Source organism: Phyllostomus hastatus, unplaced genomic scaffold (genome assembly GCF_019186645.2).
Source record: "Phyllostomus hastatus isolate PE091 unplaced genomic scaffold, TTU_PhHast_1.1 phas_scaffold_255, whole genome shotgun sequence".
In the NCBI taxonomy this organism is placed as follows: domain Eukaryota; kingdom Metazoa; phylum Chordata; class Mammalia; order Chiroptera; family Phyllostomidae; genus Phyllostomus; species Phyllostomus hastatus.
Window position 1 is genome coordinate 76,069 of NW_025334019.1, and position 72,089 is coordinate 148,157.

At 38.9% G+C, this 72,089-nt stretch overlaps 1 protein-coding gene and 1 pseudogene across 2 annotated transcripts; both read right to left on the reverse strand.

Moving 5' to 3' along the window:
• Positions 1-12,058: 12,058 nt before the first annotated feature.
• Positions 12,059-55,875, reverse strand: VAMP7 (vesicle associated membrane protein 7). Of its 2 annotated transcripts, XM_045817387.1 has the most exons (9): positions 55,741-55,873; positions 48,633-48,749; positions 48,156-48,310; positions 43,349-43,406; positions 40,581-40,718; positions 34,702-34,792; positions 23,932-23,999; positions 16,867-16,959; positions 12,059-13,938 (listed from the first exon to the last, which is right to left on the reverse strand). In XM_045817387.1, the coding sequence occupies exons 3-9, from the start codon at positions 48,299-48,301 to the stop codon at positions 13,870-13,872; spliced, it is 663 nt and encodes a 220-aa protein (XP_045673343.1). In that variant the 5' UTR covers positions 48,302-48,310; positions 48,633-48,749; positions 55,741-55,873; the 3' UTR covers positions 12,059-13,869. The 2 variants fall into 2 exon arrangements, with proteins under 2 accessions (XP_045673343.1, XP_045673344.1); XM_045817388.1 differs by lacking the exon at positions 48,633-48,749 and having other exon boundaries at positions 55,741-55,875.
• A 13,886-nt stretch (positions 55,876-69,761) lies between these two features.
• LOC123804949 overlaps positions 69,762-72,089 on the reverse strand; it is a 7,554-nt pseudogene continuing 5,226 nt past the window's right edge.

Consider the following 72,089-nt stretch of genomic DNA (forward strand, 5'->3'; position numbering starts at 1 on the left):
AAAATGAAAAATGGAACTACCTTTTGATTCAGTAATTTCAATTCTGGGAATTTATCCAAAGAAACCCAAAACACTAGTTCCAAGTAATATATGTACCTTTAAGTTCATAGCAGTGTTATTTACAATAGCCAAGTGCTAGAAACAGCCCAAGCGCTCGACAGTAGATGAGTGGATAAAAAAAGCTGTGGTACAGTCACACAGTGGAATACTACTTGGCTATAAAAAAGAAGGAATTCTTACCTTCTGAAACAGGACCTGGACATTATTATGTTAAGTGGAATAAGCCAGCAGAAGATAAATACCATATGATCTCAGTTATATGTGGAATCTAATAAATAAAATAACTTAACACAAAAAAGCCAAAAGCATAGATACATAGAACAGACTGACAGCTGTCAGTGGAAAGGAGGTTAGGGGGCTGGGTGAATAAAAGCTGAAAGAAATAAGCAAAAAAGAATATATGTAATACATAGGCACAGACAACAAACACTTTTCTTTGGGTGATGGGTACATGATGCAGTATATATTACACTTTGATGTTGGATAGGGAGTACCTGGAACCAGAAGGTCACCATAAGATAGAGGATGGATCAGGAGATTTTAGTTAGTGTGGCATCCAGGAAGTAGAGAATTTCAAGAAGAGGGGATCAGCCGTGATTAGTACAGAGAGACGAGGACAAGTAGCCTGTGGAGGTTCTGCCATAGTGTGGTTTTAGTTGAATGACAGGTACACATGATGGCTTACAGAGTTAATAAGAAAATAAATGCTGAAGAAATGAAAGATAACAGCAGGGTAATTTCTAAAGTGGGAAATCTGGTGGTGGAAAAAAGGAAAAGGAAAAGATGGCCAAAAGAAAGACACTACTTTTGTTAGTGACAGGTGGACATATTGTAAACACAAGGACAAGAACCAGTACTGAATACACATGTGAAGATATGATGATTGATTGGCTGAAGTACTTTTGGAAAGAAAGGCAATTAAGAGCTAAACCTGAAACCCGACTGTGAATTCCAAAGAGAAAATAGTGGAATGAAGTAGGAGTTCAGCTTATCTTCCAACAAAAGAAAATAAACCATGAACAACCCTCTCTTCACACCAACATGCATTCGCTCCTGTCAGGGTAATGTCCACAGACTCTATAGGAAGAAAAAAGGGTATCTAAAAAGAAAAAAAAATGATACTGAGTTCTGGCTTCTCTTTAAGACATTATTCATTTGCATTATTACCAATTATTTTTGCAACAGCCTGATAATATTCTAGACAAATACATTTAACTAAATTAAGATTAGAGTACATTTTGCAGCGTAAGAATGAATTACATTGTTTTCTAAATGCAGTAATTAAGTCAATGAAGTAAAAAAAAAACCCAAACCCTATCAAAAGTTAAATAAAATCCAACTATTGAAACCTCATACTTTTGTTACAACAAACCCACAGGCTAAATCACAGATCATATTCAATCTTAATCATCTTAATTTAGCCCCAATAATTTTGGCCAAGGATGTTAGGAAATCCTTTTGCATGTGAAACATCAAATTTCCAAGAGGTCTCCTTGTCTTTTTTCAATTTTTTCTTTCTCTATTATTTAAGAAGAATGAACCTTGAGTACAAAATGTCCATGCATTATTTACTAAGGTTTTTCCCCCTTTAATGGAAGTTGATATTGGTGGTGATATGGGCAGTTCAAATGTCTAAAGGAACATGATAGAGTATAAGTGTTATTGTACATGTCACAAAAACCAGGAAGGTAAGCTTTTTCTACTGTGGGACACATAATTGCCTTATTAAATGCTCTTTAGGAAAGTAATGAATATGCACTAGAAACTGAATCACGAGTATAGATGAGCTCTCTCTGCTGACTACCCATGGCCAGCCTTTGGCTTTAAAATTGAATGTCCTCTTTACTCTGGCTAGGTGGCTCAGTTGGTTTAAGTGTTGTCCCATCCTCCAAATGGTTATGGGCCCAACCTACTATCTTCCATCCTACAGACAGGATGTCAGATAAAAATGATAAAAAATGCTTCCATAGTCAAAAGACTATCAATACCAGAAAGTGACCAAATTAGGGAAGCTTTGACTTGGTGCTTCTTTAAATATTTCACAAGATTATAATGAAAAGGTGACACCTATTTGAAAGATATGGTTTAATATCTACCCAGTAGGAAAAACTAGAAGTTATTTGCATATCTCTTTATTATTTTAAACGTTTATTTTTTCTCATTTTAATGTAACCAAAGAATTACTGCCTGTGATACCTAATATACATAAATTATAGGGCAGAATGCATAGGGTCGACTGGTCCCAAACCACTAATTGATTTTAGCCTGAGCCCTTCAAGTTGACACTTGGAGACTGTGTTGATGGTCATGCATTCCTCTGCAGCTCAATCCCATCCTCTCCAGGTACCTGGCTCCACTCCCCTCCCAAGACAGGCCCTGAAAGACCCTAGTGGCCAGAGAGCAGAGTGGAGGATGAAGAAACTGACTAAGAGTGTAAACTGTACCACCACAGTGACAGGGAAGCCACTATGGTAGTGGCAGGGATGACAAAAAAAGCTGATTCCAGTGGAAGATCCAGGAATGACAGACACCCAAAGCATCCATGTAGAGATGGACCACAATGGCAAAAGCTAAAGAAATAAAAGGTCAGAGGTTGACAGAGAAGAAGGCCATGGGTGCTGTGAAGAGCCCAGTATAATCAGAGAATGTCAGAAAGAGACCAAGATTAAGGAAGGGTAAGGAGGGTCAACAAAAAGTGCCAAAGCTGGTGGTGTTGAAGAGGGGTGAGGAATGGCACGAAGCAAATATTGAATAAAAGAGTGAAGAAGTGATAGGGAGGAAGTGGGTTGACTAGGAGTAGGAGCTCAGCTTTGTCAGAGAGTGAAGATGTGGAATGAAAAGAGGGAAACTTAAACCTCATTTGTGGAAACAGACATTGACTGAGAGTTTTGGAGACTGCCGCGTGGTGATGGAAAATGACAAAAGTTGATGGAGATGATCTGACAGCAAGGGAAATAATGAAGAATGTAGGGTGTGAGGTGTTGAGCTGTTCCCAGCTTATGGTTGTTGACTGTGTCTGGCTGCCCTAGGGGTTTGGGATCTCTTGGGGGAGTCTTAGCTGAATCTTCACTGTTTTCCCAGGGTTTCCATATACCCCTTTAACCCCTTACCCCACCACTAGAGACTGACATTCCCACACCAGGCCATCCCTCTGAACCTGGGAATGGCTGCAGCCTTGAGCAAGACACCCTCTGACAAGGCAAAGCTGATGAACTCTACCCCAACCTTCCAGACAGGTCCAGCTACCACAGCTGTGCTGGAAGGGGAGTAGGGGCTCTTTCAGAAAAGCTGCCTAAGGAGCTTGATGTTCAGCTCCTCCTGAAAATGCTATACCTGGAGTTCAGTCCCCAGTGTCCCTTCAGTCCCCCGTGTCCCTCCAGCCCCACACCCTAAGCCAGAATCCAGGGTTCCTCCACAGCCTACCTCTCCAGCTCTTTTTAGGGACTGCAGTCTGGCTTGTGAAGGCCTCTCTGTGCTCTTCTCATGCCCAAGCTTTCTGTTATCACATCTGGGTTCCGTTTGATTAGGTCTTCATGGGCTGCTTCTTTTTCATGCAAAATAAATCTTTTCTTTTCACCTCACTGCCCCCAGATGCCATGACTGACTTACACAGGCTTTATAAACACGCTATTAGTTCAAAAACTGCCTGAGGGGAGGGTGGCATAAGGCATGCATAGGTAAGAAGGCAGTTGACTCAGGGTGTGCCAAGCCCTGTGCCAGGTTTCACCTAGAGGACTCCACATTCCAGTGGGAAGCTTCCAGGGCACGAATTACTGAACCCGGGGCATGGCCCAACGTCTGACATTCTTTGTTGGCTCAGGAACCTTCTTACTCCAGTGTTATTCCCATGGTGCACACTAGATGACAGAAGAGAATAACTTTTCCTGGTTACGTCCACTCTGGTGTTATTTCCAAGATGTACACGAGATGGCAGCAGAGAAGAGCATTTCCCTGCCTTATGGGCTCAAACAACTTAGCTTTAAAATGGGAATCTATTTTTGCGGATATCTCCATACTGCTTTCCACAGTGGCTGCACCAGTCTGCATTCCCACCAACAGTGCAAAAGAGTTTTCCCTTTTCTTCAAAACCTCTCCAGAACTTGTTGTTTGTTAATCATTTACAATGACCATTCTGACCCGTGTGAAGTGATATCTCATTGTGGTTTTAATTTGCTTTTCTCTGCTGATTAGTGACATTGAGCATTTCTTCATCTATGAACCATCTATACGTCCACTTTGGAGAAGTGTCTATTCAGGGTCTTTGCCCATTTTTTAGTTGGGTTGTTTGTTTTTTGGTGCCGAGTTTTGTTATTCTTTATAAATTTTGGATACTAACATTTTTTCAGATGTATCAGTGAATATGTTTTCCCATTCCATGGGTTGTCTTTTCTTTTGTTGATGGTTTCCTTTGCTGTGCAAAAACTTTTTAGTTTGATGTAGTCCCATTTGCTTATTTTTTCTTTTGTTCCCCTTGCCTGAGGATATATATCAGATAAAATATTGCTATGAGAAATGTCCGAAATTTTACTGCTTATGTTTTCTTATAGGAATTTTATGGTTTCACGTCTAACATTTAAGTCTTTAATCCATTTTGAATTTATTCTTGATTTTATTCTTTATTCAAAAGAAGGATCTTCATTTTGACCCAATGATCTCACTTCTGGGAATATATCTGAAAGAACCCAAAAACACTAATTCAAAAGAACATAAACACCCCTACTTTCATTGCAGCATTACTTACAATTGCCAAGATATGAAAGCAGCAAAAGTATCCATCAGTAGATGAGTGGATAAAACAACTATGGTTCATTTACACAATGGAATACTACTTGGCTGTAAAAAAGAAGACAATTTTACCCTTTCCAACAGCATGGATGGACGTAGAGAACATTGTGCTAAGTGAAATAAGCCAGACAGTGAAAGATAAATACCATGTGATTTCATTCACATGTGGAGTCTAATGAACAAACTGAACTAACAAGCAAAGTAGAGACAGACTCATAGAGAGCAGGATGACATCTAAGGGAGTGAGGGTGTAGAAGAATTGAGCAGAAAGAAAAAAGGACTCACGGACTTGGACAACAGGATACTGATAGTGGCAGGGAGGGTAATACCATTTCCATTATACCAGCGGGTAATGGAAAAATACAATAAAATGGTTTTTGTTGTTTTAAAATTTATTATTATTGCTTTTCAAGTAGAGTTATCTCCATTTTCTCCTATCCCTCCCCCCCACCCCACCCAGCCCCACCTCCCACCCTCAATCCTTTTGGTTTTGTCCATGTGCCCTTTACACATGTTCCTTGATGTCCCTTTCCCTTCTCTCCCCCACTATCACACTCCCCTCTCCCCTCTGGTCATTGTCAGTTTGTTCTTAATTTCAATGTCTCTGGTTATATTTTGCTTGCTTGTTTGTTTTGTTGATCAGATTCCATTTATAGGTGAAATCATATGGTATTTGTCTTTCACCACCTGGCTTATTTCACCTAGCATAATGCTTTCCAGTTCCATCCATGCTGTTGCAAAGGGTAGGAGCTCCTTCTTTCTTTCTGCTGTGCAGTATTCCATGGTGTAAATGTACCACAGTATTTTGATCCATTCATTTACTGATGGGCACTTAGGTTGCTTCCAGCACTTGGCTATTGTAAATTGTGCTGCTATGAACATTGTGGTGCATAGGTTCTTCTGGATTGGTGTTTCAGAGTTCTTAGGGTATAATCCCAGCAGTGGAATTGCCAGGTCAAAAGGCAGTGCCACTTTTAGTTTTCTGAGGAAATTCCATACTGTCTTCTATGGTGGGTGTGCCAGTCTGCATTCCCACCAACAGTGCACAAGGGTCCCCTTTTCTCCCCATCCTCTCCAACACTTGCTGTTTGTTGATTTGTTCATGATGGCTATTATGACTGGCATGAAGTGGTATCTTACTGTGGTTTTAATTTGCATCTCTCTGATGGCTAGTGATGCTGAGCATCCCTTCGTATGTCCCTGGGCCCTCTGTATGTCCTCCTTGGAGAAGTGTTTGTTCAGTTCCTTTGCCCATTTCTTAATTGGGTTGTTTGTCTTCCTGGAGTATAGTCATGTGAGTTCTATATATATTCTGGAGATCGAACCCTTGTCTGAGGTATCATTGGCAAATATATTTTCCCATATTTTTGGTTCTCTTTTCATTTTGCTGATGTTTTCTTTAGTCATTTAGGAGATTTTTATTTTGATGAAGCCCCATTTGTTTATTCTTTCCTTTTTGTCCCTTGCTCTAGGGAACATATCAGTGAAAATATTTCTGTGTGGAATATCTGAGATTTTCATGCCTATGTTCTCCTGTAGGACTTTAATGGTGTCACAAGTTATGTTTAAGTCTTTTATTCACCTTGAGTTTATTTTTTATATGGTGTAAGTTGGTGGTCGATTTTCACTTTTTTACATGTAGCTGTCCAGCTTTCCCAACACCATTTGTTGAAGAGGCTATTTTTACTCCACTTAATGCTCCTGCCCCCTTTGTTGAATATTAATTGACCATAGATACATGGGTTTCTTTCTGGGCTCTCTATTCTGTCCCATTGATCTATGTGTGTGTTCTTATGTCAGTACCAGACTATTTTAATTACAGTAACCTTGTAATATAGTTTGATACAAGGTATTGTGATTCATCCTACTTTGTTCTTCTTTCTCAAAATTGCTGAGGTTATTCAGGGTCATTTATGATTCCATATAAATGTTTGAAATGTTCATTCTATATCTGTGAAATATGTCATTTGTATTTTAATAGGGATTGCATTGAATCTGTAAATTGCTTTGGGTAGTTATGAACACTTTGATGATGTTAATTCTTCCAATCTATGAACAGGATATATGCTTCCATTTATTTGTGTCTTCCTTAATTTCTTTTTTTAGTGTTGTGTAGTTTTCTGAGTAAAGGTCTTTTGCCTCCTTGATTAGCTTTACTCCTAGGTACTTTATTTTTCTTGTTGGTATAGCAAATGAGATATTTTTTCCTGAGTTGTGTTTTTGATATTTTGTTGTTGATGTACAAAAATGCCTTCGATTTCTGAATATTGACTCTGTATCCTGCTAGTTTGCCAGATTCATTTATTAGGTTGAATAGTTTTTGGTGGAGTGTATAGGATTTTCTATGTATACGAGCATGTCATCTGCAAATAATAACAGTTTTTGCTTCCTCTTTTCCAATTTTGATGCCTTTTATTTCTTTTTGTTGTCTGATTGCTGTGGCTAGGACTTCCAATACTATGTTGAACAGGAGTGGTGAAAGTGGACATCCTTGTCTTGTTCCTGATCTTAGTGGGAAAGTTTTTAGTTTTTGCTCATTGAGTATGATATTGGCTGTATGTCTCTCAAATATGGCTTTCATTATGTTGAGGAATCCTCCCTCTATTCCCACTTTGCTGAGTGTTTTTATCATGAATGGGTGCTGTACCTTATCAAGTACTTTTTCTGCATCTACTGACATGATCAAGTGATTTTTGGCTTTCCTTTTGTTTATGTGAGGTATTACATTATTGACTTGCAAATATTAATAAAAATGTTTAAAATTTGGTTTAAATGAGAATCTAGCCCTTGCTGGGTGGCTCAGTTAGTTGGAACATCATTGGGTACACTGAAATGTTGTGGGTTGTATCCCTGGTCGGGTTGCATACGGGAGGCAACTGATACATGTGTTTCTCTCACATCAATGTGTTTTTTCTCTCCTCTCCCCTCTCTAAAATCACTAAATATATCCTCAGTGAGAATTTTTTTTAAAAACGAGAACCCAGAACCTCTGTATTAAGCTCACTTTGAGATACATATGGCTTTAGGCCTTTCACATGCCTTATTTCACCTACTGCCACCATTTCTCATTTTACAGATATAACATTTAATTTGAAGACTGATTCTAACACAGTTCAAAGTCCAGATTCGAACCTAAATGGGCCAAGGTGGGCCACAAGAACATGCATACATAGTATCCTGGACAAATAGAATAATCCAAATAGTACTTGGAGGTTTGGATTGAATTTTGGTCATTGTACTTTAAGAAAATCTGCTAGTTCAGTTTATCTGGGCCACAAGAACATGCATACATAGTATCCTGGACAAATAGAATAATCCAAATAGTACTTGAAGGTTTGGATTGAATTTTGGTCATTGTACTTTAAGAAAATCTGCTAGTTCAGTTTATCTTGCACTCAAGCTGATTTATGGGGTGGGACTAGGGCAGGAGGCTGGGGATGGGGACAGATTCAGATTCCTGCAACAATGAGTTCCCAAATTCTACACCCTGCCTGTCCTCTGGCCCTTTAAGATCTGTTCTTCAGTCCAGAGCACTGGTCTGCTTCTGTGCATGATCCCTTCCTCTGAGGTCTCAACTAATAAGAGCTTTCTAGGTGCACGAAATGGAGTCTAGGAGGTTTCCTTATGGAGTAGTGCCTGAGCCACAAACATAGAGTTGACTACTGGCCCTACCACCCACTAGTTGTGTGACTTCAGGCAAAGAAATGGAAACTCAGTCTCCTCATCTGGCATATGGGATAACTGCTCCCTCTCAAGATGGCTGAGAAGATTCAGTGAAGTAGTGTATGTTAGCTCCTGCCCAACATGTGATCAGCACTCACTGTCCCTCCCTCTTCACTTCTTTGTCCTTTTTTAACCTTTCACAGGCTGGATAAATTTTAAAAAATAGCAAATACTCTCCTTTTAGCAGAATGAGCTCTCCTAGTGGTGTCCAAATATTCAAAGTTCCCCTAAGCACTCTCTTGCATCTGTGCTAGCTTTATCCTCAGGATAATATTAACCAGTCTCTCCCTGCTCTTCATACCCCTGTTCCTCTCCAAAGCCATGGTCCCTGTCTCAGCCCAAGCCAGCATCACCTGCAACCAGTCTTCTCAAGGTCTTTGTTTCCTGTCCCTCTCTCATCCAGTAGAACCTCTACACTGTGACCAGCTTGATCTTTCTAAATTAGGAATCTAATCCTGTCATTTCCTTTGTACAGAACCACTAACAGCCTCCACCCACTCCCCAAACCTAGACAATAAAGTCTCATCACCAGCACAGTGTTGAGACTCTTATAAGGCCAGTTTCTTCTGGTCTCATTTCCTATCATAACACCACAATTCAATGATCCACCAGGTACCCCAGCTGTCAGCATTAACCTTTCTGGTTGGATGATCAGTAAGGACTTTAACACATAGAGGCACCAGCACTGAGATTGTGTGAATGCCGGAACCTGAATAAAATGTAGAATTTGGTGAATAATAATGAATCAATACTTGTTCATGAATTGTAACAATTCTATTTAAAAACTGGAAAGAGAGAAGTTAAAAGTGAGATAAGATAAACCCATTGAATCAAACTGGAAACCTAGAAGAAATGGGTGATTTCCTAGTAAAAATAAAGATTAATAACATGGACACCAAAATAAGGAAAATATGAACAGATAAATTATCCATCCAGGGACCTCTTTCCCCTGTAGGTTCTCTCATTATTCTGGGGTTCCCCTGTCACAGGACAGGGGAGAAATAGTGACAGAGCTGTTCAGCAGCTCCCCTAAGATCTGACCCTATGCAGGTCTTCATCTCTCCCAGGTGTGGCCTGCCTAGTGACAACCCCATACTGGAAGGAGTCTCAGGGATTAGTTGGCTAGGACTTTCTTGATTGCTAAGAACTGGACACATTTGCTGAAGTAAAATAATCATTTTCTATTGTTGACCCTATTACGGATGTCCCCCATCCCCCCCCCTTTGCCCCCCTCCAAGCCCCACCTTGACCTTCACCACATTGTTGTCTGTTCACAGACTGTTCATACATGCATATATGTTTTTTGGCTGATTTATTACAGTCCGCCCAAACCCCTTCCCCTCTGAGTTGTCTGTTCTATATATCTACTGCCTCTGGTTTTATTCATATTAGATCCTACATATATTAATACTTGCAAGAGGCAAGTTTAAGAATAAGTTTAGACCTGGCAGGTCCAGCTTCTCACACTGTGGCAGTGGGACCTGGTCCCTCTCCACACTCCATCCTAAGTGCCCTTGGGTGGCGCCAGTCACAGGCACAGTCTCTCTCCCTGCATCCAGAGCCTCACCCACTCACCCATCATTCTAAATGGGTGGGATTTTCCTTCCCTTGGGTTCCATGAAAACTCACAGCTTAAAAATGCTAGCTGGACACTGAAACTATCAGGGAGAACACTTTGTGAAATATGATTGTCTAACCACTGTGCTGCACACCTGAAACCAATATAAAGTAATATTAAATGAGAAACATAAATAAAGATATCAAAAATGCCTTTGGCCTGGCTCGGTCATTCTCATCCTTGAACCCATCAGAGCACCCAGAGGATGAAACATGTGATTGGCTAGACGTAGGGTCAGCCCTTTGGAGCTGTTTGGACTGGGAAGAGGTGAGACGAATTCACAAAGGAAAGCTGAGGTGCTGGATTTGGGTAGACCAGATGCTGGGCTGGGGAAAACAGCAGATACCCATCACTGACGGCCCACTGCACAGCTGTGGGATCTGAAGCACACGGAAGGAAGGGGTTCACTTAGGGTCAACAGCTGCAGCCACCCGTTCGGTTATCTTGCTGTGAAGCAATTCCACTTGCTGAAAGAGCAACATTGTTGTTAGTGGTAAATTCACAGCTTCTTCTTGTCTTTGGAAAAGAGATATAAAAAATCACAACATATTTTGGATTTAGATAATGCTTTTGTTTATTGAACAGCATGAATCCAAAATAATTTTGTACACTGTATCCTGACCAAAAGAATGCTTTAATAGCCTTTCTCGATAAGATAAAGCAGTTAAACTGATCTAATGAGTAATCTGGGAACAACGTGGCTTTCCTGGACTGACACCATAGCTCTCATCAGAAGCTGGGAATTTCATAGAAACCTGTTTCCCTACATGCTTTTAGGATTATGTTTTGCCAGCAAAATGAACTTGTGTTGTGACTTGGAAAGCAGCAGAGGGAAGTGGAGGCCAATATCCTGATGGTCAGGGCAGTCAGACAAAGATGCAAAGGTGCCTGGTGTACCCCAGCTTTTCCTCAGTCTCCACTCCACAGCCAGCCCATCCTCCTGATTACTGGCCCTGCTCACCAATTCAGGCACAAGTTAGGTCCTTGGCATCAGGTCCATTGAGGCTGTGGCTTCAACAAACCTTTCCACATGGCAATCCTCACACCCACTTTGGCAAAGAGATACGTAGGGATTGTCAGGTTTTTCAGCAAGCTCCATCCTGTCCGCAGTGCCAGTCCTTCAAGTGCACGTGCTTAGGACAGTTCCTCTTATACCTTGGTGCCTCCCTTCTACACCTTCCTGTCCCAGTTTGTCATATACCTGTATAAACTTGAATCTTGTATTAAGCTCATTGTTTCCTCACTGAATTCAAACTGAATCATAGGTCAACCACCACCACCATTCCACCCCATTTATTATTCTTCAAAAGAGAGTTGTCAGAAAGAGACCTGCTTGTAATGTAGAATAGTGGTGGGGAGTGGGGGTCTTAGTGCTGCTATTATTGTTGTTATACCTATTTCCATCAAGATACCCTGGGAAGCAACCCAATTTAGCAGAGCTAAACAAGGAGAAACTACTATGTGATGTAAGCCATATCCATTCATTCTGAGGGAAACTTATGGATTGTGACACTATGTAACCTTGTGGTCATGCATCTGATCTGAGGTAAAGAGGTAAATACCTACAATCTCTGGGGTTCTTTTTTTGTTGTCTCAACCATGGTCTCAGGATGATAGTTGTGGAGGCTGTGTGGTCATTTCAGGATCTTCCACTGCTTTCAGTATGACCTATATATTTTATTAAGTTCTTTCGTGTCTTTTGGTTTTGAAGAAATTTTATAAACATAAGACAATGCTATTGCTCTTTACTGAAGGCTGCTGTAAGTTACACTTCTTAAGTCTTTTCAGCATAAATACTTTTGTTCTGTAAACTATGGCAAAATGTCGTTGGAAGAAATTAGATTCCAGGAAGAAATTCTAAAACAAGTAACCCACTGTGTTACTCTTAAATTTTATTAATGCCTTCAGTTTGTGCATCACTTAAAACAAGATTATGATTTAAAAGAGCATTCTTATACATAAACAGATCAAAGGATCATTAAGTAATTCATCCCTAAAACATGCACATCATTTTTTTACAGTTGTTTACAAGAAAGGAAATACACTTTAAGTCTCTTTCTTTGGATTAAAGACATTTAGAAATTATTATTCAGGAATGCCAAGTGTTTTCCTGGAACAAATATGTTTTCCAACAGGAAATGCTGATGTACTGAAAAGGCATTAGTGTTGATAAACAAAACTGGAAAAACATTTGCACTATGCATGGTCACCAGGAAAAGAGTTCCACTGCACATGTCAAATAAACGAGTCCGGTAGCATGAATCAAAAGGCTTCAACTGAAAAACAGGTAGCATGAGCCAGACTGTGACATATATATTCAAGGCACATGACTAGGCTAAACAGGTGACTAGCTTTTATTGACTAATTTTTTTTTCTTTCATTGGGAAAATAGTCAAATGTAATTTAATTTCCACTTACTGGCACTTATTGATAAATAAATGTAATCAGATCTCAGGCTGCAAATGCCCTTTCAGATACACACTAAAACTACATACTAGCTGACAGATGCCAGAGTAGCCAAAGCAGTATGATTACGCTCCAGTTTTCTTACAGTGCATTTAAATGAATGTTAAACTGTCTTGTATTGTTTCTATACATCGCACTGCCTACCCTTCTTTCACAAAAGAATTATTCAAAACTAGGCAGTTAAAGAACTTATTAAACCACAAAGGATTCTCAGACTACTATTCAACAACAGTCAAACCCAAACCCTGGAGTTAACTGTTGACTATATTCTGTTTGGGCTTTTCCTAGATGGGCAAAAAAATTCCCGTGCTACCTCCCTTCGTACAGCTAAACTGCCAGCACATTCACTGTGATTCTCTCCTTTTTCTTTGGTGAGCCAGAGGAATTTGCCTCTTCACTCCCTCCAATACATATTCTATTAACTATATAATTGTCCTAATATCAACTGAATAATATCAACTGAAGAAAAGTATATATTAAAAAACATAACCTTCTAATAAACCAGCCTCTTCTCAAATTAACTGCAATGGGGAAATAGAAGATACCAAACTCTGCGAGGTTTATAAATGGTCAAAATGTTCTTGAAAGTGAACACTAGGAGGTCAAAGATAACTCCATGTGCTTCTAATGGGCTAGCAAAATGTTCTCCATCTGACTGAGAGAAAATGTCTAATACTTGCTCTGCTTCGGCTCCTAGAAGCGAGCAGCACCAACAATTTAATAACAATTTCCCAAATAACAATGATTCTCCACTTATATTGTTTTCAAGCACCTAGAATTCTTCAAGAACAAAAAACAAAGATGAGATGTTACCTATACTATCTGCTTCTTGAATATTTTTGCGTGCACATACAAAATTCACCTCTAGATATAGTAGATAGCTCAGAAGACTGGTGCTTTCCGCCTTGGTGACAACTTTGTGCAATCACAAGCAAAAATGTTTCTCTAAGTAAATGACAGGAGTAGTTAACCAAACAGACAAACAAAAAGCTTAGTAAAGCTACTGCTGCAACGAATGGTTCAATCTGAAGTGTACTGGAATAAACTGGTTGACAGGACAAAGATCAATATGGATGCACAGTATAAGATTAAAAACAGAAAAAGAAAGAAGGTTGAAGAGACTGGCAGAAACCATCTGTCAGTATTAAAAGGCTTAAATCACATGGAGTTTTCAACCTCTTGTTCTCTCATATCCTTGGTTACTGACAACTTTTTGTTTATTTCTTCACACAGTTTGGCCATGTAAATCCACCACAGAGAGGTGACACGATGATATAGATGAACACCTGGAAAGAGGAAAAAGGCAATATTATTTTCTTGAATCTATCGTAGGCTCCTAAATAATATGTAAAGCAGTATAAAGACCTAATAACAAATACTGGTTCCATCAGAGTAGCAGTTGTGTAATACACTAATTTAGTATTTTCAAAGATATGAGTTGAATTAAAGTGATCCTTTCTGATATAATTCTCATGGATTTGCATAAATCCATGAGAATTATGCTTTTATCACAGAAAGCATAATTCTACTGTGCTTTTTCTAGTGGGAAAGAAAGCAGTGGGGTTGCTTCTCTTCACTGGAAACTAGAAAGAATTCAGCTATGTGAGAAACTCTTATTGATACATCATTAATAGTCATAAACATTACAAATTATAATTCATTTGAAGTATTGTTTTATTATTAAGTACATTCTTAAGTTTTATGCATGGATTAATCTATCATTATTAGGATAAAAATTTAAAATGTACAGTAGATACTCTACATTTATATTAACTGTGAGTAAGAATGTTGCTACTAACCTTTCAGTAGGTAATGACACACTAATTATAATTACCAAATCAAAGGAAAGCTGCTGGTAAAAGAAAGACAGCAAGGATAGAGTACATTTGTTAACAAGTACACAAGTTCCGTGATAAAAAAGGTTAAACTATGTATAATAAGAGTTCTTAAAAATTTAAAACATGGTTATAATAAACAAACAAACAAACAAATAAATAAAAGAGCTGGACAGTAGAATAAACAGAGCTGAAAATAAATTTACTTTGCTGGAACAGTTAGTAGAATGAGTCTCCCAGAATGAAATGCAAAATGGAGTTTAAACATGCTGAAAAGGTTGCTAGACATGCAGAATAGTTCAAAGAGGTCCAGTATCTGTTTACATGTGGGTACCAAAAGAAGAACAGCATATAAACTAATTTATACTTACAGATAAGAAAACTACTAAATCAATAATAGGAAATTATACTTATCATGCATTAAAAAGTACTGCATAATAACCTCTAAGTATTTATCCCAGAAATCAGTTAATAATAGTTATCCCAGAAAGAAGTTATTCCAATAATAGTCAATTATAAAAGCAGTTATTAATATAATTCAATACATTAATATAAAATGTAAGTAGTCACATTATCAATTCATTGAGTAGAGAAATTTCATTTCCTAAAATTAAATGCTTATTCCTGATAAAATGTTTTAGCAAACTAGAAATAAAACTGCCCGGGTTGGATAGCTCAGGTGGTTAGGGCATCATCCTGATACACTAAGGTTGTGGGTTCAATCTACAGTCATGGCACATACAAAAATCAACCAATAAATGCATAAAATAAAACAAACTGATGTCCCCCCTCAAATCAATAAATACAAATTGAAAAAATAAAAAATATAGAAATAAAAGTTGTTTAACTTGACAATAAAAATCCAACAAGAATTCAGAGTAAATATCACTCTTTTTAAATTTTTTTAAACATTCTCTTTTTTTAAAGATCACTTATTTATTTATTTTTAGAGAGGGGATGGCAGGAAGAAAGAGAGGGAAACATCAATGTTTGGTTGCCTCTTGAGTGCCCCCTACCAGGGTCCTGGCCCACAACCTAGGCATGTACCCTAGACTGCGAATCGAACTGGTGACCCTTTGGTTCACAGGCCAGCACTAAATCTACTGAGCCACACCAGCCAGGGCTAAATGTCACTCTTAAAAATGAAATATTAGAAGCATTTCAATTAAAACTGGGAACTAAATAAAGATGCCCATTGACATCATAATTACTCAATACTGCTAGTAAATACAAGAAAAATATATAATTATATAAAATTATATATAAAGTGTGTGTGTGTGAATTTGATGAAGTTAAAATTTTTAACAGATGGTATTATAAATTTACCACTATACCAGGGGTCAGTAAAATATAGCCCATGGCCTACAAGCTAAGAATGGTAAATGCTTGCTTAAAAATAAGAATAGCCCTGGGTGGTGTAGCTCAGTGGATTGAGCGCAGATCTGCAAACCAAAGAATTGCCGGTTTGATTCCCAGTCAGGGCACATCCCTGGGTTGATGGCCAGGTCCCCAGTAGGAGGCACTTGAGAGGCAACCACACATTGATGTTTCCCTCCCTCTCTTTCTCCTTCCCTTCCCCTCTCTCTAAAAATAAATAAATAAAATCATTAAAAAGAAATTAAAAGAATACGTGATAGACTATATAGAGCCCACAAAGCCTAAAATATTTATCATCCAGCACTTTCAGAATGTTTGCTGACTCCTGACCTATAGCATACAGAAGAATCAACTATTCCAGCTAATAAAAGTTATGCAAATTTCCAGACACAAAATACATCAATTAGAGAAGAGAAACCAGCGATAAATAGAAAATGACATAAACTAGAAAAGAGAAATATAATTAGAAACTATGGAATCAATTTAAAAAATGCGATATTAAAAGAATCCCATTTCAGTAGCAACAAAAACATTACATATCCAGGAATATTTGGAATGGCTTGCACAGCTCCTTACATATAAGGATTCTACATAGGGATATGGGGTTTAAGTAGAGATAATATTTCAATGTGACTTCATGGGAAAGCCACTGTTTGGTCATGTGTTTCACCATTAAAAGTTATACGTAGCTCATTGTAGAGTGCTAATTATTAGAAAGTATTCTAAGCCCTAGTTGGTGTGGCTCAGTGGACTGAGTGCAAGCCTGCAAACCAAAGGGTCACTGGTTCAATTCCCAGACAGGGCACACACCTGGGTTGTGGGCCAGGTCCCCAGTAAGGGGCGCACTAGAGGCAACCACACATTAATGTTTCTCTGCCTCTCTTTCTCCCTTCCTTCCCCTCTGTATAAAAATAAATAAGATCTTTGAAAAAAAAACAGAATTCCAGCCCCTAATTTCTTAGAGATTAAAACATAAAACCACATAAAAGGATAAAAACTTACAATTGATACGATGATGATGATGATAGTAAGTTTGAGATTCTTCATACACATGGCTCGGGCAAGATTTCTGCTGGTTGTTTTGAAGGTGACAGACTAGGAAAAAAACACAAATTTGCTTGATTTCTGGCACTGACTACACGACTGATTTGCAGCACTACCTGCAAAACTTTTACCTTCATTAATTCTGTTAAGTTCCAGTGTTCTTTACCCCTTCTCTCTCTTCCCTGTAGAAATGGCCATTCATAATCCCTAGTCCCCAAAAGCAGAACTCTTCCAGGTCTATGGCAAGCAGTATTAGCCCATTGGAAAGGCTTCCCTCCTTTTTCTTCTCCACCATATCCATGCACATAATGTAAAGCACCAGAAGTGATTCTTCCTGCTAGTAGAAAAGCCTTATCCTCTTTATGCTTCCAATAAGAAAGGCTTCTTCTAAGCCAGCTGGCTGCAAACACATTTGCCTACTCTGCCCAGTATAATTCTGGGATTTTGAATAATGCCCATTCAATTTCCATATGAAGATGTGTATTGACTTGCAGTTCTTCGGTTATCCATTTTCTTTTGAAACATCAGTTTCTCAGTATCTACTGAACCATTCCCAGCAGGACAGAAGCAGTTCAAAACAAGCAAACAATAAAATTTCCTAATTGCCCAGCAATTCTACTCCTAGGTATATACCCAAAAGAGATGTATGCACAAGTTCACCAAAAGACATGTACAAAAATATTTCCAACTGTACTATATGACTTATCTCAAAAGTGGAAATGATCCAAATGCCTATGAACTGTACTATGTAGTGAAGAACTTAAACTTGTCCCAAAGGGGTATGACCTTTGCCCGTAGCTCCTGGGAGGTAAAATCTTTGCTTGCCTGGGGTATATTGGGCTAGCCAAGTGTGATTTAAGGTGGGGCTTATTCACTACAGAGACCAACTGTATGATTTAGGGTAGAGGCTTTGGGTCACACATAGAGAAAGTGGAGTCTGCAGACAAATCAAGCAAGTAGGCAATCAGTCAATTGTGCCTACATAATAAAACATCGATGAAAACTGAATACCACGGCTTGGGCAAGCTTCCCTGCTTGATAATACTCTATGCATGCTGTAACACATGTATGCTGGGAGACTAACATGTTCTAACTCCATGCAGACATGACAACACAGGCTCTGGGTTTGGTACTGTCCCAAACTCCCCCGTATGTGCTTCTTTGCCTTGGCTGACCTTAATCTGTATCCTTCGCCTGTAATAAACCATAACAGTGAGTATGACAGCTTTCATGGAGGTCTGTGAGTCCCTCTAGTAAACGATCAAACCTGAGGGTGGTTTTGGGAACAAATAAACTTGCAGTTGGTGTCAGAACTGAGGGTGGTCTTCAAGTATGTGCCCTCTAAACTGTATAGTTTGTAAATTCCTCAACTGTCTGAACTCTTTGAAATTACTTACAAACTAAATCACAATAAAGAATTCCAGAAATAAGAAGATAATGTAGATAAGAAAAAGCAGTGAGCAATGAAACTAATAAAACTGAAAAGAGTTATGTCATTCAGTTGGTTGGGGTGGAGATTCCTCCACAACCCTCAAGTCAATATTTGAACATTGACAAATTATCTACTTATCTTATTTTACATATTTTTAATTAAATTTATTGGGGTGACATTAGTTAATAAGATTATGTAGGTTTCAAGTGAATGATACATGAACTGTTTATTGCATTGTGTGCCCACCACCCAAATCAAATCATTTTCCATCACCATATATTTGTCCCCATTACCCTTTACTACCCTCCCACACTCCTTCCCTCTGGTAACCACCATACTCTTGCCTGTGCCTATGAGTTTCAATTTTATGCCCCACATATGAATGAAATCATGTTTCTTAGCTTTTTCTGACTGACTTGTTTTGCTTACAATAATAGTCTCAAGGACCATCCATGTTGTCATAAATGGCAGTATTTCATCTTTCCTTATGGCTGAGTAATATTCCATTGAATATACGTACCACACCTTCTTTATCCAGTCATCTATTGAAAGATACTGTGGTTGATTCCATGTCTTGGCCATCATGAATAATGCTGCAATGAACATAAGGCTACACAGATCTTTGTGAATAAATGTGTTCAAATTTTGGGGGTCGATACCCAAAGGAGGGGTTGCTGGGTCATATGGTAACTGCAGCCTTAATTTTTTGAGGAACCTCCATACTATTTTCCATAGTGGCTGTACCAGTCTACATTCCCACCAGCAGTGAATGAGAGTTCCTTTTTCTCTACAAACTCTTCCTCACTTGTCATTACTTGTCTTGTTGATAATGGCCATTCTAATAGATGTGAGGTGATATCTCATTGTTTTGATTTGCATTTCCCTAATTGCTAGTGAAGTTGAGCATCATTTCATATATCTGTTGGCCATTTGTATACCCTCTCCGGAGAAGAATCTATTCAGGTCCTCTGCTCATTTTTTAATTGGATTGTTTGTTTGGTGTTGAGTTGTAAAAGTTCTTTAATATAGTTTGGATATTAAACCTTTGTCTTTGTTGTTGGTTTCTTTCATTGTGCAGAAGTATTTTAGTTTGTTATAGTCCCATTCATTTATTTTTTTCCTTTACTTCCCTTGCTGTTGGGATCAAATTCATAAAATGCCCTCTAAGACCAAGGCCCCTAAGTTTAGTACCTATGGTTTCTTCTATGTAATACACTGTTTTAGATTTTGTATTTAGGTCTTTGATCCATTCTGAATTCATTTTTGTACATGGGGACAAACAGTAGTCTAGTTTCATTCTTTTCATGTGGCTTTCCAATTTTCCCAGCACCATTTATTGAAGAGGCTTTCTTTTCTTTGTTGTAAGTTTTTGGCTCCTTTGTCAGAAGTTATTTGCCCATATGTTTGTGGTTTTATTTCTGGGCTCTCAATTCTGTTCCATTGGTCTGTGTGTCTGTTTTTCTGCCAATACCATGCTGTTTTGATTTACATTTGCTCTGTAGTATAATTGGAACTCAGGTAGTGTGATACCTCTGGCTTTGTTATTTTTTTCTGAGGATTGCTTTGGCTATTTGGGGTCATTTGTGGTTCCATACAAATCTGATTATATTTTTGTTATATTTCTTTAAAAATATCCTTGGAATTTTGATGAAGACTACATTAAAATCTGTATATTGCTTTGGGCAATATGGACATTTTAACTATGTTGATTCTTCCAATCCATGAACACAGGATATCCTTCCATTTCATTGTGTCTTTTTCAATCTCTTTTAATAATGCTTTGTAGTTTTCTGTATACAGGTCCTTCACATCCTTTGTTAATTTATTCCTAGGTAATTTATCCCTTTTGTTGTGACTGCAAAAGAATTGGTGTTTTCATTTCCTTATCCAAAATATCATTGTGAATATAAAGGGATACAGTGGATTTTCTGTACACTGATTTTGTATCCTGCAACTTTGCTGTATTTGTTTATTGTTTCTAATAGTTTTTTGGTGGAGTCTTTAGGGTTTTCTATATAAATCATGTAATCTGCAAAAAGTGACACTTTTACTTTTTCATTCCCAATTTGGATGCCTTTTATTGCTTTCTCTTGCCTGATTTCTCTGGCCTAGACTTCTAACACTATGTTGAATAAGAGTGGTGAAAATGGTCATCCTTGTCTTGCTCCTGGTTTTAGAAGAAAAGCTTTTAGTTTTTCACCATTAAGTATATTAGCTTGGGTTTGTCAAATATGGTCTTTATTACGTTGAGGTACTTTTCTTCTATATCCATTTTATTGAGTGTCTTAATCATAAATAGATCTTATTGAATGCTTTTCTACATCTATTGATAAAATCATAGGATGTTTATCCTTTGTTTTGTTAATGTGGTGTATCGCACTGGTCAGTTTGTGTCCGTTGAACCATCATGGTGCCCTTGGAATGAGCCCTACTTGATTGTGATGTATTTTTAAATGTATTGTTATATTCAATTTCTTAATTTTTAAAAGGATTTTTGCATCTATGTTCAGAGATATGGGTCTGTAGTTTATTTTTTTGTTTTATCCTTGCCAAGTTTTTGGTATCAGGGTTATGTTGGCCTCATAAAATGTGTTACGAATTATTGCATCTTCTTCAATTTTTTGGAAGAGTTTGAGAAGGACAGGTATCAAATATTCTTTGAATGTCTAGTAGAATTCACTTACAAGGCCATCTGGTCCTGAACTTTTATTTTGGGGGGAGGTTTTTGATGGTTATTTAAATTTCCTCACTGCTGATCAGTCTATTTAGATTTTCCAATTTTTCATGATTCAGTCTAGGAAGGTTATATATGTCTAGGAACTTATTCATTTCTTCTGCACTATTAAATTGGTGGCATATAGTCTTTCATAGTATTCTAGTGTGATCCTTTGTATACTGCAATGTCTGTGGAACTTCTCTTTCATTTCTCATTTTGTTTCTATGAGTCTTTTCTCTATCTTTTTAAAAAAGATTTTATTCATTTTTAGACAGAGGGGAAGGGAGGGAGAAAAAGAGGGAGAGAAACATCAATGTGTGGTTGCCTCTCACATGCCCCCTACTGGAGACCTGGCCTACAACCCAGGCATGTGCCCTGACTGGGAATCAAAACGGCAACCCTTTGGTTCGTAGGTCAGTGTTCAATCCACTGAGCTACACCAGACAGCACTCTATGAGTCTTTTCCCTTATATTAGCAATATTAGAAAATGAAACTTAATAGTTTACAATAGGATAGAAAACCATGAAATTCTCAAGGGTAAATTTGAGAAAATATGTGTATGACCTGTACACTGAAAACTACAAAACACTGTTCAGAAAAATTGAAGAAATTCTACACAAAAGCAGAAATGTGCCATGTTTACAGGAAGGATGACTTAGTGCTGTCAAGATACCATACTCCCTAACCTGACCTACAGAGTAAATGCAATCACAATCAAAGATACATGCTGTTTTTAAAGATGGAAAATAACAAGCTTATTTTGACATATAAATGGAAATGCAAAGGACCTAAAATAGTGAAGACAATCCTGGGGACGAACATAGTTGGAGGACTTAGTGAATTCTATAAAGCTATAGTTATCAATACAGTGTGCTATTGGCATAAAGGTAGATAAACAGATCAATGAAATAAAATAGAGAATCCAAAATTGGAGCCCCACAGAGGAGAATGTATAAATAAATTTTGGTAGATAGATTTATACAATGAAAGAGAAGAAAACAATAAAAAGAATAAGCTTTACTACAATGTGGATGAATCTCACAGGTATAATGATGAGCAAAAGAGGCCAGACACAGCAGAGTACATGACATATGATTTCATTTCTATACATTTTAAGAATAGACAAAATATTGTCCAGGGTGGTACAAATTAGGAAAATGGTTTATTGGGGATTATTGACTGGAAGGGGCATGAGACAGCCTTCTGAGGTGTTCAAAATGTTTTATATCTTGATCTAGGTGGTGGTTACATGGGCATAGACATGTAAAAAAATAACTTTACAGTAATTAAAAGTAATATACTTGCTGTACTTTATTGTATGCATGTTATTCCTCTGGAAAAAGAGACACCTGTTAGCTCATGAGCCCCTTTTGTTGTGCTGGGAAATGTAGTCAACTAAATTAAGAAGACTTTTATTTGGAAAGTACAAACTATATTAGTACTGATCAAACACAAACCATTCCCATCTTAATTTTAGGATTAAGAATATCTAAGAGATGGGCCTGGATGGGTAGCTCAGTGCATTGGAGCACTGTCCCATACACCAAAAGCTCGTGGGTTTGATTCCTGGTCAGGGCACATACCTAGGTTGTGGGTTTGATCCCTAGTTGGAACACGTATGGGAGGCAACTGATCAATGTTTCTCTTGCCCTCTCACCCTCCCCTTCTTTTACCTCTAAAATCAATAGACATATTCAGGTGAGGATTTTTTTAAAAAGCTAAGAGATGGACTGGAAGTACCAAAGAAATTAATCAGCCTGCATGTCTGGGATCAGATGCTTCTTCATCCTCTTCACATCCTAGCAGTGGGTTATAGAGTGATTCATTACAGAACCCTGGGGTTTTGACTTCCTGTATCATGCCACTCTTCCTCCAATTACCACATGTTTTGATGAAAACACTGCTATTCTTCTAAGACCTACTGTTAACAAATGTCCCTATAAAACTAACAATGACAATAAACATTTAAATAACTCTTACTGTGTATCAGACATTGTGTTAGGCACTTTGCATGCATTATCTGATTTAAGCCTCAAACCACTAATGAAGTAGATACATCTCCATTTCACAGATAATGACTGAGGTACAGTTAAGTAACTTTCCTGAGGTCACACAACTAATAAGTGGCAGAGATGGGATTCAATCCTAGGTAACCCAACTCTAGAGCTTGTGCTATTAATTACTGCAATCTAGCTGCCAGTAAAAATGAACATGAGCACTCACTGATCTATTTCTAAGTGCGAACTTCCACTCTGCATTAAAATTTGTGATTGTGCAGACTCAAGGTGGAACCAATCTCTGCCCTATTTCTATTCACCATCATCTTTCCTCAAAACTTTCATCTACTAACCAGATGGAGAATGCAATGACACACTTAACTGTAGCAGAAGTACGTGACAGGGACACACTGATTCCTTTAAGTCTCAGAGGCCCTTCCCTATCCATGCCTCTTGCTTGATATAAGGAAAGCTCAAGCTGTCACGGTAAGCAACAAAATGATTGAATTGCCCAGGTTTCAGGATTCATACTGGGTCACAGTGGCCTGAAAATCTATTTTTCTCATGTTTTACAAAATGCACAGAGAAAAACAGACTGGTATGTGCAGCTGAGGTGCTAAATTAATAGGCATCAATCCAAAGCTTTAAAAAAATTGTTTCTGTACTGAGTATGTTTTCCAAACCAAAGCTTCCTTAATGGGTCATGGCTTTTTGTCTACGCCCCACTGTTGTGCTCATAATCAAAATGCAATCACATAATGGAGGTCAGAACAAAAAAGACTACAGTATTGAATTTAAGACATTTCCCTATTAAGTTAGCCATCAACCAGTTTTTCTACTTTATATCCTGAAAAATATCATCATATTCTGTACTTACCGAATCCACGAGATTTTCTGTTTTATCTATCAATAATTCCAATCTTTCTCCTCGTTGAGCTACCAAATCTAAAAATGTTGGAAAAACAGAAAATATCATGTTTATATTTAAAATTTGATCTTTATTTTAAGCCAAATCTGATTTTAATTGTATTTGGTACCCTTGACAACATAGAGAAGCATCTCTATGTTTAAGTAATAAAAGACATTAGTAAAGCTTATCAACTGATCTGGGGTTGGCAGTTTGTTTGTTTGTTTTTTTTTCTGTAAAGGGCCAGATACTAAATATTTTAGGCTTTGTAGGTCAATCTCAGTTGTAATCACACAACTCTGTCAGACACAGACAATATGCAAACAAATAGACATGACTATATTCCAAGGAATTTTTATGTAGAAAAATAGGCCAGATTTGATCCAAGGGATGTAGTCTCCAAACCCTGAAATTAAGGGGATAATCTGAGAGTGACAAAAAGGAACCATCAAAATGAGTGCGAGTTAGAAACTCCAAGAATTGTGGTGTGAAGAGCTCCACAGACCCTCTCGTCAAAACAACTCTAACAGGTGAAAATGATAAAAACAAGCAACCAACCAACCATTACCATTTAAAAGTCTCTGAAAACTGTGACTGTCCTAAAGACATAGAGCAAATAAGAAACATTTATACAATAAAATCAACTAATTCTCAGTAAGAATAGTGAGAGTCTATGGCATTTAATCCATGACTGCTCCATACCTCAGCTCAGTGAGATGGAAGCTCTACTCCTGGCAAGTAAAGCCAGGTCCCCTCTTTCCCCTCAGGTCCCAGTCAAAGACTATGCTTTCTCCCTAGGAGGGGCAAGTTGGGGCAAGTCATTACCATTTCATGTCCCACCCATCCCATCTGAGGCTACATGATGCAGAAATTCTAGGCAAGGCATCATTGAAAGGTATGGGGCTCCCTTTCTGTACCCTAACCCTAACACATAGGGCAGAAGCTTTACCTCAGGTGGCAAGCCAAGAATTCTGGGCCCCGAGTGCCCTTGTCCTGACTTACTCATCAAGCAGAGGTCCCATGCTGGAAGAGGCAAGCCAAGAAGGCCACAGTTACCCAGCAGTCCTTAGGTAGAGCAATCATGTCACTCAAAGAGAAGCAGTTCATTGTCGCTATCCATTGCTCCAGAGCAGTGGCTGAGAGATAGTTCACAGGGGAAGACGGCCTTAAGAACAGGGATTTCTGCCCTGGCTGGTATAGCTCAATGGATTGAGTGTGGGCTGTGAATCAAAGGGTCACTGGTTCGATTCCCAGTCAGGGCACATGCCTGGGTTGTGGGCCAGGTCCCCAGTTGGGGGTGCACAGGAGGCAACCACACATTGTGTTTCTCTCCCTCTTTTTCTCTGAAAATAAATAAATAAATAAATAAATAAATCTAAAAAAAAAAAAGAATAGAGATTTCCCTAACAAACTTTATTTGGAACAGAACAGAGTATGGGGAAGTTTAAGCCTAAGAGTGTTGTCAAAAACAATAGAGATTTTGGAGGCAGGCAATTAAGATGAGGGTGGTAGCTTCATGAGAACTGCAAGTTAAACAATAGGCCAGCTAGAAATTTAACAGAATACCAGGGAAAGAGACAGCTAAGAAGAATCCTCCTGAGGTCAGAACAAATATCTAAGACTGGCCACAAAGACAAAGGGAACTCAAATCTAATTAGATCAGACTGAAAACATTTATGTCTGGGGAACTACTGGAAAAAATAGAGCAATTAGCCTACAATGAGTGATGGCTAACAGCTGGGTGAGATGCCAACAGGGGCAGACCAGCTAGAAGCATAACACAGAGAACAAGAGACAAAATGAGACATGTCATTTCAGAGTGACTGGGTGCATACCCAAGGTTTTCTGAGAAGTGACATTAGAAGCTGAACCCTCTGAGAAAAAGACTTAAAAAATAAAGCCCAGCAGAATCACTAAACAAATAAACAAGCAAGCAACAAACTTTGGGTGTTGGGAGTCAGTACCCAGAGTTCCTAAAATATATTATGTAAAATGTCCAGTTTTCAACAAAAAAATTGAGATACGAATGCAAACAGGAAAGTGTGAGTCATGCAGAAGAAAAAGAGCAGAGATTAAAAATTTACTTTTGAGGGGGCTTCAACTAAGGAAAGGAAATAATATGCACTAGAGCAGAAAGAATTAAATGCAGAACAAAAAAAGAGAGAAAAATCAATAAAACCAAAAGTATATTTTTTAAAAGATCAACAAAATTGACAAATCTGCAAAAACTAACCAAGAAAAACGAGAAAAGACTCAAATCACTAAAAGAATCACTATCAACTTCACATAAATTAGGATTCTAAGAGACTACTATGAACAAAAGTATGTGAATACATTAGGTAACTTATATGAAACAGATATAAGAAAGACACAAACCACCAGACTCAAGAAGAAACAGAAAATCTGAATTAGATCTACAACAAATTAAATACAGAACAGAGGTTGAATCAATAATTATTAAATTTTGCACAAAGAAAAGCCCAGGCCCAGATGACTTCAAATGTGAATTCTTCCAAACATTTCAAGAAGAATTAATACTATGTTTTTCACAAACTTCTCCAAAAATAGAAGAGGGGGGAACATTTTTCAATTCATCCTATGAAGCCATGATTACTTTGGTATCAAAATCAGACAAAGACTTCACAAGAAAACAACAGATCAATATCTGTTATGAATAGAAACATAAAAAAAATATCTCCAATAAAATACTAGCACAATGAACCCAGCAATATATAAAAAGAATTGCAGGCCAGGTCCCCAGTAGGGGGCGCACAAGAGGCAACCACACATTGATGTTTCTTTCCTCCCTTCCTCCCTCCCTTCCCCTCTCTCAAAATAAATTAAAAAAAATTAAAATAAGTAAAATGTTAAAAAGAAAAAAAGAATTGCAGACCATGATGAAATGGCATTTATTTTAGAAATGCAAGTTACTATAATATACTGTGTTAACAGAAGAAAGGACAAACATGTTTGATCATTTCAATACATGGAAAAAAGTCCTTGATAAAATCCAACATCTTTTCATTATAAAACCACTTAACAAGCAGGAAATAGAAGGGGACTCCCTAAACTTAATAAAGGGCACCTATAAAAGTACCACAGCTAACCATGCTTAATTGTGAAAGACTCCCTAAGATCAGGAATAAGACAAGGATGTCCACTATTGCCATTTTTATTTGATGTTGTACTGGAGGTTCTAGAAAGGGCAATTGGGTAGGAGAAAGAAATGAAAGGCTTCCAGATTATAAAGGAAGAATTAAACCTATCTTTATTTTCAGAATATATGATCCCATATACAGACAATCACAAGTTGTATACAAACTAATAAGTTCTACAAAGTTGTACAAGATAAAATCAGTATACAAAAATCTACTGTATTTCTAGATATAAGTAATTAACAATCCAAAAATGGAGGAGAAAAATTCTATTTACAATAGCATAAAAAATAAAATCCTTGAAAACAAGGCAAGAAAAATGTTGGAAGAGAGATACTGTTCCAGAGATTATTCTGACACTTGTTAAAATGGCAAGGAAGATGTTATTCAAGACTATAGCCATAGGGGAACTATCACAAGAGGGGAAAAAAGAGACTGAGCTCAACTCTGAATATAACAAGTGGGTGAAGTCAGTATAATGGTGGCCCTGCAATAGAATGGCACCTCATCCAGGGTGGGTTCCCGCCTTGCACCCTGAGCTGGCAGGATAGGCTCCAACCACATGCAATTCTGAACTGGAATAGTGGGTTGGAAAATAACTTTACTTGTTTTCATTAATCTTTCTTAAATATATGTACAGCTTACATTTATCTCAGAGTTTAATATTAGAAGTCTTTGGGGTCTTTATCTTAAAGTTCGGTGATGCTTTTGTGACAAGAAACATACTGTAGGAACTCAACTCTTGTTTATATAGAATAGCCTATGGTAAAAACTGGTTTCATTATATGTTGTTTCTCTTCAAGTAACAGTTTCCAAGAATCTATTGATGACATGAAATGAGAACTTACTGTGGTATACCACTCAACAAATTAACTCAAAATGGATTAAAGACTTAAATTTCAGACCTGAAACCATAAAATTCCTAGAAAAAAACATGGGAAGAAGATCCTGGATGTTGGTATTTGCAATGTTGTTTTAGGATATGACAACAGAAGCACAAGCAACAAAAGCGAAAATCAACAAGTGGGACTACATCAAACTAAAAAGCTTCTGAACAGCAAAAGAAACAATCAGCAGACTAAAAAGATGACACAGAACTGGAGAAAATATTTACAAACCATATATGGGATAAGGGGTTAATATCTAAAATATATAAAGAATTTGTACAACCCAGTAGCAAAAAACCAAACAAGCCAATAAAAAAATGGGCAGAGGAACTGAACAGACATTTTTCCAAACACATACAAAAGACCAACAGGTACATCAAAGACATTCGACATCACAATCATCAGAGCCAAGCAAATTAAAACCACAAGGAGGGGAGGGAGAGGGAGGCTACAGGTGGAGCTGGAATGTGGTGTAGCTTCAGGCTATCACAGGCTATGCTTAGACTGATCAGCTGGAATGTGTTCAGTGCAGGCTTTCTGCCACAAGCCACGTACGCCCCTCCTTGTCTCCCTCACTGCTTGCTACTCCCCTGTGCTCTGGGCCCCTCTGCTCTCCAGGTCTCATCTCACACAGCTCAGGGGCAGGCAATGATATTTGCAGACACAAAGCAAAGTCAATAAAACCACCTCTAGCCTGGAAAGAAAGAAAAGAAAAAAAGGAAAAAAAGGGAAAAGAAAAGGGGGAAGGGAAGGGAAGGAAAGGGAAAGGAAAAGGGAAAGGGGAAAGAAAAGAAACAAAACTCATACCTGTTACAATGGCTATCAGCTAGAAGACAAGACATAACAAGTGTTGTCAAGCATGTGGGGGGAAGGAACCTTTTTACTCTGTTGGTGGAAATGTAAATTGGTTCAGCCAGGTTTCTCAAACAATTAAAAATACAACTACCATATGATCTAGCAGTTCAACTTCTGGGTATATATCCAAAGGAAATAACAACAGGATTTTTAAGACATATTTGTGCTCCCATGTTTAGTGAAGCACTATCCACAATAGCCAAGACATGTAAACAACCAAGTGTCTATCAATGGGATGAGTGGATAAAAATGTGATACACACACACACACACACACACACACACACACACAGGAATATTATTGAGCCATGAGAAAGAAGGAAATCCTGCCATTTGCAACAACATGGATGGATCTTGAGGGCACTATGCTTAGGGAGATAAATCAGACAGGGAAAGGGAAATATTGTATATTAGTTATATATGGAATCTAAAAATGCCAAACTTGTAGAAATAGAGAGTAGAATGGTGGTTACCAACGGATAGGGACTGGAAAAGTTGGGGAGATGTTGTTAAAGGCCACAAACTTGCAACTAGAAGATGAATGAGTTGTGGAGATCTACTGCACAACACATACATTATAATCAACAACCCTGTATAACATAGTTCAAAATTGCTAAGAGACTAGATCTTAAATGTTCTCACCACAAAAAAATAATACATGTGATATATGTTACCTAAAGCTAAGGTGGTAGTCATATTGCAATATATAAATATATCAAATCAACATATTGTACACCTAAAACTCAGAGGATTTTCTATGTAAATTATATCTGAATAATGAAACAAAGGACAAGTGGGGACTTATAGCCAATGAGCAGAATGAGGGAGTGGTCAGTGGATGGAAAATTACTAGAAGAATGAGAAATCAAAAGTAGGAGAATGTTGCTGAACTGGCCTCAAGGATCTCTGGAAAAGCAGGCCAAACATTTACACATCAAAGGCAGGGGATGAGGAACCTGATCAACTATCAGGGGTGATTAGATAGCAAGGGCAGGGGATTGACTGAGCAGGATTCTTTGCTAAGACTGGCTTAGGCAGGCCAAGGACAGAGCCCAAGGATAAACCCTTATCAAACAGAGGGTTCAGAGGAGTCTGTTTAACCTTTGGTCAAGCATAGAGTCTTTGTCACATGAGGCTTGTACACTGAAAACTACAAAACATTGTTGAAAAAACTTAAAAGAAGACCTCAATAGATGAAAAAGCATCTCATGTTCCTGGATCAGAGTTTAATATTGTAAAAACTGGTAATACTATCCAAACTGATCTACAGATTCAACACGATCCCTATCAAAATCCCAGCTATTTGTTTTCAGAAACTGACAAGCTTACCTTAAAATTCTTATAGAAATGATAGGTACTCAGAATAGCCAAAGCAATCTTTAAAAAAAGGACAAGGTTGGAAGACTCATACTTCCTGATTAAAACTTACTACAAATCTACAAAACTCATGACAGTGTGGTAACTGCCATGACGACAAACACAGCACTGGCCAAAACTGACAGCACAGATAAACCCATTCATCTATGGAAATTTAATTTTTGATAAGGTACTAAGGCCATTAAATGGGAAAATAAGAATCTTTTCAACAACTGGTATTAGGACAACTGGATATACATTTAAGAGAATTAAGTTGGATCCCTTCCTTTATACACAAATAATAAAATAGATCACAGACCAAATGTAATAGCTAAAATTACAAAACTCTTAGAAGAAAAAGAGGTAAATGTTTGTGACCTTGGCTTTGGCAATGGTCTCTTAAATATGACATCCAAACAACAAGCAACAAAAGAAAAAATAAATTGGACTTCATCAAAACTAAAAACTTCTGTGCTTCAAAGATTACTGTCAAAAAAATGAAAACACAACCCATAGCATGTGTGAAAATATTTGTAAATCATGTCTCATAAGGGTATAGTATGCAGAGTAAACAATGAACTCTTATACCTCAACAATAAAAAGACAACCCACTTAAAAATGACAATGGATTTTGAATAGACATTTCTCCAAAGATATACAACTGGCCAATTCACACATAAAAAGATGCTCGACACATTAGTCATCAGGGAAATACAAATCAAAACCACAATAACATACTATTGCGCACATACTAAATTGGTTCAAATAAAAAAAGACATCATAAATTTTGCAAAGATGTGGAGAAACTGGAATTCTCATGCATTGCTATTGGGAATGTACTATGGTGCAGCCACTTCGGGAAAGTTTGGTCTTACTCAAAATGATAAACTAGGGGTTTCCATGTGACCTAGCAATTCTACTCCTAGGTATATACCCAAGAGAACTGAAAACATGTGCTCACACAAAAACTTGTATACTAATGTTCACAGAAGCATTATTCATAACCAAAAAGTAGAAACCATCAAAATGCCCATCAACTAATAGATAAAGTGAATGTATCAATACAATGGAATATTCAGCCATAACAAGGAATAAAGTACTGATACATGCTACAATAAAAAATTCAAAATCATTATGTTAAGTGAAACAAGCAAAGATAAAAAAAAAAAAAAAGGCCACCAGACTAGGCAACTCTATACAGACAGAAAGGAGGTTAATTGTTGCATAGGGCTGCAGTTTGAGGGGAAAAGAGGAGTGACGGTAAGTGGGTGCAGGACTTCATCCAGGTGGTGATGAAAATGTTCTAAAATTGATTGTGGTGATGGCTGTACAACTCTGATAGTAAAAACCACTGGATTGTATACTTTAAATAGGTTAATTGTATAAAATGTGAACTGTATCTCAGTAAAGCTGTTTAAAAAATCAGAGGGAGATGATTAGAAGTGCTACATTTTTAATTTTCTGTTTCTGTTATTCTAAAAATAAATATGTCATTAAAAGCAGTTGATTAAAAAGTTTCATTTTCTGTAAACATTACGAATGTGCAATCAATAATACTGTAGTAGTTGGCTGCTTTTACTTTCAGGCAAAATGAATACATTTGGTGACCAAAAAAGATGAAAAACAAGAAACTATTTTTTCAATAGGTTCTCTCATCTGCATCTAGACATATAATTAAAACTAATAGCCAATGAAAGGAAATCACTTCAAATAGCCAAGACACACACAAACAAATGTTTCTGCCTTTTGATTATTAATCCCATTCCTAGGAATTAATCTTAAGAAAATAAGACAACTGTAATAGCCAAAACACATTTATAACACAACTGTTACTGTAACACAAGCTCTAAATCAGTGCTATCTAAGAGTGCGCTACTGCTTTAAGTCTCTAAACACACTGTTCAGTCCAACTGAGATTTTCACAGTAAGACATTCTTGATGAAGGAAGCACAGCACTGATTTACATTCTGAAGCAAGCTCCTTATCTGTTGCAAGCTGTTGTAAAACAGCACGCTGAGTGCCACTGCTATACAGAATCAAAGTCTCCAAAATAAGAACATGATTGGTAACCTATGATATAACTCAATCCATTACTGTATGAACATGGAGCAGACTAACAACAGCTAACAATCATTCAGCTTTTACTATGTGCCAGCCACTGTACAAAGTGCTTTACATACATTATTACCTCTTTTATACTATTTGCAGATTTGGAAATAAAGGTAAGAGAATTGATCAAGGGCTAACAGCAAGAGAATTGATCAAGGGGTAAGAGAATTGATCAAGGGCTAACAGCAAGTAGGAAGTGAAACCAGGACTCATTCTCAGGCATATACAACTTCAAGTTTAATCACTATATTATACTGTCTCCATGAAACTGAATATAAACTATGATTACAAATATGTATATATGTGGATAAAAATTTAAAGGAAAGAAAATGGCAATAAATCTTTAGTATGGTGAAACCAAGAATAAATTTTTTAAAATGTCTGTTCTCGAGCCCTGACTGGCGTAGCTCAGTGGATTGAGCGTGGGCTGCGAACCAAAGTGTCACAGGTTCGATTCCCAGTCAGGGTACATGCCTGGGTTGCAGTCCATGACCCCCAGCAACTGCACATTGATGTTTCTCTCTCTCTCTCTTTCTCCCTCCCATCCCTCTCTAAAAATAAATAAATAAAATCTTAAAAAAAGCCTGTTCTCAATGTGTTAACTATTCTAATAATATAAAAAATAATTCACATAGTAAATCCAAGATTATAAGTGACTAGACATTTATGCAATTTGACAATGTCTCAATTATATATCTTATAAAGCAATTATAAAATCCTTTTTGTTCAATTTTATGGGAGTGATTGTCTGTGAGATATTGCCCTTAAAAGATATATTTAAAAGAGTGGTTCTCAAACTGAAGTGTGCACTGGAATCCTCCAGGGGCTTGTGAGAACACAGATTTCTGGGCTCTAGTCCCAGAGTTTCAGATTCAGTAGGTCTGGAGTGGGACATGAAAAGCTGCATTTCTATCAGGATGCCAGGAGATGCTGATGCTGATGGCCTAAGGACTTAAAGCACTGTGAGAGCCAGTGCTTTAAAAAAAATTAGCATCATCCCAAATCTAAATACCATTGAATAATCAATTTAAAAATAAACTTTAGGAATTTCTCTGGATTATTTTAATGTATTAAACAGGTTCTTGACAACATACGGGCTGATAAAATCTATATATGAGGTCTGTCCACAAAATGTCCAGCCATTGTTAATATAAAGAGGATGTTTTGCGTGACATTGATGTAACCTGGCAGCAAAGGTGAGTGGACTGGAATACACGTGTGTGAACAATGATGACTTCACTGTACTAATCAGTGGGGGCAGTAGATGCCATTGAATGAGCATGTATACTGTGTGGCTGTCACATTCAAAATGACCTGACCGAGCGAGTACAGCAACGAATCTGCATCGAATTTTGCATTAAGCCTGAACATTCCTCCACAGAAACTATTCAGTTAATTCAGAAGGCCACAGCTATGGGCAACTGGTGATTGACAGTTTCATCACAACAATATGCCCACTCATACATCACATCTCATGCAGAGTTTTTTGGCAAAACATCAAATCACCCAGGTGACTCAGCCTCACTACAGCCCAGATTTGGTGCCCTGCAACTTCTGGCTTTTCCCAAAGCTGAAATCACCTTTGGAAGGAAAGAGATTTCAGACCATCAATCACATTTGGGGCAGCTGATGGCAACTGGAAGAACTGTGTGAAGTCCCAAGGTGCCTACTTTGAAGGGGACTGAGGCATCATTGTCCTGTGAATGATGTTTCTTGTATCTTCTTCAGTAAGTGTCTCTATTTTTCATATTACATGGCTGGATACCTCCTGGACAGACCTCGTATATCATAGTTCATATTGCTGAAGAATACAATAGTTTTGGGTCCAATCGTTTCTGTCTATCAAGAGCTACAATCATTCTAAGGAGATTAAATAGTTATACTTTAAGTTATCTACTGATAATATCAGCTGCATACCTCCAGCCAAAATTGACTAAATTATGCTAAATTGCTGAACTGTTGTGAGGGTCTCAGAATTTTTTAATTTTTTTATTGTTGTTCAAGTACAGTGGTCTCCGTTTTGCCCCCCAACCACTGCTCCCTAGTCCCACCCACCCCCACATCCCACCATTGATCCTACCCGCCTTTGGCTTTGTCCATGTGTCCTTTATATACGTTCCTTGACGAGGGTCTCGGAAATTAGTCTGGCTAAGTCAATCAACAATTTTATAATATAGACCAGTCATATAAGTACTAAAAAGAAACCATTCATACAGTAGACACTACCATAGGTAAGTAATCTCCGTATCTTAGCTGATAATTAGCTTCCATTAGTAAGAATAATGAGGTTCTATTTCAGTCTCTCTAGAATAATTTGACCTCTGGTAATCTTATCAAAATTTTTGCCCATATTCATGTGGACTATGCCATCAAACGTACCTATGTTTCTGACCATGATTCCTTTCAGTTCATCCACTTGGGCTTGAGTCTCCATCACTTTGTCAAGGCCCTTATTCTCAGAGTGATGCTTCTGTAAGAAAATAATACTTAACTTATGATACCTAGACACTATTCACAATAGGAAAACAAAAAGAAATGACATTGACAAATGCTATAAAATTAGGTCTCTATTGGTACAAAAAAAAAATGTCACTTCATTAAAAATTGTTACCAGACCTAGGAAAAAATGTAGACAGCATAAAAATTCTACCATATGAAATGTAAGTTACAGTATAAAAATACCACTTTATTTTAAATTAAGTAGAATTAAATGTATTATATCAAATATACATCTGAGACTTTTGGAGCAGAAGTAGGGAGTTCAGACAAAGAAGAACAGAAGACTGTAGTTGTAGCAGGGGAACAGGACTGGGAAAGGGTACGCTAAATTGTTCCCCACTTTTTGGGTATGATGGGGTAGGAAGTGGCCCAGCTTCCAGGCATTGGTTCTTATACCCTTGGGATCAGGGTATGTGTCCTATTTTCATTGGCTTTTTACAGGACCTAGAAATGTAATACACGGATAATATGTATTTTGAAATTACTATCCATAGCTGACAATTATGGAGTGCTTAATATACAATGTTCCAGTCATTTCACTGTGTTAAATGCTTCAAAAAGGGGATGTTATTTAATTCACCCAAAAATTCTATGATGAAGATGTCATAATTATTATCTCCATTTAGAGATGAGGAAACTATTCAGAGGGTCACACACAGAACTGGAACTAATGACAAAACCAGCTAAGTTGCAAGTTTGCTGCCAGCTAACTGTTTACTTTTGACTGTGTAGTGGTGTATTTTTGTTGGTGATATTTTATATAGTTTCACATATGAGGGAGGATCCCCAAAGCCCCAGAAAATATTTATTAAAAAATGTGTATTTATGATGCCTTTTAGAGCTTCTGCTGTTTTTTGTTTTACCTCTTCCACATTGGCAAAACATTTCCCTTTGAAGACTTTTTCATTCAGGGAAACAAAAAAAAAGTTGCTTGGGGCAAGATGGGGTAAATATGGAGGGTGGGGCACAGGGATCATGCCGTTTTTAGTCAAAAACTGAACACTCAACACAGTGTGGGCAACTGCAGTCATAAATCACTCATCATGACATCAAAATTACAACTAAATTATAGAACAACCATCACTCAGATCTGCCAGAAATCGAGTTGAATGGAAGTCTGACCACTACAGAATTGAATAAATCACATCCATCCAGGGTGGTAGGAGGCACAGAGGCACAGAACAGGTTGGTCCCAAATCCACGTGTAGTGGATAAGTTTGGCAGGGATCTCTTGGGAGCAAAGAGTCCCAGCCTCACACCAGGCCCCCCAGCCCAGGATTACAGTACCAGGAAGATAAGTCCCCATAACTTTTGGCTGCAAAAATCAGCAGGGACTTAGTTGGCAGAAGAAACTTCTGTAGTGTTAGGCAGTTCCTCTTAAAGATCCCACACACACATGCCATGGCTGGTGGGGCTCACTGGATTGAGTGCCAGCTTATGAACCAAAGGGTCGCCAGTTCGATTCCCAGTCAGGGCACATGACTGGGTTGCGGGCCAGGTCCCCAGTAAGGGGCACATGAGAGGCAACCACACATTAATATTTCTCTTCCTCTCTTTCTCCCTCCCTTCCCCCTCTCTAAAAATAAATAAATAAAATTCTTTTTTTTTAAACGATCCCACACAAGGACTCACCTACTCAGACTCACTCCCTCTAAGCTCCAACACCAGGTAGCCACTTGAAAGGTACCAGTGACATACATGGAGGAACCAAAGTATCTGGCATCGAGGGGAGAACAGGGGGACAGCTTTCTCCCAGAGAGAAAGCTGGGCAGAGGCCACTGTCCCTTTTCTGAACCCTCTTGTCACAGAGCCACAGAACCCTCTTGGCAGCAGGTGCCATATTGGAGACTCCATCAATCTGGTTTTCGCTGTGCTGGAGATCCCCTGAGACTCTGCCCACCCAACTTATAGACCCACCCAAGCTTTTCCATATGAACACAACTCATGCTTCACAACTTCCTAAATCCTCTCAAACAAGTAGCAGCTGGCCTCAGTGAGGCCCCCAGACCCATACCTCTTGTTAAGTGCCCCCCCCCATGCCTGGCACTAGTCACAGCCAGACTAGATTCATACCTTGGCTTTGCCTGGGAATCCCCAAGCCCAGTATAAGTAGCAGCCATCTCAGATTGCTTTATAGTCCAGGCAGGGTGACTCTGGGAAAAACACCGGTGGGGGCTGACCTTGGCCTAGACCACCTGGGAAACCCCAGAGCCTGTGCACCCAGTGGATAGGTATAAGCCATGTTGGAGCATCACCACCCTGCCAACTGCACAGCTGATCCTCCACAGAGGGCAGAGGTTGGTGGTCAGTGGTCACAGCCAGTCCTTGCAGCTGACTGGTCTGGGTAAGTTCCTCCCAATGACCTGCCAACAGCAACCAAGGCTCAACTACAAGAGGGTGTACTCAGCACACACAAATGGCACACCTCGAGTACATAGCTTGGATGTTAAGGGAGGCCATGACACTGAACACTACAGGACACCTACTACATCATACATTAGGCCATGCTACCAAGACAGGGAGTCACAGCAGCTCTACGTAATACATAGAAACAAACTCAGGGAGGCTGCCAAAATGAAGAGACAAAGAACCATGGCCCAAATTAAAGAACAGATTAAAACTCCAGAAAAAGAACTAAACAAAATGCAGGTAAGCAATCTATCATAGGCAGAGTACAAAACACTGGTTATAAGGATGCTCAAGGAAATTAGTGAGGACCTCAACAGCATAAAAAAGATCCAATCAGAAACAAAGAATTCACTCATTGAAATGAAGAACAATTTACAGTGAAACAACAGTAGAGTGGATAAAGTCTACAATCAAATCAATGAGTTGGAACATAAGGAAGCAAAAACAAGCAATCAGAACAATTAGAAGAAAAAAGAATCCATAAATATGAGGATAATGTAAGCATCCTCTGGGCAACTTCAAGCATACCAACATTCACATCACAGGGGTGCCAGAAGGAGAAGAGAAAGAGCAGGAAATTGGAAATCCATCTAAAAAAGTAGTGAAAGAAAACTTCCCTAATTTGGTGAAGGAAATAGACATGTAAGTCCAGGAAGCACAGAGTCCCAAACAAGATGCATGCAAAGAGGCCCACTGCAAGACACATCCTAATTAAAATGCCAAAGGTTAAAGATAAAGATAGACTCTTAAAAGCAGCAAAAGAAAAGATATCAGTTACCTACAGGGGAGTTCCCATAAGACTGTCAGCTGATTTCTCAAAAGTAACTTTGTAGGCTAGAAGGGATTGGCAAGAAATATTCAAAGTCATGAAAAGCAGAGACCTACAGCCAAGACTGCTCTACCCAAAGAAACTATCATTTAGAATCAAAGGTAGATAAAGAGCTTCCCAGACAAGAAAAAACTAAAGGAGTTCATCATCACCAAACCATTATTATATGAAATGTTACAGGGACTTATTTAAGAAAAAGAGTATCAAAACTATGAACAATAAAATGGCAAGAAATACATATCTATCAACAACTGAATCTAAAAAACAAACTAAGCAACAAGAACAGAAACACAATCTTGGATATGAAGAGAGTTTTGATGGTTACCAGATGGGATTTGGTTGTAAGGAATGGGTAAAGAGGTGAGGGGATTAAGAATTACAAATAGTGCCCTGAGTGGAGTGCCTCAGTGAATTGAGTGTTGGCCTGTGAACTAAAGGTCCACTGGTTCAATTCCCAGTCAGGGCACATCCCTGGGTTGTGGGCCAGGTCCCCAGTAGGGGGCGCATGAGAGGCAACCACATGTTGATGTTTCTCTCCCCCTCTTTCTCCCTCCCTTCCCCTCTCTAAAAATAAATAAATGAAATCTTTTTAAAAATTACAAATAGTTACAGAATAGCCATGAGGATGTAAAGTACAGTATAGGAAATGGAGTAGCCAAAGAACTTATATACATCACCCACGGACATGAACAATGGTGTGGGGATTGCTGGAGGGAGTGGGGGGTACTGGGTGGAAGGGGGCAAAGGGGTAAATATTAGAACTGTAATAAGATAATCAATAAAATATAATTAAAAAATAAATCACCCATGATGAAAAGGACAAATGCATGGAGTCTTAAAAAAAATTCACTGAAACCAAATGCAGCCTCTCACAACAACGCCAGCTGGTACACTGATACAGACGGGTTCCTAGAACACTCACCTGCTGGGGGAAGTCTGTACTACAAGGGGCCTGCCCTCCCAAAGATAATTCCAGTTATTTTAGTGTACCCCCTCACATATGAATGTTTCCTAGGGGGAAGTACAAATCAACTAATTGTATAATAAAAATTTATAACTATTTAAAGAAACTTCATCACCCAAAGTAATGCATTTTTAGAAGTATAATACTCAAAAAGAATATTAAAAAGAACACTTACGGGAGAAGTGAAAAGGAAAGTATTCAATCATAGTAAGTTTTTTCTCATTCACGACACACTCAGAACTTGTGTCATTGCACTCAGAAAGGTGCATAAAGCTAAGCATTTTTAAGGTTTCAACACCATTAGTCCTTGGGGAAATGCTGATTAAAAGCATAATAAAATATCACTAGATACCTACCAGAATGACTAAAAGATGGACCATAACAAGTGTTGGCAAGGAAGCAGAAACACTGAAACTGCTGGTGGGAATGTAAATGGTGCAAGTACTTGGGAAAAAGTTGGTGACTTATTATAAAATTAAATAACACTCATCATATGACCCAGAAATTCCATTCCTAGGCACTGTATTTTGCCATGTTTAATGCACACCCACATTTTTGGTGCATAAGTATAAGTAAAAGGATTAAGAACATTTATATAGATAAGGAATTAGTGCTACCCATGTACAATGCACATCCTTATCTTCCCCTCAAAAATTTGGGCAAAAAGTGCACATTATACTTGGAAAAATATAGTATTTACCAAAGACAAATAAAAACACATCCACGCAAAGACTAGTACATGGATATTCATAAGAGCTTTATTCGTGATAGCTGAAAACAGACAGTACCTCAAATATCCAGCAACAGGGAATGGATAAGCCAGTTGTGGTATATGCATATATACTGCTAGGCAAAAGAAGGGAACTATTGATTTATATGACATGGATGAATATCAAAAGCCTTATAGTGAACAAAACAAGCAAGAAACACAGGAGTCCATAATTTGTGATTCCACTTACATGAAGTTATAGAAAAGACAAAAAACTATAGTGAAAGAAAATAGCAGTGATTACCTGAGGCACAGTGTGAGGGATAGGACTGACTGCAAAGGGACCTGAGGGAACTTTTAGTGTCGTGGCGATGTTTGGTATCTTGCAGAGGGTAATATTTCACAGGAATATACATGTGTAAAACTTCACTGAGCCAACAATTAGGCATGTATACAGATGCCTAATTGTAATGTAAACAGACTTTCAAATGACTACTTTGAGCTGTTCAAAAATTAAATTTGTCTCACAGAACAGAAGGTCAATGAATAGGTTAAGAGGCCATTTGGCATGTGGAATGGATGTGTGCTAATGGACAGTTTAGGTAGATAATCTTTAATGTCTTTCCCAATCCTGAGATACTCTATTATTAATAGTGAATATCACCAACTATTAGCTTTCTACCTTAAAATGGCCCCTTCAACTTTTTTATCAGGGAAATTTTATTATGTTGGAATATAATAACACAATCAGCAAACTATATTGCAGTTCAGGGACCTCTATATTCATGGCGCTTTAAGGTAATAAAGACAACATGAATAAAAATACTATATCCGGAGAAAGATCTTACCAGCTGTGCAGCCAAGACACTTGAGAATTCACTATTCATGGCATATGGGAGTGCTGTCTGTGCTCTTGAACCATACGTAGTCTGGAACCTCTTCTTTATCTCATTCAGAAAATTAAAGGCTCGGGAACGTTCAAAATCCTGAAGAGAGACCAACACAGAGTTCAAAAGCAAACAAAAGATGACATGGATGATTAACAACAACCATAAGAAAAGCTAACATTTACTGAGCAATGATTCCATGAGAAGGAACTAACACTGACCTCATTTTACAGATAAGTAAACAAAGTCCCTGAAAAGGTAACTAACAGCTAAAGGTCAGATAACTAGTAAATGAGTGAGCTCAGAGTCCAATCCAAACATGTTTGACCACTGCCAACTGAAGACAGCAGAATGTAGGTTAGTTTCTTAAGAGCGGGAATTGGGTTTTACTTCCCCCATATCCTTCACAGGATCTATTAGATAGCCCAGCACAAGATGTCCAACAAATTCTAATAACAGTATAGTGTTTCATACACAAAGATAACACTACTGACACAAATTTAGAACTGATTTTTTTCAATAGTGGTGATACATTTGAAAAAAAATCAAGCGATGTACTCTTGTCTGGTTCCAGCTAGTCAAAAAGTATTTTTAAACACACACACACACACACACACACACACACACACACACACACACACACACAATTACAGATCAATAAATAAGACTCAACTCTGACCAGCCCAAAGTTAATGGGATTTATTTCTCATCTACTCCAAGCCCTTTGACTTCAGTTGTTTTAGATATAGCTGCCTTTAAAAAATAATTTGTAAAAAATCCTGTAAGAAACCAGAGACAAAAATCACCATGCGGATCACTGTGGCTGACATTCATCTCCATTCACCTGAGGTGGCTGTCTAAGCCAGGGGCTCTCAAACTGGGGTCAATGGTCCAAACTCAAGGGGCCAATGTACTTAGATGGAATAAAAACTACATTGTTATTTTTACCAATCTTTTTTTCCCACAGTTGTTTTTAATAGGTTTATTGAAATATAATTTATAATGATTACCCATTTTAAATGTATAATTTTATTTTATTGCTGTTCAAGTACAGTTTTCTGCCTTTTTCCCTCACCTCTCCCCACAACCCCATCCATCCCCACCTCCTTCCCCTGTTTCCACCCCTCCTTGGTTTTGTCCATGTGTCCTTTATAGTTGTTCCTGAAAACCCTTCACCCTTTTAAACTTATACTTCAATTGTGAATGTAGGTAGCAAACCAGAGTAGTATTATTAGAGGGTACCTAGGAGTCTGTCACCAATAGAAATATTTTTTTCATATGCCACCAGTGATAGACATTTCAAAATGTGATTTATTCTCCACTTCAAAATTATTATTATTAGTTATTAGATCCATGACTAGATCTTATTAATGAATTCATAAAGAAGCATATATACATTACTATGTCAATTTTTAAAATATTGTGAATACTATCTTTCAATATACTTGGTTTGGTTTATAGTCATGTACTTTACTTCATATTTTATAATGTGTCTTCACAGGACTTTTCTTTCCTCTAGGAAAAAAGTTGAATTTGTACTGATACTGCTTAACTCATGATTCTCCCCAACCCTGTTAAAACAAAATGATGGACCAGTGCTCAATAAAGTTCTATATCATAAAAAAAAAAAACATTCTTGGAGGGGACCATGAGTGTCAAAGGGGTCTGTGACACAATAAAAGCCAATACCTGGCTTTCCAGCCTGGCTGGAATAGCTCAGTGAATTGACCACTGGCCTATGAACTAAAGGGTCGCTGGTTCAAATCCTAGTCAGGCCACATGCCTGGGTTGCTGGCCAGGCCCCCGGTGAGGAGGGGCATGCAAGAAGCAACCACACATTAATGTTTCTCTCTCTTTCTCTCTCCCTTTCCCTCTCTCTAAAAATAAATAAATAAAATCTTTTTAAAAATTAAAAATAAATGAAAAATAAAAAAGCCAATAACTCATACCTATGGTAATCATATCAATTCCATATCTCTTATCAGTAATCGACTTAGAAATAAAAATGCAGCCTTGTCCTAGCCAATATGACATGAAAGGAAGTCCACTTTCAAAGCAGAGGTAGGGGAGAGTGTGTGCCTGGGAAAAGTTTCCTCATTCCTACAATAACAGACTCGAGCAGAAATAGTCAGTCTTCTCTGGACACAAGCATAAATAAGGGTGTGGCTGCATGCAGCCATAGGGGAATGGGGAATGTGTCTGGGAAGAAGCTGACACTACAGATAGCAGAGGAGAGAAAGGGTCACGGTGACATTGTTAAGTTCAGTGAGTATTTTCAAATACTTAAAGCCAACCTACCAATGTGAACTACAAGTCTACAAAGCTGATCATAGTGTACTGTGATTTCCCCAACGTTCATATACATTAGACAATTCACTAATTACTGACTAGAGGAATGAAATAATTTAATATTTCAGATACATTTTGAGAGGGCTTGATGCCAAAGTGTGATAATTATGAACACCAATTCTTACTACACAATAGGATAAATGTAGAAGTTGCAAGAAGTTAGCTAAAACTCTACCAAAACCAAGCTGATTTGTATATACTCAGATAACGACTCTTGTCATTTGTTGCTCTATATGATAAATGGGAAGTATAGAAAAACATTTCCAGCTGTGGACAGTGATATACATGTCACCTTTACCCACCACAGACACATAGTTAAGAACTGACTCTATTATTAATAGTACACTTAGTTAAATAGCAAATGTCTCCAAGTTACTTACATCATCAGTGATACAAAGGTATACAATCCTGTCTTGGCAGATGTAATGAAACAAATAACTGTAGGATAAAACGCATACAAATTATGTGGTTATGAATAATACATCTTTCACTTCTATCTTCTACATATAAGCAAATTCATATTAATGTGACCATATTTTTACAGATACTGTCTGTTGTTTCTCTTTACCTCCAGTACACATACCTGTTTCTCTCAAACTGATAGGAATGAATAAAAAATTAAAAGAATGTCTCTACCCTAGCTATATAGCACAACAGTGTGCACATTACCAATTAAAATGATAGCTGCATAAATGTATCATTTAGACTCTTACGGCCTGGACACAAGATGACATCTTAGGAGGGTCATGTAAGTAAAATTAACCCCCCAATGAGCCGTGTGGTCTTCCTTGCATTCTCCTAAGATCTCAAAGCAAATACTTTTTGCCTACCAAATACTTAACAATAACATTTGTTTGGTATCTGCTTTGAATTGGTAGCTGGTCTGGGTGCTGAGGATACAAATGAGCAAAATCATCAGTCCCTGCTTTCACAGAGATCACAGTGAAGGTAATTACAGAGCAGCATGGTAAGCAGGATGAGGAATTAAAGTCAGTACATGGTACTCTGGGGACCTACAGGAGGTACCTAACAGAGTTGGGCTAAAGGTAACAGGAAGGATATCCTGGAGCAAATGATGTCTAAACTGAGACCCAAGGAATGAGTAAGAGAAGGCAAGGTAACGAGTGAGCAAAGTATTCCAGAGTGAGAGACCTAGAAACTTAAGGTCTTTGAGCAAATAATGGGTTTAGGAAAGTAAAATTAGTTCATATGATTAGAGTATAAAATGTGAGGGAAAAAACTGACTGTACAGATGAAGCTGCAGAAGTAAGCAAATAGCAGGTTATGCAAAGCTTTAAAACCTCACTATGCATTAGCCTAAGAATAGTGAACAAGGGGAGTGTGTGATCAGATTTGCAATATAGTAAGATGCTTTGGCTAGAGTGTGGAGAACCGACTGCAATGAGGACCAGATAGGAGACTCCTGCATGTAAAAAGCAATGAGGGAAATAAAGTACTATAAGCAGAAGAAGAAGGGACAAAGAAGAAATAGAACAGAATCTGATGATTGGCTACTGGGGGTGAGGCACAGGGATAATTTGACTTTGCCTCCCAGATTTTTACCTTGGGAGTACCTGTTGAATTACATTATTAATGTTTACATAAAGCACAGGTGGCAAACACAAGGCCCTCCCTCGCCTTGTTTTATCCCACCCGACACCTTGTTTCTACCAGGTGGCAGCGCCAAGTTCTCGCTTAACTGTTAAGGAGTAGTTACATTTATACAGTCCTAAAATTACATCTGGCCCTTTGAGGGCAACTGCGAGGCTGATGTGGCTTCCAGTGAAAATGAGTTTGACACCCTTGACATAAAGGCTTGCTGTGAATTACAAGGAGGTATGGGAACCCAGATGTCTTCCTCCACTACTTTGAAACAGTTCACATCCATCCAAAAATGACTTCCACATTGCCATATCTGGTGGTTCTCTCTGAAACATTTAACAGTGTTGACCACTTCCTTTTTTCAGGGAAGTGTTTTCTCTCCACTAGATTTCTTGATACCACACTTGCCTAGTTTATGTTGTCTCTTTCCTCCTTTGTTGATGTCTTCCAGCATCTTTAGCCCCCTGCTTTCTTCACACACACTCCCTTAAGGGCAGCATCTACTCTCACATTCTGTTGTTGATGTTTGTTTTCAGCTACCACAATTACAATGACGATTCCTAAACCTAGATCTGACCTATGTCCTGAGTCATTGGCCTGCATATGCTACTGTCTACCAGACCTTCCAACTGGATATACCATAGACGACTTGAACACATGTCCAAAATGGAAGTCATGCTTTTCCCTACCAAATTTATTTCTCCTAAATCACGCTTGGGGGTAACTTGGTGCAAAGGTGACCAAAGTTAATTAATTAATGAGGCCTGCTACCAAGGAGCCTACAGTCAGGGGACAGAGATAAAAATAAAGTGCAATAATACAGTGCAATAAGTGCTATAATATGAATAAACCAAGGTTCCTAGGGAGACACACAAAAAGGGGGCATGTGGCCCATCTTGGAGTTCAGGGATTTCTACAGGAGGAAACATCTCAGCTCAAGAAGACAAATTTAGATTTGTTAAAAGTAAGACAAACACATTCCAGTAAAAGATACTAGCTACTGCAAAGGTTAGGAAGAGAGAAAGAATAGGCATTGAAATGAAAATAGCTAAGTGCGGCTGAGAATAAAACTTAGGGCTAAAGTAGTGAGAGATGACATCAGAGAAGGGAGCAGGGGCAGATCTTAAAGAATCTTCCAAGTCATGTTAAGGAATGTTACCCTGAGGGGTAGGAGTGGCTCTGCAGGAAGGGACAGGAACAGAACTACCCTTTTACAAGGACTAAAATGATAATTAAGACAGTATTTCCTTTGAGACCTGTAAAATGAGCAAAACTTTACCAGGGGGCCTAGGAGGGGAAGGATATTCCAAGATGCAAAAGCATGAAAAAAATATACTAAGGCTTGAAGTAATATGGCTGGGTCGGGGAATGGCAAGGGATCCTACAAAAACAAGGATAGAAAGGTCAGGAATGAACAAAATTGTGAAGGCCAAGTTTGGGCTTTAGTCTAAAAGTCATGGGTTTTAAGCAAGGAAGTATAATCAGAAATGTGAAATACTTCCTGGTCTTGCCTGTAAAAGGACTGCAAGTGCTTTCCCTGGACATTTTCCTAGAAACTGATTAGAAACACACAGACAGTAAGTCTAATAAATTTTGGAAGAAACTATGAAGCCATAATCAGAATAAGCTGGCTTTATTTTATCCCTCAGGCAACCTGTAGGCCTCTAAACTATACCAGCAAGCAGAAGACTACAAAACCTGCACAGTTGCCAAAGACGACACACTCTCTAACACCCATTTTGAACGTGGCAAAGGGAATGATGGACCAGGAAGAGCCTCCTAGAAAACAAAGCCAGGAATCAGAGAGAAAAGATAAGGAAATATCTCTAATCCATTCCCTGGTTACAACATGGGATCTTTGAAATTGCCGTGCAGTAGTTATTTTAATATTGCTAGGCAGCAGGGACTTCTACATATTTCTTGTTCTTCCTCTTTCTAAAAGGGAGTTTGTAACTTCCACTGTGGTGGTGCTGTTCATATTTCACCCTTGTCTGCTGGTGGGGCTGGAGGAACAGAGGGAACATATGACTTGTCTTTAAGCTTATGGTCAGTGGGTCACAGGAACCAGCCCTGGGCCTGATGGAGAGGACTGTGTATCACCCAGACTCTCTCTGGACTTGGAGCTGGACACAGTAACCAGATGAGTCTTTGGGGACACCTCCTACAAAGAGGAGGTGTGTTCTATCTTGGGAAGAAGAGTATACCCAGACATTTGGGTAGCCCAGAACAGTACACTGCAAGATTGCAAGTTGTTTCCTGATCTCCTAGAACTTCCTGCAGAGTAACAGAGTTTTAGCTGAGCATATGGCTGCACAGCTAGAAATGACACATCCTGGCTTCCCTTCCACATAGATTAGCTACTTAACTACACAGCACATAATAAAATGTAAGCAAAAGCTTCTGAACAGTAAAGTATCAGGCCACTTCTGGGCTTTGCTTTTAAAAATACTGGGCAACCACAGGGAGGTAATAAGAACTGAAGAAGCTGCCTTAGCCAAAGTTGGAAAGCTCTAATTAAAAATGGTTGAGCCACCCCACCCGCTCCGACATACTCACCTCTGGGCTATCTAATTTAAGTTAACACTGTATTTTGGGGTTTCTCTTACAGTAGCTTAGACTAGATCCTAAATTATAGGAGTTAGCCCTAGTAAGCAATGAGGACCTCCTTTTGAGATACGAACTAAGAAAATGAGCATGGGTTAGGTAACAAAAGTTTTTTAAGTATTAATGATGAAGGTTAAGGTACTTTTAATACTAAGACTGCCCATCCATGCCCTGTCCACTCCCTTCTCCAACCAATCAGCACAGTGATCTTTCTAAAGCAAAGCCTAACCATGTCAACTCTGGCTGAAAGCCTTCAGTGCCTTTCCACTGTCCAGGGTGTGTGTATAGTCCAATCTCTTTACATGGCCTATAAGCTCCGACATGACTTCTCTTCTATCCATCTCTCTAGTTTTATTCTTGTCATGCTTGGCACCAGTCACCAAAAACAAAACAAAACAAAACAAAACAAAAAAAAAACACACCTGCATTTCCCTAAACATATCCTTTGATGCGATGCCTCCATACTTCTTTACTAGCTGTTCCTTCTACTTGAGATGCCCTCCACCTACCCACCACCTCTCACACTCTACTACAACTATCTATGCATTTGACTGTCTCCTGCATTAAACTGTAACCTCCACGAGGGCAAATACCGAATTTCTTGTTGTATCTCCAGCACCACACAAAGCAGTTGGCAACAGTCAAGTGCTCAGTAAATATTTACTAAAAGAATGAAGAAATATTATGCATTTTATCTGTTTCAAGTCTCACATATCACAGAGCTCTATAGCAAAATCAGTTTCACATCTCACATTTCCATATCTTTCTTTGAAAGATATCACTTCAAATGATAGAACAAAATAATTACAAGTTAAATTCATAGTTACTAGAACTAGACACGTTCTAAGCTGGCAAAGGTTACTGTTCTGTCAGCTTATTCAAATGATCTACCAATGAGTTTCTTTTCTAGTTTTATACTGTCCTGATTATAATAATAGAATTCATTTCTTTTACCCTCTACCCATGCAAAGCAGAACTCACTTGCCGTGTGAGTACGTTAGTTTGTTATTTTCAGAAGGTATCTTAGCCAGAATCTGCTCTGTCACCTCCAGGAAGTTTCCTCCACACCAAGCATGTTTGGCAAGGATAGTGGTTCCCCTGGCAACAACAGCAAAAAGAATGGCCATGGCTTCAATCTATCAAAAGGAAAAGAGACACACAAGACTCAGAATATTTCTTTGACATGATCTTTCAAAAGTAACTGACTATCATTTAGCAACATCTACCTGGAGACAGTACTGACCAAGACACTCTAACATCAAATGTAACATGTAATTACAGGTTTGACAAGTACACCACAGTATTGTATAAGCTTACAACCTAAATTATGCTGATATGTGTACATATAGAGAGACATACCAAACACACACACATATATTTACATACATACACATATATGTGTGTGTACAATGATAGATAGCTTGCATTTATAAATTATACAGCACAAACTCATGTCACCCTTTAAAAAGCAGTGATGTAAAGATGTCTTCATCCTTTAGTGCAGTAATGCCATTCTGAAAATTTATTCTTGGGAAATAATTCAACAGAAGTTAGACTCTAGATTCATAAAGATACCTATGAACAAGAATAATAGGCCACATTTAGTAAGTGCTTACTATGTGTCAGGCATCATTTTAAGCATTTTTCAAATATTAGCTGATTTAGCTCTCATATCTATAAAAGTATACACTATTATGATACTTATGTTAAAATGAAGAAACTGAAGTATAAACAACTTACATAATTTGCCCAAAATTACACAGCTAGTAAGTGATAAAAGCTGGGGTTTAAACCCAGGCAGTATGGTTCTAAAATCCACAACTTTATCCTTATATGTATACTGCCTCTACCAGAAAGGCATTAATTATCCCAAATAGAAATGAAGTGAAAATAACCCAAACCTTCCACAAGAGAGGGATGATTCTATAAATGATGGCAAGATCCTTCATAAAACATTTCTAAAACAACGCAGCATGAGTTTAAGATTATTTTTGTCATTTTATGAATCTGTACCATTGTTTTCCTACCTATCAGCCCAGTCTGTCTTATCTAATGATATACATTTATGAAACAAATGCCTTCCTAGTCTTCCACTAACTCTTCAACTTAATGTTATTTGTTAACATGTCTCCTTTTATCCAATAAGTCAGTGGTTCTCAAACTGCAGTGTGAATGAGTCATGTTAGGTGGCAGAGTCAGAGCCACTTATTAAAATTTCATTCTTGGCATCATCCCCTGAAATTCTGATTCAGTAGGGCTGAGGTGGGGCCTTGAATATGTATTTAAGACAAGCCTGCCTGGATGCAGATGATTCACACAACCATATTTTGTGAAACACAGCAACAGATATAAAGTGTTTGAGGTCAGGGGAAGCACCAATTCCCTTTTGGAACACTAGCACTGAAGGACAGTGCACAGAGAAGTGCTTGTCTGTCTCTGGAGCTGAACTCCTCTCATTCCATTCTCTAAATGAGTGTGTTCCCCAGAGTTATGTCCTCAGCCATCCTCTTTCTGGATTTCTCCTTACACATTTGTAGCAAGTTATAATTTCCAAATCACTTTTCATACATTACAATCCTTGATTCTAAACCTTCAACTGACCGTGTAACATGCTCCACGTACTGCTCCATTTCTTAAAATCATCATCTGGAAACACTCTCTGCTTCTCTATCTCCTTTTAACTCAAGTTACTATCATCTGGCTTTTGTCCTGAACACTCCACAAAACCATGCTTGCTGAGATCACCAACAGCCTCTCTGTTGCGAAATTAAGTGGTAACTTCTCTATTCTCACCTTACTTGACTTCTCAGAACAGTCAACACCACCAACTAAACCTTCTTTCTTGAAATCCTCCTGCATGCCTAGCTCTCCTGTCTTCTTGCTGAGTCTTCCTACTCTAGTTTACCTCTAAACGTTGAATTTCCACAGGGATTGGTTCTGCACTCTTATCCCTAGATTAGCTCATCTAGACCTGCCCTTTTAAACATGATTTATTTGCTGAAGATACATTGCATGCAAAGATCCAAAACAAAGCAAAAAAGAAACAAAGGCACATCATAACTGAGGGAAAACCAAAGGTAAAACCTAATGTGCAACCAACAGTTGAGGGAAAGGGAGATGAATAGGGAAGCACAAAGACGGGAAAGTGAAAGGAAAGCCAGAGGAGTATGGTGGCCTGGAAGCCAAAGGGAAAGAAAGCTTCAAGGAGGAACAAGTGTCAGGGCTGGGCTGTGTTCACTGATGCACGGTATGACTCGAAAACAGTCACTGAAATTTTATAAGGAAGGAGGTCATTGGTTAGGGTCAAACAGACATGAAGTGGAGTGGAACAAACACACAAAGAGAAACAGAGATGAAAAATCATGTGGTTCCTGACACAGAGATGAAAAAGTAGTAGCCTCAGTCCCTTAGCAATGTGAAGAATAAAACTGAGTTTGGCAACAGTACAAAAACATCTAGTGTCTTAGTGTACCATAAGTTCATTATGAACTGACTTGAGGTAATTACTTAAAAAGCTTATGTAATCTTAAATTACATTAAGAAATAGGGTATCTTGATCTCTTTAAGAACTACTGCCATTATACTCTGTGGTGGTTAGAACACAACTGGAACACTGACTTCAACTCTGGGTATAGTATTTCAAGAATGCACACAAGGGCAACAGTATGGGTGAGAGGACTGGAGATTGTATCGTTTGAAGACTGTCTAGAGGAACTAGAAACATTTAACGTAAAAAAAGAGAAGACTTAGAGGGAATGTCTTAAAGAAGACAGCAGTCTTCAAGTTTATATAAAACAGTCACCTAGAACAGGGTACATTATTTGGAATATAATTAGGAACAATGAAGATAAATTATAGGGAAGCAACTTACTGTTCAATTAAAGCAGTCCCCAATTGAAAAACACCTGACTATTAAACATCAAATACATAGCAACAAAAACTTTACTTTCCTCTCAGATCTCACTAATAAGAATTAATTAAAAATCCCACCTATAATCAAGTCTCACCTGCCCCCACTGTAGATCTCTTGCAATAGAATCTGTAATGTTTTTTTTTATTTTAATTGTTGTTCAAGTACACTTTTCTGTCTTTTATTCCCATCCCAGCCCACCCATCCATCCCTCCCCACCTCCCTCCCATTCCCACGCCCCCTAGTTTTTGTCCATGTGTCCTTTATCCTTGTTCCTGTAGACCCTTCCCCCTTTCCCCTGAAATTCCCCTGAAATTCCCTCCCCTCTCCCCTCTGGTCTCTGTCTGTAATGTCTTAATGAGTATTGGGGCAATAGAAACAACTGTGGCATAAATAACACTACAGTTGAAATCAGAAAACCTAGCTCTGCTAATGATTAACAGTATATGAATGTCTAATAAACTATAGAGTGCTATACAAATATAATATTCAAGAAGAAAAAGAATGAAAAGATAAGTCAGAGAGAGAAGAAGAAAAAAAAGATAATGGAATGGAATAGAAAGCCTTGTCTCAACACTATTCTTCTCTGTCCTCTTGCTCACTGCTTGCTTGGTCCCAGAGCCATCATCCCAATTCTATTTCATTCCTGCTCAGAACTGTGTATGAGTTTCCTGTGACTGACATTTTTGAAAAGTACCAATAGCTGCAAGGCTTAAAACAACAGAACTGTATTGTCTCATAGTTCTGGAGGCCAGAAGCCCCAAATCAAGATGTTGGAAGGGCCATGCTCCCTCTGAAATCTGTAAGGGAGAATCCTTCCTTGTCTCTTCCTAGCATCTGGTGGTTTGCTGGCAACCCATGGCATTCCTTGGCTTGCAGCTGAAGTACTTCAGTCTCTGCTTCCAGTCAGTGTTCTCCATGTGTCTTTGTCTCCACATGGCATTTTCTGTGTCTCTTTTCATATAAGGACACCTACTGCAGTATGACCTTATTTTAACTTACATCTTAATTTATATCTTAATGAACACATCTGCAAAGACCCTATTTCCAAAAAAGGTCACATTCACAGGTACCAAGGGGAGAGGATTCAACATATCTTTCATGAGGACACAATAAGCCCCCATATTAGAAACTAACTGGTCCTCTCAATTCACTCCTACTCTCCCTTCCTTATATTCACATCACCCGAACTTGCCTCCCTCTACTCTCCAAAACCTCTATCCCAGTTCTTTACTTACTCATTTAAGAGTCTTCAGTAATGGGCCAGAAGGGCAACCTCCAATAGCTTGGAGTTAATAAAGGCCTGTTTCTATTGCCTAGAAGTTTCCAAGGAAAGGACATTCTTGTTCCAGTTTTGGGGATTCCAAAAGAAAAGATATGCTATGGGTGAATCCAAATGAGCAATCTGGATGCAGTTTCTTATAGAAGAATTATTATAAATTGTAGTGAAGGTCTTTAAGTCCTCAAATTAAAGGGTAAGTAAAATGCTACTGGTTGATGTAACCATCAAAAGGTCATAAATAGCATTACTTATAGAGGAAACTGCATCCAGAGTGTCAAACTATAATCTTAGGAAGGAACCTTTGGAATATATCCATTTGTAAGGAAAAGACTGCCTGTATTTAAAAAAAGTGTTAACAAAATAGCATAACAATGATGCAAATGTTCCTCAGTGGAGGCATCTTCAAGTACAGATTGAATAGTTTCAAGTAACTGATTGGGGCAAAAAGCCCAGTCAGTGTTTCTCACATTCCAGTCTATGTGTTCTGAAAATTTTTTAAATTCTGTATTTTATTTTGATAAAATTATATAATGCACATCAGGGGTGTCCAACCTTTTGGCATCTCTGGGCCACACTGGAAGAAGAAGAGTTGTCTTGGGCCATGAACTAAATATGCAAACACTAACAAAAATTGATGAGCAAAAAAAGGTTTTAAGTAAATTTATGATTTTGTGTTAGATCACCTTCATAGCCACCCTGGGCCACATGTGGCCTTGGACTGAGGCCTGGATACCCCTGACTGTGTATGAACATTCTGGATCACCCATGCATATAAGCTATAAATGAGGGATGACACACAATTCAGTGCTCCATTTGCATTATGAAAGCATAGGTACCAAGAAATTCCCTAAAATGACAATGCTTAATTTTTAATGTATTAGAAGCATGTCTGGCTGCTCTTATGTTGTCATATTCTAAAATCATAATGACAATCATAACTCAAGTACTCTGTATTTGTCATGTTTTTGCTCAGTTATAAAGATGAAATTTATGTTTTATAGTAACAACTTACAACTGAAAGATACCTTCATGGAAAAAACTTTAATTTTAAGAATTGAGATTTTTATCTGACATTCTGAAAATGACAATGTGGCAGAATGACATGAGCACATACACTATCTCAGACTAAGGAGAAAATAATATCTAAAGATGTGTTTGTACCAAGTGGAAACCAATGATACCATAATGTGCTGTATAATAAATAAAGGCTGTGTGACAGTTCCAAAAGAAGAAACTGGACGAATTAACTCATTACATAACACATGGTAATAGACAATGCAAAATAAAAAGTATTCCATATCATTATTTATAATATTGTAAGGGAATGTATTATGCTAATCCTTGCAACAGTTCATCAGCAGAATGTTTCACTGGAAATCCACAATGGATATTAACTTTTTCCCACCCTTGTATTGTGCGGCATACTATTAAACTGGCGCATTAAATTAAATGGTGGGGCATGCAAGGTACTGAGGAAAGAGATTAGAACTCATTTTAGGAGGAAGTTATGGGACAAGAGAGGACACAGAAGAGAGAACAAGTTAAAGAAGATAAATAAGCAAACCTGACAAAATGGAATGGTCCACATTTGGTTAATGAGAAGGCATAGGGATAAGCCCAATGGCCTTATATAAAGAAAGCTTGAATAAATTAAGTAATTTGGATTGGATCAAATAGTTTTTCTATTTCAGTTCAACACATATTTTCTGAAGGTCTTCTATGTGGTAGTCAATATAGTAGACACTGGAATATGAAGACCAGTGAAAATCAGACCTCTACACTCAAGGGAGCCATAGTACAATGGGGAAGACAGACACAAATAAATGCAATAAAATGTAATGAGTGAATAATCTAAGAATGCACACAACTGTTCAGGAGATTTGCACTTATCTCACCTTGAATGAAGATAAAATATATGTGTCAGCATATGTGTTAGGAATTTTCTCAGTATATGTCACAACTATTTCTCCTTGGAAGAAAAATCAATGCATCTGTTTTATCCTCACTAGGTTCTCAGTGTCCGGTACAGTGCCTGGCATATATCATTCCCTCAAGTATTTGTTGAATAAATGAATGGACATTGAGTACGGTTTGGTTTTAAATATACTATACATGACATAACTTTATTAGTAGGAGCTGGCAAAAATAATATTTCGATCACCAACTATCTACCTAAGCAAGATAAAGCAGCTGATCTGAGAATACTCCATTCCCCAACTCTTCTGTCTGAGTCTTAGGAGGAAATAAGCCAACAACAGATAAGTCACTGATTCTGATGTAATAACCTTGGGAGAGACAGAAGAATGAAGAACATTGATACGACAAAGGAAAAGAAGAAGTATTTATGAAAAGCCTTAAGCCTGGTCATGATGCAGACCGTTCTTGCTGGTATTGCAAATATTCTTTCTGGGTGATCCTCTTAGGCCCAACCCAATCCCTCTGACTTTCTCAGAACAGTAACCTACTGTCAAGTCAGCCACTTGTTTTACTTTACATTAACTACCACTACCTCATATAACGTGATCTTGCATTCCTCTGTGTTCCCACACACACGCATGTAAATTACAGGGAGCAGCGATTTCCTGTGTCTTGTTTCCTGCTACATCCCAGGCAGTTAGACAAGTGTTTAGCACATATTAGCTATTCAGTAAGTGCTCTCACACACAGCTATTCAAAGGGAAAGAATGTCCCAAACATGACAGTATCCTCCGGGATCAAGGATGGGACCATGGAAGTGCAGGTAGTTGAGAACAATTAGTAAGACAGAAAAGTGTTTGATAACTGATTGTAGGTGTTACGGGAGAGGGAGATGTAAAGCATGTACCGAAGAATGTATTACATGGTCTGAGTTTGTTAATTTTGGTCAATAATAATAACTTACATGTTTGACATTGAGAAAACAGGTCTGGGTGGAAATAGAGTTTCTATCCGAACGGAGGAAGAAGGATGTCAACAATGAGCGGTAGAGGAAGGGCATGCAGAGGACTAAAAACCCACGTAGGGGCTCAGAAGGAGGGGAGGCAGACAGTGACGTCATTAAAACGTGAGCGTGCAGAAGAGTTTTCAAAAGACTCAAGCGATTTAAAGGCTACAGAAAGGTCTTGCAGAATGCCAACTGAAGGAAAGTTATCATTTTTTCCCCTCCTGTAAGTGACGCATTCTGACACTCCTTAATTCCAGGCCTTTTCAGCGGCAAAAAACTCACTTGGCCAAAGTTGCACCTGTCCAACAATTAGGACTGTCGACAACAGAGAAAGCCCAAGTCATCCCTGCACTGCCTCCTCGTTCTACCCAAACATGTTCAGGTCGACACCTCTGCCCACCCTCCGCCGTCATTTCCCCGCCTTCTGCCGACCGCGCCCCGCTCCATTTACCTGTGCGGGGACCCACTGAGAGCGCGGGGGCTCGGGACGGAGGGGTGTGGGTCAGCTGGGGTCGCTGACTGCCCACTCCCAGAGACAGCTGGGACCGGAGGGCGCCAGCTTCCGGGTACAAGCCCCGCCCGCGCGGGGACTCCTGGGAATGTGAGCACTCCACCAATGGGTGCGGCAGGAGGGGCGGGACCTGTGCTTTCCCAGCCACCACACTTCCCAGGAGCCGCATTGCATTCTGGGAGTGGTAGTTCCGACTGGCGTACCGCGTAGTCGGTCACACTTTCAGGCAACAACTCTTGTAAACATCAAGCACTAGTCCTGCGGGAAAACGAGAAGATGCAGGGTCACAAAGACTTTACCAGCACTAAGTTGGCGGAATAAAGGAAGAGCTGATCTTGTCCCACCATCTCCCTTCTTAGTCTTAGCAGATAATATTGCCTGTTAACTTCACATACAAAATAGAATTCATCTGGAAGGAACTCCCTCTACTTTCGCCACAAAATTTTCTAACCTCCTCGGACACCCCATAAATCTTTTCTCCTTATCTTTTGCAACAACAACTACTACTACTACTAATACTACTACCAATCTACTTTGATCTAACCTCTCTCATCTGCTTTACAACCTCATTCCCTTTTGCCAACTGAGTCTAGCTCCACTGATGAACCCTCTATTTTTCCTTTTTACTACCAGCACTTAAAGATTGTCAAAGATTCTCTCATCTAAAATATTCCAAAATCATCTTTCTCAGCCCCACACCCCCCAAACCGCTCACCACACACAGACTTAACCTTGTGGTCTTTCTTCCACCTCTCCTTTCCAGTCAAAATTCTTCAGTGTTGCTGAAACAAATAGATAACTTCTCAAGAATTACCATATTTCAATTCTTCAGGATGTTACATGGATTATTCCCCTCCTTCTTGAAAACTTCTGTCTTAGTTTCAGCTGCTTTAACAAAATACCACAGATTGGATGGCTTAAACAACAGAAATTTATTTCTCACAGCTCTGGAGACTGGGAAGTTTCAGGCCAGGGTGCCAATATGGTCTCGGTCTGTTGAGGACCTGCTTCGTGGCTTGCAGGCTGCTGCGTTCTTTCTGTATCCTCACATGGCAGAGACATCATCTCTTTCACATCTTTTATAAGGGCACTAATCTCTTATAAAAAGGGATTCATGAGAGCTCCGTCATCATGGCCTAATTACTTCCCACAGGCCCTACCTGTAAACACCATCACTTTAGGATCAGGGCTTAAACATATAAATTTCCGTGGGGAGCACAAACAGTCACTTCATAGCGTTCTTTAGTCTCAGCCCTTTTTAAGATGTTTCATTCTCCTGGTTCCTTTCTCACTTCTGTGGCAGCTTCTCGTTTTCCTTTGAAATGTTCATGTTCCATAGGACTCTGCCCTAGACTCTTTTCTTTTCTTAGTCTTCACACTTTTGTGGGGTGGTCTTAACCATTACCATTGCTTTAGTTGTCATCAGTATGCTGATTATTCCCACATATAGGAAGTCCAGATAGAATTCCTGTAACTGAGAGTGAAATATCTAGTGACAGCTGGACCTCTCTTTCAGGCACCTAAAATTTAACTTACTATTCAGTTAGCCTAATACATTTTAACCCTCCTGTCTCCCATAACCTGCTCCTCCTCCTCTAATCCCATTTCAGTGACTGGCACAACCATGCAATCAATTGACCACACTAGAAAACTGGGTATCATTTTGAATGTGCTTACCCCTCAATGCTCACATCCAAACAATTACCAAGTCATTAATTCTACTCCTAAATATTTCACTTTCAAGATTCACTTTTCTCAACTTTAAAATTAGGATAATAATAATATCTGTATTTAAGGATTATTGCAATGATTAATAAGCAGTAGTACCAGGCAGAGAGTAAGCACTCGAGGATAATAAGTATTTATTGAACAAGCATTGTGTTTTTTAAAATGTTTTATTTATTTATATATATTTAGAGAGGGGAAGGGATGGAGAAAGAGAGGGAGAGAAACACTAATGTGGTTGCCTCTCATGTGCCCCTTACTGGGGACCCGGCCTTCAACCCAGGCATGTGTCCTGACTGGGAATCGAACCGGCAACTCTTTGGTTCACAGGTCGCCACTTAATCCACTGAGCCATATCATCCAGAGCAGCATTGTGTTTGTTATTAGTTCTCCTTCATCAGGCCTTAATAATTATAGCTAGCATATACTTTTACTTAGTTTATATTTAGAGAGAAATAAAATGGAGGGGACAAGAAATGGTGAGATATTTTGTGCAAGTTACCCTTACTCCATTCTTCATTATTTTTCTGAGTATGACACAATATATTGTAGTACTGATCATGAGGCACTATACACATGGCTCTACTCTCACATGTGCAGAATATACTCTGCCTTAGTTATTGTTACCAGGTCTGACTGGGCTATAGAGAAAGAAACTGAAATATACTCAGAGAATCATCACTAAAATGATCTGGGCACTAGAAATCAGAATTAATGTCTCTGTACCTGTTGTATCTTCTTCACCATCCCCTCTTCTCACTTGAGATTGTATCTAAAACACAATCTGATCACTTCAAACTCCTATTTAAAATGTTAATTGCCTCCCCATTATGGAAAGGATAAAGTCTAAGATTCAAAGCCTCCATTAACTGACCTCTCTCTATCTCTTCAGCTTTATACTCTGCTTCCCTCATCAACACAGCCTATTTTCAAGCTTGATTCTGTATGGTGATATTCACTCACCCATCCATTCATCTATCCACCCATTCCTTCAACAAATGTGTACTATATGCTCACCATGAGCCAAGCCTGTTCTGGATACTGAAGATATAGCATTGAACAAGAAAGACAATGTCCTTGCCTACATGGAGTTAGCACTTCAATACCATGCTCATCTGTGCCTCAGTGCCTTTGCACATGCTGCCTCCCCTGTCTAAATCTTATTTATTTTTCAAGACTTATCTCAAATATCACCTCCTTATTTTCTAGCAAAGTATATGCTTATTTTCTCAACTTTACCATCCTCTGCAAAGGTTTACTTTACATATTATTATTACTTTTATGCAATACCTACTCTTTGAGAGATAACACAGTATCTTATAAAGAGACTGAGTTTTGGAGAATAAATTACTCATTATTCTCTCCTAAAGTAGTATCATCTGATCTCTACAATTTGTATATCTAGCATAAGCTTTTACATTGGGAAATGGGAGAAGGTCTCTTTGACAAAGTAACTTTTAAGCTGAAACCTAAATGTCAAGGAGGAATTAACCATAAGAAGATGAGAGGGAACAGAAATAAAACCAAGGTGACTCATGGTACGGGAAGAGAGGGAGAATTGTAGGAGAGATCACACTAGCCCTGTTTCTGTTCCTCAAATATGTTAAGTGCCTTCCTATCTTAGGATATTTGCACCAGCTCTCTCTGCTTGAAGTTGTTCCATCTTTTCATCCTGTAGCCAGAGGGTCTTGCAAGGCTGTGTAAACTGGGATAAGGAGTTTGGATTTTATTCTAAGTGCAATGGGAAATAATTAGAGAGGTTCAAGCAAATGAGTGATATGATCTAATGTATTTTTTTTTAATTTGTGACACTTTTTTGGCATGATAATACATTGTCTATTTTGGCAGTAAATTAATATGTACAGCTTTTGAGATATGTGGGTTGGTTTCCAAAAAAATGCTTCTGGATATGTACACTAAAGTATATATGGAATTATTTAAATAGGTGGCTTTGCAATTTTATAATTTTCAAATTTAGGAGTTCTGTTGACATATCATCAAGTTACTAAAGCATGGCAACTCTTTCTTTGTAATCCATGATTTTAGACAGTTCGAGTTTATGGAGTAAAGTTTCCAATTTCCACTTTAGCTCCTGCATCTACCAAGCCTAGAATTATAAAATTTATGGTTTATATAGCCCAATCCAGTTTCCTACTTGTACACATGAGAAATGTTCTGGTCTTTTTAAAAAATTATATTTTATTGATTATGCTCTTCTAGTTGTCCTGATTTTTCCGCTTTGTAGTAGTAGGTGTCCTGTAGGTTCCAGTGACACAGACTCCCCTATAACCCAAGCTGGATATTACAGGTGTGTCATTTGTGTGTGCTGAGTACACCGTCCTCTTGTAGTTGAGCCTTGATTGCTGTTGGTAAGCCAATGGGAGGAATTTACCCAGGCCAGTCAGCTGCAAGGACTGGCTGTGACCACTGACCACCAACCTCTGCCCTCTGTGGAGGATCAGCTGTGTGGGGGCAGGGTGATGGTGCTGCAACGTGGTCTGTAGCTGTCCACTGGAGCACAGGCTCTGGGGTTTCCTGGGTAGTGCAAGCCAAGGTCAGCCCCCGACCTGTGTGTTTGCCTGGAGCCACCCTTCCTGAGCTATAAAGCAATCTGAGCAGCAATGGCTGCTACTTGTGCTTGGTTTGGAGAATCCCAGGCAAAACCAAATTGTGAATCTAGGCTGGCTGCTGCTAGTGCTACGCCTGGGGATCAATGAAGCCAGATGTTGCTTGTTTGCAAGGATTTAGGAAGTTGTGCAGCTTGAGCCACAAACAGCCATTCATATGGAAAAATAGCTGGGGTGGGCCTGTACATTGGGTTTGGCAGAGCTTCTGGGATCTCCAAGTTGGGCCAGTGTTAGCCAGGTGATGGAGTGTCTCAGGCACCAGCTTCCTGGCTTACTGGCCTTGTGGGCAGGGGTGGGTGGGGTGAGGGAGGACGGTGCACAGAAAAGGGACAATGGCCTCTGCTCACCTTGATGCCAGACACCCCAGTTTCTCCTAGTATGCCCTTGGCGCCTTTCATGCTGCTACCCTGGTGCTGGAGTTCAGAGGGAGTGAGTCTAAGTAGGTGAGTCCGCGTGTGGGTTCTTTAAGAGAAACTACTTGTGGCTCCAGCAGTTTCTTTCACTGCTGGGTTTTGCAGCCAGAAATTGTGGGGAGTTAATCTTCCTGGCACTGGAACTCTGGGCTGGTGGGGGCGCCTGGTGTGAAGCTGGGACTCCTCATTCCGAAATATCCCTACCGAATTTTTATCCACCAGCCATGCGGGTGGGACCAGCCCATTCCATGTCTGCACCCCTCTTACCAGTGTGGATGGATATGGTTTCTTTAATTCCGTAGTTGTCAGACTTCCATTCAACTTGATTTCTGATGGTTCTGAGTGATTACATTTTAGTTGTAATTTTGATGTGGTTGTGCGAAGAGACAAGCCATGTCTGCATACACTGCCATCTTGACTGGAAGAAATTTTCTGATCTTGACAAAGATTACAAAACTAAGAAGAGATTAAACCTGTGTTACAAACCAGCTCACATGTACTAACTAGATACTCTAGAAATGTCTGTTGGGCCCAAATAAGTTACATATATTAAACAGAGCTCTGGTCACATCTGGGATACCCTGGTTTTACATTCTGTTTACCATGATTGGATCTTAATGTGTTATTTTATGGTTCACAAACAAATCTAGTGACTGTTGCTGTAGAATCAAAATCTTTGATTTTCTTGCAGTTTATCACTGATAACCAGTGCTGCTTATGCTTCTTTCTCCTTGATATTTGGACTTGGGCAAATTTTCTTCCTGTTTTCAATACTTAAAACAGACCTACCTCAAGAATGCCTGTTCTCCTTTGAAAATCACAATCAGCAGAGGAAGCTAACACATTATCAAATATCTATATAATCATTGACATTTAATTATGGGACAGTTTGTTTCTCTTTGCAGCTCATTCCAGAGTCATCACATGTTCTGATCTGTTCATTTAAGCCATCAGTAGTTACAACACCAGCTTTGGCAAAGTAGTTGTGGATTTCTTCTGAGTTGCCTGTCCCACATAGCAATGAAATTTCTCATCATATCAAAATATACCATTTCTTTGCATCTGCAATAGAACAGTGCTCCTCATAATGTACCAAGCACTTACAGCATCCAAATTTTTTTGATTTACCTCTCAGTCTAATGGCTATACATAGCCATGGTGCTGGTAGGCAAACACAAAACAAAACAAAATGAAAACAAAAACAAAAAATCCCCACACATACACACGCAAACTTGTTTTAATTTAAACCTCCAGTGTCTGTGTGGAGCTATCAGTAATAGAATGTTCACATTCTGGTAAACCATTTTTTTCTCTAATTGCAGGAGGCATTTTCCAAACAAACTGCCAGACGTCAGTGCATTTTTTAACTTTATATACACAAAGGAAAGTTGTACATATAAAGCCAGTTTTCAAATTTCCATATAAGTGATTCTAATTTCTTGCTCCTCTTAGCACTGTAACAAAGGAAATCTGATGATCCATCTCTCCATATATATTTATTTTTATCCAGGACAACATTTTTCTGTCAGAGTGTGCCTTAGAGCGGTGCACACATGTGCCCCTATGAGAGTGTCTATTTAGATTTGTCCTCCCATTTTCAAGATGATCTGCAGCAAACAGAGTTTTTGTAGCTGCTTCACTTTTTAGGCGAAGTGACATGATATTGTGATGATGTTGAAAGTGTTGTTGCCAGCCATAAAGACTTGAGAGATCAACTCCCATCTGGAGAGCAATTTCATTAGCTTTTTCTAAATCCCAATGAGCATCCAGATATAGAAATATCTGCTCTGATGTAGCAAAATTATTCAAGTGTTTTATTTACTAAGTTGGCATATTTTGATCATCTTATTTTATTATAAATTTTACTTCCCTTGGCTGCTTGACTTATCTTTTCTTAATTCTAAAGAAACATACACAAATTCATAAGGTGATTCCAAATTTTCTGACAATTTCCTTTTTTACTTTTCTTATGCACTAACTCTCATTCTAGACAAATTGGGAGCTCACTATATTTTCTCTTTACTGGCATAACTTAGACTGGATGGAGTGTAACAGAAAAGAGACCCTTCTTGTTTGCCTCTGCTTCTTACATTGATCTGTTTTGACTCCCTGAGTTTGTGGTATGAACTTCTATGGTAGGAGACCTGTGAGATTCGGTGGTGCAGTCTCCTTGATCTCCTGAGCTTGATGCTATTGGGATGCCCTTGATGCCATTTATGTTGGCTCTGGACGGAATTGTGTTTTGATTGTTGTTGGGTCTACCTTTGGTGGATCCTTCCCTCAGCTGGTTGACTGAGGGTCACTCTGGCTACCACTTCTTGAATGCTGTTGTACAGGTGCTGCCAGAGCAAAACTACAAAGCCCAGGGAACAAACTCACATCTGCAAAAATATCTCCCCAACAATCCCACTCTCAACAGCAAATGAACTAGTATTAATAAGGGTGTAAAGCCAGGCTTGTTACACTCATTTTCACTGGGGGCCACACCAGCCTCATGGTTAACATTAGCCTTCAAAGGGCCAAATGTAATTTCAACTCCTTAACTGTTAAGGACTAGTTACATGTATACAGTCCTAAAATTATTTCAGCCCTTTGAAGGCAACTGCGAGGCTGATATGGTCTGTGGTGAAAATGAGTTTGACACCCCTGGTGTAAAGAAATTAAGGCTATTATAAAAAAGGAGAGAAATAAACTATAGCATAAAATGTAGTGACTTAATATGCACAAACTTGATGGAGAAGGAATGAATGTTAAAAAGTTATGCAGGAAAGAAAATATCACAAATCATGGAGAAGACCACAGTGGCTTTTGTCTTGGTAGCCTCTAGTATTTACCACTGTTTTTGCTTTCTGGATCCTCCTCTGGTGATGTCAGATGTTGATCCCATCTGAGCTTAGGAAACTTCCTCTGAGACTGCCAGGGATCTTCTGTCTGTGTCCGTCTCCTTCAGTTGTTAATCTAGTCACTCTGCACTCAGCAATCAGGCTTAAGCATCACAGACCAGGGCAGAGTCCCTCCTGGGTATGGGGTTGTTGTTTCCCCTCAGGCTGCTACCACTTTGGAAGAGAGTGATCTGAGTGAGCAGAATGGCTGCTGACATTGGGGGGATGACTCAGCACTGAGGGCCTGGCAGCTACTCTCTCAACTCTCTCCACAAACCTGTCCCCAGTCTCTCCTCAGGCATCTCTATCCCACTCTGCCTCCACCTTTGCTGGAGCCCCAGGTAAGTGGCTGCACATGAAAATGTGTGCATTGGCCCTTTAAATGGCTCTTTGTGTCTCCCACTGTCTGTCTCTGGCAGAGAGCAACCCTGCCATTTTTGCTGCTGGTTGTTATCTGTGTATTTTGGGGGCTCTTGAGCTCTAGGCTGGGGACCCCAGCTTAGGGTTTAGATCCCACACTTCTCAGGGGGATCCAACCAGTTGCTTAATTATCCCTCTAGTGCTGCCACCTGTGGGTGCCCAGTCAGCCTTCTCAACTCTCCATTGCACTCCCTACCATTCAGTCAGTTCTGAAGATGAGTCTTCTGTTTGTCCGAGGTTATATGGCTTCTCTCTTGCTATTGTTCAGTTATTTGTTCTGGGTAATTTCTCCACAATCTAGTAGTAATTCCAGACTGGTCCTGGGAGGAGGTTAGTGTAGCTTCCATTTACTGCTCTGTCATCTTGCCTCTCTTTGTGATTAGGTTTAAAACATAAAAATAGTGAAATAGAGGGAAAGAAAGCACTGATTTAAAATTATCCTCCTTTAAAATACTGATGGACTATTAAAAGCACTTCCAGTTCAATGTTCTAAGCATAAAATCCAGGCAGGTCCCATCTGTTCTCTCACTTCTAATTTCATGTAAAGAATCCACATTCTAATATCAAACCACGAAGAACTGGTATCTGTGGGAGAGGCCTATAATTTACCATTTGTTTTTTTCCCTACCTTGGCTCATTCCCAATTGTTCAGAATTTTGACTCCTCAAGAATTCAGCATTTAACAAATTATTTGTTTATGAAGGGGCTGAGGTTGACTCTCCACTCACTAACTGACCTTTGTCATCAATCACCTTTATAATTACATAACATCCAGGACGCATAGCTCTATCTTCCCCATTCTCCAACTCTTCTTTCATGAGAATGCAGATGTGCATATAAGTTATCCCTACATGTGCAGTGTTAGAAATGCATCTCCGAGGCATGAACACATGCAAGTGCATAATTTCCACCTTGGAACAGACCAAGTATGTTCTCACCTTTGAGTTTTTACATCAGCTGTTTACTCAGCATTGAATGCTGAACCTCCAGATCTGCACATATGTCTTTCTTGTCATTCAGGTTCCAGTTCATACTACCCCTCCTCAGATGGACTCTCCCTGTTCACTGATCACTATACACTTTCATGTTTTATTTTCTTTACAAAATTTATGATAATCAAAATAATTTTTCACTGTTTACTTGCTTATTGTCTGTTTGCCACATTACTTTTCTTATTCAATAGTGAAAAATATTATTGCTCTTGTTCATCATTCTATCTCCTCAAGGTGGCACAGAGTGAGTGCTCAATTACAGCTTGTTAAAAGAATGTGCACTAATGAGAAGGGCTAACATTCTTCTGGTACCAAACCGTATTCTAAGATAAATACATATTACTGCATTTAATCATTGCTGTGGTGGTATAAAGTAATTATTATCATCAACCTCCTTTGCCTGGGTCTTGGCTTCCTGACCCAGTCCCTCTTGCATAAATTTCAGAAGCACCTTAGGAGGGAACACAAGGATTGGTGGGCAACCACTGTTGGTTTACTAAATCAAACAGTTCCAGACTCATACACACACTGTTTGCTTCTGTACTACTCCTATATTTCTGTTCCTGTCTCTTGGGCCATGTCTTTTTGAAAGCAGATGCTTAGCACAAAGGTGCCAAATGGGCGGGGGGGGGGCAACGTCTGTCTCACAGCAAAATGATTATAAGGCAATGAAGTGAATGGTAGCAAGGGATAAAGTATTTCTAAGTACACAGGCAAGGGACCTTAGCAAAAATTCCCCCAGGGCCACCAGAGCTTGAATTGGAGCTCAGGATAGGGTCAGGGGACTGGGGACAGGAAGGCCCAGTGGTCACTGCTAGAGGCAGCTGCTCTACAGGGAAGTGTGTGCTGGAGGGATGGGACAGAGTGTCCTCCCTGTGGTTCTCTTCCTTCCTGAGGACTATGGCTTCCCTTGGATATTGAACTTGGCCACCAAGTGTGAGCATGACCCAGATTTGGGAGATCAGTAGGAAATGGACCAAACCTGCAATCTCCTTCAAGGTGCAAGGGGATGTAACAGTTATGTAGACCAGGTTAGCTTTGGTTTTATTTTGTCTCTTTCATTGTTCCTCGAAAAGATACAGTGGACAGTGTTTCAGCTCCCTCCTTACTCATCTTGAGATGAGTGGAGCACTTCTATGAAGGAAAGGAGACTGGGGTTAAAATGATGGGGTAAAACCATGGATGGAGTCCACCTCTATAGTCTTATACAGTAATGCTCAAAGCAGGTGCTGTAAATCACCCTGTACTTACAGACTGTGGAGCTGGGACTACAACCTGAGGCAGCTGCTTCCTGAACACTTGCTCTCCCCAGCACATCTCAAGGTTTTTTTAAATTCCCATTCAGCCTTCAGTTTTATTTCAAATTATGTGGCCATGGCAGTTCCCTGTAAGGAAAGGAAAAAAAGCTTCAGATAGCTCACATTAAAAGGTAATGATTTTCATGTTATATTTTAAAGTATTTGAAAGCTGTGAGTCCATATGTTACACAAAGGAAATCAAGAAATATATGTATATTTTTAATTTGTCCATCTTACTCCCTCTGGAAAGTAACTGTAGAGTGTTTTGGAAGCTCTGTAAAAAAGTGGCGGGAATCCATTCACATCCTGTAGCTCACAGGATCACTACGATACATTCAACTTTACATTGATGATTACTACAACTTCACACAGCTGTGCAGATAGACCATTAACTTTGTTGAGGAGTGGGAATACTTTTTTGTAAGACAGTAAGTTGCTAAGTGTAACAGAAAGTCATATAGAAATTTTAAAAGAATTGAAGCACCGTACAAACTTAGCATTTATTGAAGCCTGCTGAACTGAGTAACTACAAACAAGGATAAAACCATGTGTTCACAATCTGGTTTGGGATGCAAAATAGAAAAATACATATGCATGGTACAATGATAATTGATATAATAGATATCTTATGCCAAAGTACCAAGAGGAAAGAAAGGAAACACATTCCATTTTATTTCTTGAACACATATTTGTTGAGTTCCTGATATGTCCAAGATACTAATACAACAGTACACAAAACACAGCTCCTGCCCTCTTGGAGATCATATTTGTTGAGTTTCTACTTAATGTTAGGCAAGTATTCTTACCTTCTTTTTTAAAAAAACATATTTCACCTCAGTTAATATCCTACCAATTCTGGATAACATCATCTTGAGGTATATCACTTGAAATTTCAGCAATAACTAGAATTGTAAAAATAATCCAAAGACATCTCCTTATATAGATATTGAGTTGGCCAAACAGTTCATTTGTTTTTTTCCATACCATAATTCTAGTAGGGCTTACTTGTCTTTAACTTCATTCAAAACAATTTTGTTAGATTGTATTGTGACAGCTGTCATATCAGTGTGCATTTAAAAAACTTATCAAAATTGGTGAATTTTTGTGTAGCCATTTTATATTGATGGAAGAAAATATGCAACATTTTCAGCATATTATGCTTTATTTCTTCAAGAAAAGTAAAAAAGCAACTGAAATAAAAAAAGAAAAAGAAAAAAAGATTTGTACAGTGTATGAGAAGGTGCTGTGACTGAATGTGTCAAAAGTGATTTGTGAAGTTTCTTAGTACTATTAATATTTTGGCAAAATTATTCTTTGCTGTGGGGATGTCCTATGCATTGGAAGATGTTTAGAAGCACACCTGGCCCCTATCCACTAGAAGCCAATAGTGACAGATAGCTGACATATTCAAAATATCCAAATCATTAAAGTTATTGGTAAAAAGGAAAAAAATGTATCTTTTATTTTACAAAAAAAGCTATACGGACTTTTTGGCCAACTCAATATATCAAAGGACATGGTGAAAAATAGTGATAAAACTTAGGTTTAAAGGGGTTAAGTACCCTGTAGAAGTTTAAAAGCAAAACTGAAATTCAAATCCAATGTCTATTTTGACTCCAAAGTCCCCTATATACCTTTAAACAATGCAGCTTCTTGTGGGGCCAGCTCAAGCTGACTTCACAGTCAAACTGTGCCTAAAAGGATGACTGGGACAGGAATGTAATAGAGATAAAGGTTCCTTCTTATGTAATAAACCCCACAGAAGGAATCTCTTTTTTTTTTTTCAGTCATTAGGGCAACATGTTTCACTTGTCCAGACTTACTGAGTTATTCATACAACTATAACTTGCCAAATTAGAAAGGCCAACATTCTAGGAATTTTTTAGAAGTTATCACCATGACTTTAATTTTGAGTACCTGCAATTACACAGAAATTCAGTTCAACAAACTTTGACTGAAGCATCATGTGCCAAGAAGAAGTATGCTAAGTACTAGAGACACATGCTCTCAAGGAATTCAAATAATATACATAAGTGATTCATTAAAAAACTTGCAAGTGTAAGTCATTGTGTCCTGAATTTTGTTACACTTTCAGTTACAATATAATTCATATTACTTTACCTTTCTGACTGTCATCTGTAAAATTATAAGGTTGTTGTAGTAGCTGACTGTTAAGAACATTTTTTATGATCTAATTGTATTGGAATCTTGCAAAAATGTTTGCTTTAAGTGAATGTTTTTCTCTTTAAATTTTTGCTGCATTTTATTGTTTGATATTTGATACTGAGCAATAACACTGTTATCCTTTGCTTTCTCTTGGTTGGCAGGTAATGGCAGTTGATACAGATAGAAAACACAAACATTTCTATTGCCCAAGGAGGACCATACCCTAAGAAACTTTCCCATTATATGATCGTGGAGATGTAAGTTTAAATGTCTATCCACCATGAGTTTGCTGGTTTCTTTCTAGAACCATTGGACTGAAACACTGCTTCCTTAACACCAGTATATGGAAGGGCTACATCAGAATCACCTGAGGTGTAAGCTGTATTTTTTAGAGTGGAAAATGGAGGTCTGTATTTGTAGCAAGGGACCTGGGTGATACTGATAAGCTTAGAAAATACTGGAAGAACAGGGGCTATAAAACCTATTTATTTAATTCCCCAATCTCAGGATAGGATCAGATTTAATCCTAAACTGGGATCAGATTTTTCAATTCGTAGTAGTGCCTACCAGAGTTAACAACACAAATGGTCAGATTGCTATTTATTAGATATAACCTAAATCATTCATTCTGTGGTTTCAGGTTCATTTACTGTCCCTAGTAATTGGTACCCTGTAATTCTGGGCTCAATGCCTCTATGATATACTGATACCTAGGCCTAATTCAGTCACCAGTTTGTAAAACCAATGCAGACAAAATCTGCCACTAGCCCGATACTATAAGCCTCATTGTTTTCAAACATTATTCAAAACCTACTTTCATTTGAAATATCATAAAATGTTTATAGTTATATAAGTAATACATGATCTGTAATAGAACACTCATAAAATGAAAGTAGGTAATCAGGAAAATATAAAAACCAATGTTAATCCTGTCATTTAGGGTATATGCTTCAGAAGACTATATATACATATATAGAGATATATGTGTATATGTGTGTATAAAACTACTTTTTAATTATTTTTAAATGTATTGTTCAGTTACAGTTGTCCCACCTTTTCCCCCCTTGCTTACCCCAACCCTATCCCCCTACTCCCACAGTCAATCCCACCTGATTGTCCATGGCCATGAGTCCTCTATTCCTGTTCCTTCGCTTGCCCCTTCCCCTTCTTTCCCCTGTTATCCCCCTCCCCTCTGGTTACTGTCAGTTTGTTCTATATTTCTTTTTCTTTTTTTGTTGTTTAGTTTTATTTCATAATCATAGACTTAAGTCTGCAAACCAGTTAGGCTTGGAAGGGGTAAGGAAAACATGGGACCCAATGAACTGCATGGAGAGCATGAAGATTATAGAACATTCCAAGCACATGGGGGTGAAGGGGTGCTCTCCTGAGCTACAGAAGGAATGGTCTGGTGTTTGAAATAAAACACAAGTCAAATTTATTAGAGTTGTCCACAGTCAGTAATGGTGATCTTCTTGCTGGTCTTGTCATTCCTGGATCTGTAGCACTCCATGGCTGTCACAACATTCATGCCATCTTTCACCTGGCGCAAGAACTCATGCTTGCCATTCAGCCACTTGGTCTTGCCAGTGTAGATGAAACTGTAAACTGTTTGTGTTGGGTCCAGCAGTCACCATGGACAAGATGCCAAGACCTGTGTGCTTCAGGACAAAATTCTTATCATCAAATTTCTCCCTGTAGATGGACTTGCCAACTGTGCTGTTGTGTCATGTGAAGTCACCACCCTGGCACATAAGTCCTGGAATAATTCTGTGAAAGCAAGAACCTTTATAACCAGGTTGGGAGGAAGATGGCGGCTTTACTCTAGGTAGCGTTTTTCTCGGCTTCTGTGAAGAGGGGGGAAACTCGTGGATCGGTGGAGAGGCAGAGCAAGTGGGCTGGGTTGCCGAATCACTTTTGAAAGCAGGACATCAGAAATTATTGCACTCACTGGAAAACCAGACGGTAAGGAGTCTGATACAGGACAAAAGGGGCCCAGGGATCAGCGCGGGGTCTGGGGGTGCGCAGACCCCAGGCCCACCCGGTGCTCCAGGCTCTGCCCCAGGGCTCCCGGGAAAGGGAAGCCGCTGCTCCCTCCCTCCCCCGAATAGGGGGGTGAGCAACTCTAGGGGACAATAGGTTGCTAGAAGGAACAGATTGGCCAGTTGGACTGAGAAAAAATCGCCCAGGGAATATGAACACCCGCCCAGAGACCGGGGAGAAGTGAGAGCCTCTAGCCAACAGGACCAGGGGCATCTCTAGCCCGGTGGAAGTGCAGATCGGTAGAGAGCACGAGCCGGCGCTCGGCTCGCACCCCATAGGGAGGCCGGAATCGTGCGCTGCGATCCGGGAGGGATATGGGGCTGGGTGCGTTCCTGCAGTGGTGGCTCAGAGATTTCCAGCCAGCCCAACTGAGGGAGCCGGGAAAGGCGCCAACATCTGGTCAGAGAGCGGGTTCGGCAGCGGGGAACACGGAGCTGGAAACGGCTGGGCTCGTGCACCGTAGTCGGGAAGATTGACTCTCACGTGCCAATGTCTTCGGGAGTGCCCCGGGTACCTGACAGACTTGCTGAGTTCTGGTTGTGAGAGAGAGAAGCATTTCAAAGGCCCCTCAGCCAGCTGAAGCCAGCAAGATCAGAAAAACTGGCCTGGCCAGTTACAAACCAACAAGAGGTGTTTTTTTTTGTTTGTTTGTTTGTTTGGTTTTGTTTTTGGTTTTGTTTGGTTTTGATTGGTTTCTCTGACTGTTGTTCGTTGATTGATTTTATCTTGTGTTTTATGTGACTTTTTTTTCAATTCTTATTATTTTTATCTCGCAATCCCTTATGTTTCTCTTCCATTCAACCTAATATAATTCTTTCCACTCCAAATTTATCTCACCTGCACCACATCTTCTGCTTTTCTTTCCTTTTTTTAAATCTTGCAAGTTACTGTAAATTTGTATTATCTTTTTCTCACTTTTCCAACATTTTTTATTTTAATAATATTTTGGTATTCTTTTTCTTTCTGTATAATCTTCTTTGCTTGGCTGGTTATACTGTCATTTGATACGTTCCCCCTGGTATCTCAGTCACAAGGTGTTGATAAGTTACTATCCTTCATCTGTGTTCGATTAATACACCTCTCAAGGTTCTATACTCTTTTTTCTTGTTATCTAGACCTCATTGATTCTGCCACAAGACTGTCACTTTACTATTACTGCTAGTAAGACCTAGTCTATACAATTGTAAATGCTTCTCAATACCCCCTACCTGATCTCAGCCCACTTTGCAATTTTCTGAACTATACTATTGTGGGGGTTGTCTCTATTCTTTTACTCACTACTCCTATATACTAATCTTTAGTCCAACCCTACCTTAGAAGCTGACCTCCCACAGCCTCACAGCTTTCTAAATCCAACTAACAATCCTCTCGGCCCCAATAAGAGTCTTACCTTCTTTCCATCCTTTCTAAAACGTGGATAGTGGGGTGGAGGATCACGGTTAACACTATAAGGAGCCAAAGGATAGCCCATCTCTTCTCTACTGGCTGCTAAAGTAAATATCATAGTATACTGTCTTGCTGTTTTAAACCATTTTGCCTTACTCCTCCAACTGATCCCAAAAAAGAGTAGGGGGAAGCTGTGAACACCAGGATACACGAAGGAGATTGCACCACTGAAACACACAAATATTTTACCACAGAAGTTCACACCATAATTACAGGGAATCAGAACAGTTCAAATTAACAAACAAGAAAAAGAAGAAACCCACGAACAATGAGAAAACAA

Excerpts from the sequence above, each read along its gene's own strand:
- VAMP7 (XM_045817388.1), bottom strand. The coding sequence starts at position 48,301 with ATGGCCATTCTTTTTGCTGTTGTTGCCAGGGGAACCACTATCCTTGCC. Across the intron at positions 34,793-40,580 it reads GTGTCTTGGCTGCACAGCTG|AAGCATCACTCTGAGAATAA; the intron begins GTAAGATCTTTC and ends ATTTTCTTACAG. Across the intron at positions 16,960-23,931 it reads CAGAAAATCTCGTGGATTCG|TCTGTCACCTTCAAAACAAC; the intron begins GTAAGTACAGAA and ends TTTTTTTCCTAG.